Source organism: Triticum aestivum, chromosome 1D (assembly GCF_018294505.1).
Source record: "Triticum aestivum cultivar Chinese Spring chromosome 1D, IWGSC CS RefSeq v2.1, whole genome shotgun sequence".
Classification (NCBI taxonomy): domain Eukaryota; kingdom Viridiplantae; phylum Streptophyta; class Magnoliopsida; order Poales; family Poaceae; genus Triticum; species Triticum aestivum.
This window is the reverse complement of record NC_057796.1, coordinates 234,050,678-234,103,913: the sequence shown is the minus strand read 5'-3', so window position 1 is coordinate 234,103,913 and position 53,236 is coordinate 234,050,678. Positions and strand designations below refer to the sequence as shown.

The window sequence follows — 53,236 nt, the reverse complement described above, 5'->3', positions numbered from 1 at the left end:
AGAGTTCATTTGTAGTGCTTTTCAATTTCAGGGTCATTTACCTCAAAAAATCAGTAAATGCATGAAAAATAGCAAATGATGTCAGAAAGGGTTGAAAGTTGATGGCGTGGCTTTGAATGGTGCATACATAACGCACAAAAAGTCTGGAGTTGTAATAAGTTAAAAAATGAATTGCCTTTGTAACAGATGAGTTTTCATCCAAAACCCTGATACTTTGAAAGAGATTGTCCATTTTGTACACGAAGTGCATCCAGTTTTTGCCGTAACCCTCTCTACTTTTTTGCACATGCTATGTGGGTGAAATGATTATACCATGCCAACTTTCAACCTTTTCAGAGTTCATTTGTAGCGCTTTTCAATTTCAGGGTCATTTAGCTAAAATATTAGTAAATGAGCTGAAAAATAGCAAATGAAGTCAGAAAGGTACACGTTTGTCCAAAGCACAAAAGTACATGTTTCAAATGCCAAAACACATAAGCACCCTAACTATTACAAAGATTCCCTACAGTTTGTCCAAAGTGGGACTTTCCAGATATATAAGTCCGGAAACTCACTAAAGAAGAAAGTGATGACAGTGAAGCCGGTCACATCCCAGAGTGGGATCTTTGGGTGTGAAACTTTTTCTTCGCGTGTGTCCCTTTGCGCCGTAACCATGGACAATCTTCATCATTTAACTAGATGCTCGGGTCAATATTCACTGTGAATGGAGCAATTTCATCAAACCTTTCATAATATTCTAACATGTCTGTCTTGTCATCCACTCCCACGATGTTTCTTTTCCCTGAAAGAACTATGTGGCACTTTGGCTCATCGTATGACGTATTCACTTCCTTATCTTTTCTTTTTCTCGGCTTGGTATACATGTTCTTCACATAGAAAACCTGTGCCACATCATTGGCTAGGACGAATGGTTCGTCTGCGTACGCAAGATTATTGAGATCCACTGTTGTCATTCCGTACTACGGGTCTTCTGTTACCCCACCTCGTGTCATATTGACCCATTTGCACCAAAATAAAGGTACCTTCAAACCACATCCATAGTCAAGTTTCCATATGTCCTCTATGTAACCATAATATGTGTCCTTTCCCCTCTTGGTTGCTGCATCAAAGCGGACACCACTGTTTTGGTTGGCGCTCTTCTTATCTTGGGCGATCGTGTAAAATGTATTCCCATTTATCTCGTACCCTTCAAAAGTCATTATACTCGAAGATGGTAACTGGGACAGCAAGTACAGGTCATCTTTGATACGTCTCCAACGTATCTATAATTTTTTATTGTTCCATGCTATTATATTATCCATCAAGGATGTTTTATATGCATTTATATGCTATTTTATATGTTTTTTGGGACTAACCTATTAACCTAGAGCCCACTGCCGGTTTCTATTTTTTCCTTGTTTTTGAGTATCGCAGAAAAGGAAAACGAAACGGAGTCCAATTGACCTGAAATCTCACGGAGATTATTTTTGGACCAAAAGAAGCCCACGGAGTATCGGAGATGGGCCAGAAGAGTCCCGAGGCACCCACGAGGGTGGGGGCGTGCCCCCCTACCTCGTGGTCGCCTCAGAGACCCCCCCTGACTTGTTCCCGACGCCAACACGTCTTATATATACCCAAACTTCCAGAACATAACCTAGATCGGGAGTTCCGCCGCCGCAAGCCTCTGTAGCCACCAAAAACCAATCGGGACCCTGTTCCGGCACCCTGCCGGAGGGGGGATCCCTCATCGGTGGTCATCTTCATCATCACGGCGCTCTCCATGACGAGAAGGGAGTAGTTCACCCTCGGGGCTGAGGGCATGTACCGGTAGCTATGTGTTTGATCTCTCTCTCTCTCTCGTGTTTTTGATTTGGCACAATCTTGATGTATCGCGAGCTTTGCTATTATAGTTGGATCTTATGATGTTTCACCCCCTCTACTCTCTTGTAATGGATTGAGTTTTCCCTTTGAAGTTATCTTATTGGATCAAGTCTTTAAGGATTTGAGAACACTTGATGTATGTCTTGCATGTGCTTATCTGTGGTGACAATGGGATATTCACGTGATCTACTTGATGTATGTTTTGGTGATCAACTTGCGGGTTCAGTGACCTTGTGAACTTGTGCATAGGGGTTGGCACACATTTTCGTCTTGACTCTCCGGTAGAAACTTTGGGGCACTCTTTGAAGTACTTTGTGTTGGTGGAATAGATGAATCTGAGATTCTGTGATGCATATCGTATAATCATACCCACGGATACTTGAGGTGACATTGGAGTATCTAGGTGACATTAGGGTTTTGGTTGATTTGTGTCTTAAGGTGTTATTCTAGTACGAACTCTATGATAGATCGAACGGAAAGAATAGTTTCGTGTTATTTTACTACAGACTCTTGAATAGATCGATCAGAAAGGGTAACTTTGAGGTGGTTTCATACCCTAAAATAATCTATTCGTTTGTTCTGCGCTATTAGTGACTTTGGAGTGACTCTTTGTTGCATGTTGAGGGATAGTTATATGATCCAATTATGTTATTATTGTTAAGAGAACATGCACTAGTGAAAGTATGAACCTTAGGCCTTGTTTCAATGCATTGCAATACCGTTTGTGCTCACTTTTATCATTAGTTACCTTGCTGTTTTTATAATTTCAGATTACAAAAACCTATATCTACCATACATATTGCTCTTGTTCACCATCTATTCGCCGTACTAGTGCACCTATACAATTTACCATTGTATTGGGTGTGTTGGGGACACAAGAGACTCTTTGTTATTTGGTTGCAGGGTTGCTTGAGAGAGACCATCTTCATCCTATGCCTCCCACGGATAGATAAACCTTAGGTCATCCACTTGAGGGAAATTTGCTACTGTCCTACAAACCTCTGCACTTGGAGGCCCAACAACGTCTACAAGAAGAAGGTTGCGTAGTAGACATCAAGCTCTTTTCTGGCGCCGTTGCCGGGGAGGTTAGTGCTTGAAGGTATATCTTTAGATCTTGCAATCGAATCTTTTAGTTTCTTGTCTTATCACTAGTTTAGTTTCTAAAAGAAAACTACAAAAAAATGGAATTGAGGGTGCCTCATATGCTTCATCTTTTTAATGTCTTTCGTGAAAATAAGGATTCCGATAATTGTGCTCAAGTGCTAGAAGAAGAATGCATTAGAATGTTTGGCACTAAATATTTGAATGATGAGCATGATTGCAATGTTGTTAGTATGAATTCCTTGAATATCCATGATGCTAATGATATGCAAAGCCACAAGCTTGGGGAAGCTATGTTTGATGAAGATGATATTTTTTGTCCCCCAAGTTTTGATGAGCAAATTTATTATGATGAAAGCATGCCTCCTATTTATGATGATTATATTGATGAAAGTGGATTTGGAGAGGTCATGACTTTATTTAGTGATGAATCCACTATTTCGGAAGAGGTTCCAATTGATTATGAGAACAAAGTTGCTATCTATGATGATTATTGTGATGACATGTATTGAAAGTGCGTTAAGTCGACTAGAGGGGGGTGAATAGGCGATTTTTATGAATTCTTCACTGAGGAATTTTAGGGTGAGGAAATTCCTAAGAGAAGAACTACTTGCAGCGGAATAAGTACTCAGATGCAAACATAACAGAACATAAGCATGGTCATCATGATGAAATGAAAACACGCACAGAGTACAGAAAACGTAAATACATGATAAACAGGATGAAGACAACAGACTGAAGAAATTGAACTGAGAAAATTGAGAAAGTCTTCAGTCAAAGTCTTCGAACAGATATGAACAAGCACACAACAGTAATGAGGAAATAAAAGAGTTGAGGAAATAGAACTAGTAGGCTTGGTGAAGACAATGAGTTGGTAGACCAGTTCAACCTGATGTGACAGTTGTACGTCTCGTTGGAGCGGCTAGGTATTTAAACCTAAGGACACACAGTCCTCACCGTATTCTCCTTGAGCTAAGGTCACACAGACCTCGCCCAATCACTCGTGGAAAGTCTTCAGATGACTTCCAAACCTTCACTAACTCGGTCACTCGGCGATCCACAATTTCCTCTTGGATGCTCTAGACCATGACGCCTAACCGTTTGAAAGATGCACAGTCTTCAAAGGTAACAAGCGTCGAATCCACGCAGGATCAATCTCTTCAGTGATGCTCAGTCACTTTGGGTTTGTAGGTGTTTGGGTTTGGGTTTTCCTCACTTGATGATTTTCGCTCAAAGTCCTCGGAGGATGGGATGCTCTCAAATGACAAGTGTCAGTTTCTCTCGGAGCAGCCAACCAACTAGTGGTTGTAGGGGCGGCTATTTATAGCCTAGGGAGCAGCCCGACATGATAAGACATAAATGCCCTTCAATTATATGACCGTTAGGTGGGTAGATATTTTGGGATAGCTGGCGCGTAGGACAGCAACGGTCAGAAATTTGACTATCTAATTCCTCAGGGCTATCATGTTCCTCACTTGTAGGCAATCGGCACTGGCGAATTCCTAACTCCTCAGTCAGAACAAATTCCTCAGAGACCAGAAGAACTTCATCTCTTTCACTGAAGAAATTGACTGAGCTGCATGAGATTTCCAATGGCTTCACTCGAAGGATTGGTAGGTGTAGGATTTTGAGATGAGCATCACTTGGAAACTTTTCCTTAGTTTTTCCTCGACCCCCTTTAACAGTACGGTGTTTCCTATGACTCAAGAAAGAGAAAATGAAACTACGAAAACAAAAGTCTTCATGCTTCATGTTCCTCGTATGAATACCAAGTCTTCATGGTCACACCAATTTCTTCACTTTCAAAGTCTTCAGAAATCCGAAGTAACGTTGGTCAGTACAGCCAAAGATCGGGAGTTCTGCCGCCGCAAGCCTCTATAGCCACCAAAAACCAATCGAGGCCCTGTTCCGTCACCCTGCCGGAGGGGTGATCCCCACCGGTGGTCATCTTCATCATCCCGGCGCTCTCCATGACGAGGAGGGAGTAGTTCACCCTCGGGGCTGAGGGTATGTACCAGTAGCTATGTGTTTGACCTCTCTCTCTCTCTCATGTTCTTGATTTGGCACGATCTTGATGTATCGCGAGCTTAGCTATTATAGTTGGATCTTATGATGTTTCTCCCCCTCTACTCTCTTGTAATGGATTGAGTTTTCCCTTTGAAGTTATCTTATCGGATTGAGTCTTTAAGGATTTGAGAACACTTGATGTATGTTTGCATGTGCTTATCTGTGGTGACAATGGGATATTCACGTGATCTACTTGATGTATGTTTTGCTGATCAACTTGCGGGTTCAGTGACCTTGTGAACTTATGCATAGGGGTTGGCACATGTTTTTGTCTTGACTCTCCGGTAGAAACTTTGGGGCACTCTTTGAAGTACTTTGTGTTGGTTGAATAGATGAATCTGAGATTGTGTGATGCATATCGTAGAATCATACCCACGGATACTTGAGGTGACATTGGAGTATCTAGGTGACATTCGGGTTTCGGTTGATTTGTGTCTTAAGGTGTTATTCTAGTACGAACTCTATGATAGATCGAACGGAAAGAATAGCTTCGTGTTATTTTACTACGGACTCTTGAATAGATCGATCAGAAAGGATAATTTTGAGGTGGTTTCGTACCCTACAATAATCTCTTCGTTTGTTCTATGCTATTAGTGACTTTGGAGTGACTCTTTGTTGCATGTTGAGGGATAGTTATATGATCCAATTATGTTATTATTGTTGAGAGAACTTGCACTAGTGAAAGTATGAACCTTAGGCCTTGTTTCAACGCATTGCAATGCCGTTTGTGCTCACTTTTATCATTAGTTACCTTGATGTTTTTATAATTTCAGATTACAAAAACCTATATCTACCATCCATATTGCACTTGTATCACCATCTCTTCGCCGAACTAGTGAACCTATAAAATTTAGCATTGTATTGGGTGTGTTGGGGACACAAGAGACTCTTTATTATTTGGTTGCAGGGTTGCTTGAGAGAGACCATCTTCATGCTACGCCTCCCACGGATTGATAAACCTTAGGTCATCCACTTGAGGGAAATTTGCTACTGTCCTACAAACCTCTGCACTTGGAGGACCAACAATGTCTACAAGAAGAAGGTTGTGTAGTAGACATCAATCTTCAACAGCGGCGTCATGCATGGCACGTGTCTGCAACCAACCGGCAAAAGTCCCCGTTTGTTCATGTGTAATCCAGTCGTTAGACTACTCCTGGTGTTTGGAGCGTAGAATATTCTTGTGTTCCTCCATATACAGAGCCACCAAGGCGGAATTTTGTAGAACTATGTAGTGCGCTTGAGTGAGAGAATTCCCGTCCATACATATTATTTGTTCCGGTCCTAGCATGCCATTTCCACCCAGTCTGCCCTTATGCCGCGATTCAGGAACACCAATCAGCTTAAGGTCAGGAATAAAGTCAATACAAAACTCAATGACCTCCTCATTTTCATGGCCCTTGGAGATGCTTCTTTCTGGCCTAGCACGGTTATGAACATATTTTTTAAGGCTCCCATGAACCTCTCAAAGGGGAACATGTTGTGTATAAATACAGGACCTAGAATGTTAATCTCTTGCATAGGTGAACTTGGACGTGCGTCATGATGTTGAAGAAGGATGGTGGGAACACCAACTCGAAACTGACAAGACATTGCACCAAATCATTCTCTAACCTTGGTATGATTTATTGGTCGATTACCTTCTGAGAGATTGCATTGAGGAATGCACATAGCTTCACAATGGCTAATCGAACGTTTTCCGGTAGAAGCCCCCTCAATGCAACTGGAAGCTGTTGCATCATAATCACGTGGCAGTCATGAGACTTTAGGTTCTGGAACTTTTTCTCTGCGATATTTATTATTCCCTTTATATTCGACGAGAAGCCAGACGGTACCTTCATACTGAGTAGGCATTCAAAGAAGATTTCCTTCTCTTCTTTGGTAAGTGCATAGCTGGCATGACCCTGATGTATGCCATCTTTTCTGTGCATATGTTGCTAGGCCTCCCGTGCCTCCGGTGTATCTTTTGTCTTCCCATACACGCCCAAGAAGCCAAGCAGGGTCACGCAAAGATTCTTCGTCACATGCATCACGTCGATTGCAGAGCGGACCTTTAGGTCTTTCCAATAGGGCAGGTCCCAAATATAGATTTCTTCTTCCACATGGGTGCGCGTCCGTCAGCGTCATTCGTAACAGATTGTCCGCCAGGGCCCTTTCCAAAGATTACCTTCAAATCCATGACCATATCATGTACATGATCACCAGTACGGTGGCGAGGCTTCGTCTGGTGATCTGCCTCACCTTTGAAATGCTTGCCTTTCTTTCTTACGGGATGCCTGCTCGGAAGAAATCGACGATGTCCCGGGTACACATTCTTCCTACAATTATCCAAATATATACTGTCGGTATCATCCAAACAGTGCGTGCATGCGCGGTATCCCTTGTTTGTCTGTCCTGAAAGGTTACTGAGAGCAGGACAACCATTGATGGTCACAAACAGCAACGCCTGTAGGTCAAATTCTTCCTATTTGTGCTCATCCCACGCACGTACACCTTTTTCCATTCCACTGCTGTAAGAGTTCTTCAACTAATGGCATTAGGTACACATCAATGTCGTTGCCGGGTTGATTAGGGCCTTGGATGAGCACTGGCATCATAATGAACTTCCACTTCATGCACAACGAAGGAGGAAGGTTATACATACATAGAGTCATAGTCCAGGTGCTATGGTTGTTGCTCTGCTCCCCAAAAGGATTAATGCCATCTGTGCTTAGACCAAACCATACGTTCCTTGTGTCACCTGCAAAGTCCTCCCAGTACTTCCTCTCGATTTTTCTCCACTGCGACCCGTCAGCGGGTACTCTCAACTTCCCGTCTTTCTTACGGTATTCTCTGTGTCATCGCATCGACTTGGCATGCTCTTTGTTTTGGAACAAACGTTTCAACCGTGGTATTATAGGAGCATGCATACCACATCACCTTGGCAGGAATCTTCTTCCTGGGGCGCTCGCCCTCGACATCACCAGGGTCATTGCGGCTGATCTTATAGTGCAATGCCCTGCATACCGGGCACACGTTTAAATCCTCGCACTCACTGCGGTAGAGGATGCAGTCATTAGGGCATGCATGTATCTTCTCCACCTCTAACCCTAGAGGGCAGACAACCTTCTTTGCTTCGTACGTACTCTCGGGCAATTCGCTGTCCTTTGGAAGCATCTTCTTTAACATTATCAGCAACTTTCCAAATACCTTGTCAGATACACCATTCTCTGCCTTTCATTGCAGTAATTCCAGTGTGGTGCCCAGCTTTTTCTTGTCAGCTTCGCAATTCGGGTACAACAATTTCTTGTGATCCTCTAACATGCGCTGCAACTTTTTCTTCTCCTTTTCACTTGCGCAGTTTCTCTTTGCATCGGCAATGGCCCGACCTAGTTCATCAGCGGGCTCATCTAATGCCTCTTCTTCAGCTTCTTCCCGCATTGCCGGCTCGGCTTCTTCCCCCATTGTTGTACCATCGTATTCAGGGAACCCATGGCCAGGATAGGTGTCATCGTCCTCTTCTTCTTCATTGTATTCCATCATAACCCCTCTTTCTCCGTGCTTGGTCCAAACATTATAGTGGGGCATGAAACCGGACTCAAACAGGTGGACGTAAATGGTTCTTGACTTAGAGTAATTCTGATCATTCTTACAGCCAGCACATGGACAAGGCATAAAACCATCCGCCCGCTTGTTTGCCTCAGCCACAAGCAGAAAAGTATGCACGCCATTAACGAACTGGGGAGAGCATCGGTCATCGTACATCCATTGCGGCTCATCTTCATTACACAACACCGAATAGACCAAATTAATACAAGTTCATACATAAAGTTCATACAACACTTATTCTCATAAAACAAACATACAAATAACTCTCTAGCTAAAGCATTTAAATGCAATAGCAAATGCGATCAAGATCGCAACTAAGTTAACCATTGATCCAACAGCATAATGATACCAAGCCTCACTATCGATCGCATATTTTCTAATCTTTCTAATCTTCAAGCGAATTTTCTCCATCTTGATCTTGTGATCATCGACGACATCGGCAACATGCAACTCCAATTCCATCTTCTCCCCCTCAATTCTTTTCAATTTTGTTTCACATACTCGTTTTCTCTTTCAACTATTCACATACTCGTTTTCTCTTTCAACTAAATTTAACCTCTCGACAATAGGGTCGGTTGGAATTTCCTGTTCACATACCTCCTAGATAAAAATATCTATGTCAACTTGATGGGCATAATTTATCATAAACACGAAATGCAACAAATAGTTCTAAAAGAGAATATACCACATCCGAATCATAACCCGGATGAGGGCTGACGGGAACGGATATCAAAACCATGGCGCTATGTATAACAAACAATGTACGTGTAAGATAATTATACAAGTAACTGTATATCTAAATCACACAAACGTTATTTTTTTATATAAAAAAGATAAGAACAAGAGGCTCACCACAAGGTGGTGCCGGCAACGGGATGGTGCGGGCGATCGACGGTGGTTAGGATGGAGACGCGAAGGCACTAAGTAAACCACACCTACATATGCAAACTAAGAGTTATTTTGACCTCAAATTGCATATAAATCAAGTACTACCACATATAATTCCTCCCAAAATAAAACCCACAAATCACTATACTTATAGAGCATTGCAAGAGCTAATCTAGCAATGAGAGATGAAAGGACAAAGTTGCTAACCTTTGTGATCACTTGGATGGATGGGGTGCCTTCAAATCTTGGAAAAAATTAACAAAAATGGAGGTGAGCTCGAGCAAGAGGGGAAGAAAACAGAGAGGAGGGAAAAAACAGAGCGCTTCGGCTCAGGCTGCACGAAGCACTATATATAGTGATATCTTTAGTCCAGGTTGGTTATTCGAACCGGGACTAAAGGTGCATCTCTAGTACCGCTTCGTGGCATGAGCCGGTACTAAAGGTGCTGGTGGGGCTCCAGCCTGACAACAGCCTGCCACTACCTCTTTAGTATCGGTTCGTGGCACGAACCGGTACTAAAGGTTCGCCACGAACCGGTACTAATGAGCGTCGCCCGCCTAGCCGTTGGAACCGGCACTAATGGTCACATTAGTGCTGGTTCAGTTACAAATCGGGACTAATGTGCTTCACATTAGGCCTTTTTGCTACTAGTGACAATCAAAGCAGGAAGTAGGGTATTACCTATTCGTGAGGGCCCGAACCTGGTAAAAAATTGTCTCCTTCGTCCCTGTTACCACCGATCCGAGATCCACAGCTCGGGACCCACTACCCCGAGGTCTGCCGGTTTTTACCACCGACATAGGTGAAAAGGATTTCAAATGAACTGTGGACTTGCCAATACATTCAATGTGTTGACCCTGGTGGCTAGAACGTATCATGGTGCAGGTGGTGACTACAAGGAGTGACTTACGCAGGCTTTCGTGCCTCCACTCGACATGCTTCCCCGTTGTGTTGGTGGAGCTTACCAAGATGTCTACCTTAGATTTGCTTTTGTTTCCGCTTGTTATGAACTCTGACTGCTTATTGTAAGACTATGTATTTGACTAGCTTGTGGCTAGAGTCTGTAAGACTATTTGCTTTCTGGATCATGCGATGTAATAAAGGACGCATTAGTGTATGATACAACATCGGCACCATGTATGCCGACGATTTGATCCAGGGGTTGGCATAGAAACACACAGAGACTGTATGCCTGAAAAGATGGGTCGTGGCATGAGCACAAACTTACTGCCGGAAGCACACATGTAAACTCGCAGGGGAGCACCACCACCACCACCACCCCTACCACATCTGCTAGAAAATAGGGGAAAGGATCTCTGATCCGTACCTACTCGAGTCGTTGTCGGCCACCGCCGATCCCGCACCCGTTGTCGTCGCCACCGCGGTAGGTATGCCCTGGTCGCCCAAAGCCCTGCGCCGCCGCCCCTGCCGCCCTCCCGAATCCAGGCTCTGTCGCTCCTTCCAGCCACATGAGCCACCGCCACTGTGAGATCTAATCCCTCTTCGGTTCGTAACAAAGGCAGTTGCAAAACGCCTACTCTAAAATAAAAGCCCAATTGTAGGAAACGGACGCGGACGCGGATGTGGAGATGCTCTCGATAGTCTCATCAACATACGATCCAACGGTCACGGAACTAGCGGACGCGATCGTTCGGCTGAAGGTAAGCTTTTCCTTAATTAATCGGGTGATTTGGGACGGTTGCTTTTACACCTCTCAAGGCATCGTCAATCATTATCCTCCCCAGCAGATCATGGGTGATGCAGGTGGGATCGTGTGCCACCTGGAGGGAAAAGATTCGTCTTTCTCACGTCCTTGATTTCAGCATATTTCCAACCCAGGGTAATGCTACACGCACAACAATACATTACCACGCATACATGTATACTCCACACTGTGCTAGTAGTACATTTTCTTTTCTTTTGCAGTTTTTCCCATATAATTATGTTGTCACCAGAAGTACTACTCCCTCCTTGTACTAAATCAGCAACACTTATGGAATGGAGGGAGTAGTAAACAAGAAATCTAATGTCAGCACGTCACAATTTTCACTAGACAAACTCAAGGTCCAACTCAAAAGAACTGTATTACATGTCTTCAAGGAAATATTTACTTATGAACAACACATGCTCCATCGTCTAGTTTTTGTATTGTAGGAGAAGAATGTTCATCTTGCAGTATGATACTTCCTTTGATTTTTAAAAAAGGTTTTGCATGTTTTTTATTGCATACCAAGGTCGTTTCAAGCGCACCAATCATGTAAGTGTGCACCCACTCAACTCAACTTGTAATTTGTCCAAATGACCACGAGCCTTGCTTTTGAAGAAAGAGAAAAAAATTAAGCGCCTTGTTTTTGGATCAAATGGAGTACATAAGAATAATGATATTATTTTTAAATCAAATATCATATATGGTTAATAACGCACAAATAGTGATACCGTTTTAAATCAAGAGTCACACAGTATACGTAACTAAACATATACACGAGCGTCTACCATTAATGATGAGGACATTTCTTTTTTTTATACATGAGTGTCTACCATTACTGATGAGGACATTCCTATCATTGTTACACCTATAGTCTTTGCTGCTACACATGTACAAGTACCAGAAAAAAAGGACCGGCCACTAGAGCTCTCGCACGCCAATTATATTGCCTGATACTCCTTCTGTTTCGAGAGACTACATCCAATGCTCATTAGAATATGATGTTTTTCCAAATTAGATGTGTTTGAATTGATTAGGAATGAAGGGCCTATAATGAACAAGAGAGATTAGCATTGGAGCATAATCAAGCATGAAGCCGGAGAAAAAGGGGCGAAATGTGTTTCTTGATACAAAGTATTAGCATGTGTCAGCTATTTGTAGAACAAAAATATGGTGAAATGCATGCATATGCCACCTTACATGCGTGTTACACACAAAGCGGTGATGAAAGAAGTGACACAACACGTACAGTATATAGTCAGTACCGCACACACAAGATCCCACGTATTTATAGAGTTAGGTGGCAAGCATGCATGCCGTCACGAACAAAGAGACGATCGACGATGAATCCAACTATATATGCGGGTCGCTCACGCTTTTGACTTTACATTAGCATCCATCTTCTACATGTCATGCTAACTTGGATTTATAGCCCAAGGATATTGCTCGGTGTTTGTATATATGTATAACGCGAGAGCGACAAACTAGTAATTAGTACATCATGCATTGCATATATCTTTATATATACCGCTAAAGTTTCCACCATATATACATTTATGGAGGCGGTTGGATAGATAGAGTGACACGCTATGTTTGCATTGATGCATGTACAACTTCATTAGAACCAATTGACTCGAAATATTTATTCAACGGTTCGCAGATAAACTGGACACTCACAACCAGCACAAAATTTAACTAGAAAATTGGCACCTGCAAATATTGCCTGAACCGAGTCAATAGTTGTGTTGCATAAAATGACACGTGCCATTTGCCACAATAGAACATACACTGTGTTTGTCGTTGAGATATGATCAAATATTTTAGTGCATTGCACATATTTTATTGCTAGTATACCAAAATCAGTGGCAAATACTTATCAGGTTTTTGGTTCAATAATGTTAGTAGGTACTATCATTTTTTTCGTTTTACTGTGCTAAGTTCAAAGATAGAGTGAAATATATGCATGGATGGTATTTTTGTGCACGACTCCAACCCTTACTGTGAAATCTCATGTAAAATGTAAATACATATGTATATGCTTGCCATGATTTTCTTTGTTCCAGTAGTACAAACAGTCTGTGACCATATCAATTCTCCACTTCAACTCCCTGCCCCCATATATTTGTAAGATGCATTTCCATGTGAAAAGAAATGCCATCCTGCCCATACATTAACTTAAGCAGGGAAAGAATAATGCAGGTGGTTAACTTAATTAATCACCCAGATTTTTTTGCCTAATCATTAAAAAGGGCCACATGGCCATTTATTACCTGGAAAGGGAGGGATTAACCCACAACATGCCAATGTATGGCCATTTTTATACTCCTCCGCCTTCTCCACGCACGCGTGGCTTCTCCAACCGAAACGCATGACACATGGGTCAAGCAAAGTCACGGGCCCACAGCTCAGTGGCGTCTGCGTGCGGTAAACCTCGTCGGTTTTGCCTGGGCGAGTGGTGATGGGGGTCCGCGTTAATCGCCGGGCACGTTCTGCACCTCTTTCGCTCTCCGCGCGGGCCCACAGCACAGCTGTTATAATGTGGTCTTGTCTGCTGCTCCTCTCTCTCCTCGTCCTTCCTTTTTATCTCTCTCTTTCTGCCGTTTCTCCTAACTAATTTTGTTCTCTCAAGCTTATGTCTCTTTTTTTTCCTGGCTTTGAAGGTTACTGCTGAAAGAGAAAAATAAATCTTGCTGCGATTAATTGTTTCCCTGCCCTCTAAATTAGCTTCATCGAGATGTTTTGATGGTGATCAATACTAGTGCAGTGTTGGAAAAGGATGCCAGAAGCTATAGTAGTACTTGGAGGAAATGATACAAGGTTGAGTTACTGGTAAAAAACGGTTAATCCGGTGGATAACATATGACCTATTAAGATATATTGTATGGGGAAGGGAAATGAGTAAGATCGCCACAGAATCCAACATATTCCGCCATGGGGATTGAGGTAGGGGAGTTTTGTAGAGGGGTATTTGTGCTCCCCTCCCTTTCATTACAAGCCTCCCCCCAACCCATCTCTTTCTCTCTCCTCTACATGCTGCTCACATGTTTCTCTCTCTACCATTGCCCGGCAGGCAGGCACTCCTCTCCCTCTCCTCCGTCCTTTGGGTTTTTAACTAGCAGGAGCATTAGGCAGAGGGAGGTAAAGCCACCCTGACAGCGCAGCATCTCCTTTGTTTTATCTCCCACATCATCCCCCTCATCATCGTCTGCACACAACAAACAACCCTCTCTCCTCTCGCTGTATTCAACATTTCACTTCTCTCTCAACCCCCCTCCCTCTCTCTCTCCTTCACAGCTATCATATTCTCGTCCCCTCTCTCTCCTGCAATCCACCCTACTCTTATTTATTGCAGGCTTACTGAAGGTATCTTTAATTCTTTTTTCCTCTCTCTTCTTCCTCCTCCCCTCTCCCTTGCAGAGGGTATTTTTCTTGTGCCAGGCTTCCTTCCTGTACTAGAGCTCCTCTATTCCTCCTCTTCTTCTTCATCCCTGACCTGCCTACCACCTCATCTCCGTTTCTTTCCCTTTTCCCCCCTCTCCTTCTCTCTCTGCTCTTTCTGGCTGTCCTGGCCTCCCATCTTTTTCACTTCCCTCTCATGTACTGATCATTCCATCACCTCCATTCCCTATGCCCCTCTGGTAACGCTTTGCCGGCGACGTGCACCCAGTGTGTACTAGCATGCAGCAGCAGCAACCGCAGCATCAGGGTGGAGGCCCGGGACAGCAGTTCGGCCTGCATCCCCCAGAGATGCCGCCATTCTCGCCGTCCAGGAGCACCGGCCAGCAGCGGATCTCGATGGCCGAGGCGCCCTCGCCCATCAGCAGCCGCCCGCCGGCGCCTGGGCCGCCGCCGCCTCAGCAGCAGCAGCTCAACAACGAGCTAGCAGGTGCCGGCGCTGTGGGCTGCGACGAAGAGGCGCTCGCGGCCGGCGAGGAAGGCTTGGGCGGCGGCGCTGGAGGAAACCGGTGGCCGCGGCAGGAGACCCTGGCGCTGCTCAAGATCCGGTCGGACATGGACGCCGCCTTCCGGGACGCCACCCTCAAGGGCCCACTCTGGGAAGAGGTCTCCAGGTAAATTACAACCCACTCGAATTGACCTCCGCCAGACAATTGCGCACGCCGTCCCTGGAGGCCGGAAATTGTCGTCGCCGTAATGCCGCATGAAATCTCGGCGGCGGCGTGGTGTGATTCCCGTCAGCCGTGGCTGTTTAATTACCGGCTAAAAAACACTTCTTTTTACACTTTTGCCTTAACTATGCTTCACGAGCACAGTGACTTTTTTTCCATTTTAAAATCATATCGCTCTCCTTCCCCACTTTTCCCTGAGTTTTTTGTCCAACCATCTCTTCGACATGAGAGGTACCAGTACTACTCCCGTAAGCTTCAGATCCGGGGGCATCAATCCCAGAGAGGCTATATCTTATACTCTGGCCCTCTGAATTTCTGCAAACAAAAGTTGGATTTTGATTCCCGATTTAATCTATTTTGCATTCTTCTTGGGATTTGCCATTCTTGCTAGTAGTGCTGCATGTATGCATATGCCTTTCTTTATCTTTTGCATTTGGGTGCCCAAATCGAGTAAAATTCTACCAGTACATGCATGCAGCTTTTGTGTGAGGGTTACGGTTTTACTTGCATGATGTGTGAGTTCGTATGTGTGCAATTGTGGTTGTAGCGTAGAGCTCCATTGACGAGGTTCTTTTCTTTTGTGCTGTTGATGCTCATGATGATTGGTGTTGGTGGTGGTTGGCAGGAAGCTGGCCGAGGAGGGGTACAGGCGGAACGCCAAGAAGTGCAAGGAGAAGTTCGAGAACGTTCACAAGTACTACAAGCGCACCAAGGACAGCCGCGCCGGCCGCAACGACGGCAAGACGTACCGCTTCTTCCGGCAGCTCGAGGCGATGAACAGCACGTCCGGTGCGACGGCGGCTCCGATGGCGTCGGCCCCGCCGCCGGCGACAGCCGTTGGGGTGCCTGGGGCGGTGGGACCCACGGCCGTACGGCCCCTTGCCGAGCCGCCGCCTGTTGGTGCCGCGGCCGCCGCTACGGCTGGCCTGCCGACGCCGGTGGTAGTTGGCAACCTGAGCTTCTCAACGTCCAACACGGAGGAGTACTCGGACGAGGACGACTCCGACGACGAGGGCACCGACGACATGGGCGGCGGCGCGGACGAGCGAGGGAAGAGGAAGAGGACGTCGGAAGGTGGCGCCGCGGCTGGTTCTGGCGGCGAGGCCGGGAGCGGGAAGATGATGAGGTTCTTCGAGGGGCTGATGAAGCAGGTGATGGAGCGTCAGGAGGCGATGCAGCAGCGGTTCCTGGAGGCCATCGAGAAGCGGGAGCAGGACCGCATGATCCGCGAGGAGGCGTGGCGGAGGCAGGAGATGGCGCGCCTGGCGCGCGAGCAGGAGATCCTCGGGCAGGAGCGCGCCATGGCTGCTACCCGCGACGCCGCTGTGCTCTCCTTCATACAGAAGATCACCGGGCAGACCGTCCCCATGCCGTCCATCGCCGCGCAGGCCATTACATTCATGCCGCCGCCGCCGCCTTCGCAGCCTCACGCCACGCCAATCGCATACTCCGCCGCGCCAGTTCATCCACGACCGTCGTCTTCACAGCCACCTGCCACGCACTCGCCGCCTCAACCTCAACCCTCGCCACGGCAGCAGAAGCCGCCAACAATGCCGCCCGTGAAGCCGCAGCCGCACAAGTCGCCGGCTCTAGCGACGCCACAGCTACAGCAGCAAGCGCCGGCCGTAAATTCAAGCTGCATGGACATCGTCGTGGCGCCCTCCTCCGAAGCGCCGCAAGACTCGTCGGGGTACGACGGATCCGGTGGCGGCAGCGGACCGGCATCGTCGCGGTGGCCCAAGACGGAGGTGCACGCGCTGATCCAACTGCGGAGCAACCTGGACATGAGGTACCAAGAGGCCGGGCCCAAGGGACCGCTCTGGGAAGAGATCTCCGCCGGCATGCGGCGGATGGGCTACAACCGGAGCTCCAAGCGGTGCAAGGAGAAGTGGGAGAACATCAACAAGTACTTCAAGAAGGTGAAGGAGAGCAACAAGAAGCGGCCCGAGGACTCCAAGACGTGCCCCTACTTCCACCAGCTCGAGGCGCTCTACCGCAACAAGGCGGCGCTCGGCTCCCCCTCCGGCGCCGGCGGCGCACTGGCTTTGCCGCCGCCCGCAGTGCACGCCAATGCAGCTCCCCAGGAGCGCATCGAGGCGTTCACCGTCGCGGCGCCGATCTCGCAGACGGCTCCGCAGCAGCCACCTGTGGCCAAGAACGACGCCAGCAACACCGGGAACGGCAACAGTAATGGCGGCGGCGCGTCGGTAGGAGCCTCCGGGGGAGCGCAAAGGCTGGCGGCGAGCAACGGCGGCAGCAGGTTCGTCTTCAGCGAAGCAGGCGGAGACGCGGCGGCGAAAAAGGTAATTAAGCTAGAAAATATGTGCATTCTGGGTGTGGTCATAGCCATTTGGCACGTACATGTGGTACCCTGCTGTTCGTTTCTTCCGTGATCCAATGCTGATTGCATAACACTGCGCATTTAAAGCCAGAAAGCATTATGAAGGAGACGACGATGGAGCAGAGGCAGCCGCAGCCGCAGCCGCAGGCGGCGCAGCAGGCGACGATCAACAGCTACAACCGTACGGGCGGCGGCGGCGCCGAGAGCGACAACATGGACGAGGACGACGAGGACGAGGACGACTACGAGGATGAGGACGAGGAGGACGACCTCGACGGCAACAAAACGCAGTACAAGATCCAGTTCCAGGGGCAGCAACAACATCAGAATCAGCATCAACAGCACCACCACAACGTTGTCAGGCCGAACGCCACCTCGTCCGGCGGAGGCAACCCGCCTGGCGCTGCCGCTCCCAGCGCGCCGGCGGCGGCAACGACGACAGCCGGATCGTTCCTGGGCATGGTCCAGTAGATCCACCCATCACCCCGGTGACTAGCTCTCTCTCCCCATACCCCCCAATCAATTCCATCGGTGGCTTTCTACCTTCTCTTTCTCTCTTTCTTGTACCATTTGTATCTACCTACCTGTCGCATCTTCCATCCCCGCCCATATATCTCGGCACCTCCAAACCTAAAGCTCAAGAGCTCTCTCCTCCTCCACCAAGCTCCAGCACCCCTCATATGCACATGCACGTAGCAACGACGACATGTCCATGTCAGAATCATTCGCCTGCATGCATGCATATGCATGCGCATCGTCGTCGTCGTTCGTCGTCGACGTTGCTACTCCGATATACACCTTCCCTCTCCATGTCCCGTTCAAGATACAAGCTACTGGCCGCTGCATCCGTTTCTTGATTCGTTGCTGTGTTAATTACAGTGTTACAGTAAAAAAATGGTGGTCTGGTTATTTATTGATTTGTCGTGGTGGTTAATAAGAACCCTTCTTGCCGGAGGGCTTCACTGAGAGGTTAATTACTACTACATCGGGGTGGTAAAAAAAACCCAGGTAATAAGATCGATCCAGCTCGCGCGCGGTTAAAATGAAGAGAAGACCGTGTGCTTGTTACTTTCGTCAATTTGGTGCATACGGCTACTGGCCTACAGTATGGTACTGTACGTGCTGCAATGGAACGGTGGAAAATGAAAAAGGATCGACGGTACTGGCCTGCAGGCCATGAGGAAGAAGGTACTGGAGCATATGCGGATTTATTTTCTTTTGATTCTCTATATTTTTTTCTTCAAAATTACCGAAATTGTCCATTATGTATTACCGAGTTTTTCTTCTTCTTACCAACTGTTTTTACTGAAATATTACAGTGTATACTTGTGACATACTATATCCTATATTCTTGCTGTTCTTGCACCAGCATTCTTCTGAGTATATATGAACTCCATCACTGCATGCCTATTGTGTTTCCTGTATTTTAAAGGCTAGAGGCAGATGCAGGATAAAGTAACATGTTCACCTCTGATTATACTCTAGATCTGATGCCTAAATTATTGTAAGCTTATTCTGGTTTTAGATCCCATAAGGATCTCTCTTCCAAATATTATTACTACAATGACATGGTTAGTACGAACCCTTAGGGTATAGTAGTCCTCACATGCATGCCAACCTACATTACCATACTATATGAAATGTAATAGCAAGAGGAGGCACACAAATAGTTTTTACAACTACAAATATGTACCGTAAGCAAGCTTGAAACGATTGTGATATTACAATCACCTAAGATAACAACATACATGAGCGGTCTTGCATTGTTATTCAACACCTAAGTATAACTCCGTTGTTATTCTATAGTCTATGGAATACATGAGCGGCCTTGAGCTCCTATCACATTTATGGATGCCGGTATTAGAATATGAAATTAATAATTCTACTTAAATCATCAATGGTGTGAAAAAGAAGGATTCAATGATTTTCTCGACGTAATTCAATACATTGCAACGCGCCAGTTTAGGGGTTAGAGGGAAGAAGAGAACAAACATCATAGTCCAATGCCAAGTATTAACATACAAATTATGCTACAAGACACAAAGAAGTTGATCACTAGCAAGATATATAAAAGAACAATATGTGGCAAAAAGGCGTTGAGTCTGCTGAGGCCACCAACACAACTGAGACCATGACCATTGCCACCCCTAGGAGAAGCTACCCATGCCATCAGTGGTAGCATTCTAACTCGATATTGGTAGGTGTTGAAATATGTATGGTATGTGTGTGTGTGTGTGTGTGTGTGTGTGCGTGCGTGCGTGCGTGCGCGCGCGCGCGCGTGCGTGCGTGCGTGCGTGCGTGCGTGCGTGTGTGTGTCTAGCCTATCAGCTTATGTCTAGTCACTTGTATATAACAGTCCCGAGCTACAAGTGTTTGAATCAAACACCTAACTCTCAACTAATTACAAGTCTGGTTGTTGCTTGACACGTACACACACATATTCGGCCCATATAACAACTTTGCTAATATATCCTCGCCATCTTGAAGCCGCCATCCATGGACCTTCGTGTGTACCTTGAACTTGAACTATTAATCATGAGCTCCACTGCTATTTTCTTGAAAACCGTTGCAACTAGAGTCAAGTGATGCAGTAGGCTAGACACAAATCATCAAGCGATTCTACGATATCGATTTAGTACTACATGCGGAGGAGCGTCCATTTCATCCCTTGGGGAGTAGGTGAGACTGCCAATGCTCATTAACAAATATCGGTGTCGTGTTGTGATTGCCTGTCCTAAGATAATCGACCACGCCTCGGATTTCTAACAGTGGGTTTGTCACAAGTATGTGTATGGTCTTCTAGGAGCCGGGAATGGAATTCTTTGCTACATTGACAAGTCCATCCCTTTTTTGTGTCATTGTCCACCACTGTAAACTCAATTCTCCCTCATGTGGGACTTAGCATCGCTGCCAAAGTTGTTAACATCCGAGGTTTTGACGCCGAACTCTTTGGCAATATCACAAATCATCGGAATACAATTGTTAGGGTTGTAAAATGGTAAATTCTACTTGCTAGAATCGTAGAACAAAGCTATACAAAATCATAGCACTAGTCAAATTAATTTAAATCTTGTAGAATCACACAATAGAATCAAGATTCACACAACCTTGATTGTTGGTTTGGCTTGCCCACTCCAAGAAGCATGCTTGGGCGTGGTGGAGATGCCCTATTTTTGGCTGCCTCGGAGTTAGCGCCAGGGTGTCGATAGAATACTGATCCATTTGGCAAGCATACAAAATTGGTTTGGGGTCAGGGCTGGCAGCGGCGGCAGCAGCTGGGGATCCGTATAGAAACGGTTGAAGCGCGTGGGGTGGCGTGCCCTGCCATAAAAAGTTAGAAAGATAGGGGCGCTGTGGGATTGATGCCTCCTGTTTAATTGTTGGGAGAAGGTGGAGGTTGCAGCTGCAGCTGCAGCGAGCGGGCGCTCGCTCACCACGGGCGCACCGCACAGGCCCACCGCACATGCACCCTTTTTCTACTGCTACTGCCTTTTAAAATTATTTACTACTACTTCGTTATATTTTTTTAAACAACGTGAGAATTCTTATACTGTTTTGACTACTGGAAAGAAACGAATTGGACTCGGTTTGGAAAAACATCTCTCTTTCCTTGGCTTGGGCAATTGGCATGAGAAGGGAGGGCCGGCTCTACTTTGTTCTGGCTGCACTGCAGGCTGAATGATGCACATGGCAAGGTCGGAAAAAAAAGGGTGCGAAATTAGGGCTCTGGCATGCACAGAGGAGCCCACGCTGCAATCTTGTACCCTTTTGTTTTGCGCCCTTTTCTTCTTTTCACCACTGGCATTTACTGGCATCTTTTACCTTGGAGTCCTTGTGTCAGAGCATGCCGCTGCCCACCACCCGATCAGGAATCGTACAAAATCGTATATCCAAGCGTCGTACGTGCAGCAATTTCGTTTACCTTGTCTAAGCTATGCTGCGTCAAAAAAAAAGAGAGAGAGGAAACTCATGCATCAGTGAGCAGCTAGAGAGGACCAATTAAATTGCATGCCAACAAATGTTGTTTGTTCATGAGGTTTACCTTTTCTACAAACAGTTTGAGTAGTAGTAACACACATGCATCACTGCACATAGTTTTACAGCGGTAAGAAAAGGCTAGCCGATCCAACGTTAAAGGCACTGCACGGAGGCATTCAAAGTCCAGTGAAAACACAATTTCTTACTACCTGCTTTGCTACAGTAATTATCTGCAGCACGCAGGTACGCACACACTGAGAAGTTTTTTTTTTGGAAGGGTGCACACACAGACTAAGCAGTTGTGTATGACAAAGGCAAGCTCCCTCGCATGCAGCTGTAGATGCAGAGCGGCCGGCTGCAGAAGATTCTTTTGGTGTGTGAGAGTAGAGTAGGTTTTTACAAAATGTTGTCCAGGTAAACGATGCGTAATGTACAGGGTAAAAGGGTAAAAAAAGAGAAAGATGGAGGAAAGGCACAGTGCATGAATTCTCATGCTCGGCAGCATGTGCGGTGACTCCGCGCTTCACGAGACGCTGTTACCTGAGGGTGGGACAGTACTGAAAAACCTCAAGAAACATCGCTAGGTCAACACCCGGTGCTACACAGGATATTTTGTTTCACCTTTTTTTCTTCCTAAAATGAATGTAAACAAGTTTTGGGACTTCATTTCAACCCATAAATTTTTTAAAAAGAAAAGGACGATAATTAGATGGCATGGCGTGTTTATATACACTCCTAGTACAGTAGAAGACACATCAACAATTAGAAGAAATTGTTTATTTTATAACCAGTGTTTACCTCCAATAGTATATATATAATTCAAAAGCTACAAGCATTTGCCAGATAAGTTATGCACCAGGAGAAGTGTAACAAGTGCAGTCGTGAGGTTAATGGATTATTAGAGCATCTCCAGCCGTTGGCCCTCCAGGGACGCCTAAAATCGCTGCCTGGGGTGACCCGGCGAAAAAAATGGGCCTGGGCGAGTTGGCCCCCAGCCGCCGCCCCAGGGCCGGCCCCAGGCACGGGAAAAAAATTATGTAGCAAATTTACGCAAAGTTCGGCTAAAACACGTCAAATTTCTGCAAACTTGGGCTTATATTCGCGGATTTAAGTCGAGTAGTCGCCATTACATATAAAAACTAATCAAAAAAACTTGCTGAAGGCCAAGAAGTCGCCGTCATCGCCGCCATCGTCGGCCTTCTCCTCCTTGACTCGGGCGCCCCTGCTGGACCCTCCCCGGCTGGTGGCGGCGGCGGCGCGTCGTCGTCGTCGCTGTCGTCGATGATGACGACTCCTCCTTCGTCGCGGCCTCGGCGGCGCTGCTCGAAGCGCCGCAGGGCGGCGCGCTAGCGCTCCGTCGCCATCTTGATGGAGTCCTGGCGTGCCCATTCAAGGGCCACGTCGTCGTCGAGCTCGACCTCGCCGTGCTCTGTCTTCACCGGCGCCAGCCCCGGCTCCGTCTTCACCGGCGCGAGCCGCGGCTCCGTCTTTGGCTTGACGAAGCGCGGAGGAGGAGCCGACGAGGAGGCGCGCCGGCCGCCCTCGTTGATGACGATGCCGGGCTCGGCGTAGTGCCGGAGGAGTGGGAGGAGGAGCGGCAGGAGGAAGAGGAGGAGGACACGCCGAACCTACTTGGCGCCCATTGCCCGTCGCATCGGCGGTGCGCCGGGGCGGCCGCCCTCGCCGGGGGGTATGCCAACGGCGGGTTGTTGCCGCCCTCGAGGTGCGTCAGCACGCCTTCAAGTGTGCGCCCGGGGGCGCCCCTCGCCGTTCTTCACGCCGCCGACCACCGGCGCCCCGTTGGTGGACGCCAGCCGCTGCTGCTGGCGGCGCTCAAAGTACGCCGCCCAAGCCGCGTGGTTGTCGGCGGCGTACTTGGGGAGGGAGAGCTCGGCGTCGGTGAGGGAGGCGCGCACGATCTCGACCTCGTCGGCGAAGTAGGATGGTTTGGCCACGGCGTCGGGCAACGGGGGAATGGGCACTCCCCCATTGCTGAGCCTCTAGCCCGTCGGCCCGGCGCGCATGTCCGGCGGCGCCGGGATGTTCGCCTGGAACAGGAGCCAGGACTCCTGTTTGCGGAGCGAACGGCGGCCGAAGCCGTTGGCCGCCGCCTCGTCTCCGAGGAAACGCTCGGCCATCGGGGAGATGGAGTGGCTGGGGAGAAGAGATCGGCGGCGGTGCTCGAGAGATGGAGTGGCTGGGGGAGAAGAGATCGGCGGTGGTGCTCGGGAGAGGGAGGGCTGGGGGAGAAGAGCTCGGCGGCGGCGCTCGGGAGAGGTGGAGAGGTGGCACTCATCACAGGCGAGCGAGGCCATATATAGCCGCGCCGTGTCCGTGTGTACGCGTCCGAGGGAGGGGAGGCGTCGGCGCGCCGCCTCGTGAACGCGCCGCCCGTGAGGAATCAATGGCAAAGCTGACCGGCGGCAGCCTTGCCATTGATTCCCCGCGGGAAACCGAGGCGTCGGGAGAAGATGAGGCGGGCGGTGTCGCTGACGCAGCTGGCCCGCGGCGCTTTCGCGCCAAAACGATTCGCCTGGCGCCCCCGAACGCCCCCAGGGCGCCGGGTTCGGATTGGGTCCGCCGGCGTCAATTTCGGCCCGAGCCGGCGAAAAAAGGCCCCTGGAGGCGTGACTGGGCCGATTTTTTGGCGCTGGCGGCCGAAAAATCGCCTGGGGGGTCTTGCTGGGGACGCGGCTGGAGATGCTCTTAGATGTTATCTGGTGCAGCAAGCATCATACATGCCTCCTCATTCCTCATGTATATGCATGCAACACTTCATGTCACTCTGCAGTGCATTATCTGTCTGCTTGCCCATTTCTGTTAGTGTGATGGTTAGGTACATGATGGAGAGCATCGGGCCACTACGTCAGCAGGCGGGAAAAGTAACGACCCTCATGTCCAGCATGTACGGACGATTGTCGTTCGCGCTCAGGCGCATGTCTCAAGATACTGGTAACTCGTGGATCCACTAGAACCACGGCCGGAGTTGTACCATTCCACGAACCAGAGTTTTTTCTATCTCTCTTTTTTTTAACCGATCATATACCATACACGCGTTTAGAGCAACTTTAATGGTGCGACCCATTTCGTCCGTGGCCGTCTGTTTAGGTCGGCGCGGACAAAAAAGTCGGCCCAACGCGTCAACCCAAATGGACGCGCGTCCACTTTCGTCCGCCTGCCAACCCATTCCCGGTCCATTTTTGAGCCGGATTTGCGTCGGCGCGGACACAAGACGGACGCGCGCGCGCTCGCCCTCTTTCCTCACCGGGCCCGCTGGTCGGTGGCACATTGGATTGGCCTCCCCACATCAAACAGCACACCCTCGCCCGCCTGCTTCGTCGCCGACGCCGCCGGTCATTTTTTCCGATAAAAATGGATACATAGATAGTTCTAGCGTACACAGATAAAAGAAAAGACCAACTACTCGTCTCTTTCCGACTCCGACTCGGTAATGTCCTCCTCCGACGTCTGAATGTAGGCGTCCGCATGCTGCTCGTCTTCGAAGTCCCAACCCGACGTTTCTCGTAGCTTCAGTTTCAATTGAGCGGTCTGCTTCCGCGAACGCTTGTCCTCCCTATAGGCGGCTCGCTCCGTCCTCCTCGCGTCCCTCTCCAACCTCCTTTGCTTGTAGAACTGGTGCTCGTCGACGATGTCCTGCGGGAAGCGTTCGCGCCACACCACCATGGCTTCCACGTCCATCTCGGCGATGGCGAGGCGACGCTGCCGCCTCTGGTGGACACGACGACCCTCGTCGGTGAAAAGCCGCGGGAGAGGCGCCAGATCCTGCGCCCGATGGCTCGACACGTCGGAAAAATTCATATCCCGACGAGGCCTCAGGAGGCGCCACGCGCGCCACGTCGTGCGCGCGGGCCGCCTCCTTTGCGGTATCGAAGGTGCTGAGGATGAGGCGTTTCTCGCGAAACCAGATCTTGGAGGAGAAGGCGCCGGAGCGGCGCTCGCGGGCTCCGCGAAAATCCGAAGCGCCCAGGCGGCGGATCGACATGGTGGCGCAGAGGCGGCGAGGCTAGTGAGAGGGGACGAGACGAGTGGGCGACGAACAGAGTGTGGAGGGAGCGCCTTCTTATAACGAGCGCCGGCCGCGGAGCCCACGCGAACCTTTCCTGCGCGCTGGAGCGCGAAAACCAGCGCGCGCTAGGCCGCTTTCCCCGCGCGCTGGAGCGCCAAAACTAGGGCGATGGCATGGCCCCTGGCATGATCTAAAGCGCGCACGGTCATGAAATGGGTCGGCCCGTTGGGCGCTCTGCTGACCCAAAACTAAAAGAGGGCGGACGGCGGGCGGGCGACCGACCCAAACGGACAAAAAGCGGACAAAAACGCCGTCCGTTTGGGTCGGCCTGTTGGAGTTGCTCTTACCATCTTTGTTTCAAATTCACGTCAGGTTTTCTAGTTCAGTATTATTTGTCTTATTTCAAAGAAGTATCATATAATATTTTGTCCACACAAAAAAAGTTTGTTTTCCCCTCTTGTTTTAAACCGTTGAATTTTTGCCCATGAACCAAATAGTCCATGTATAAATCTTATGTTTTGACCATGTATATATTTTATATACTCCCTCCGTTCCAAAATAGATGACCCAACTTTATATTAACTTTGTACTTGTTGGGGAACGTAGCAGAAATTTAAAATTTTCTACGTATCACCAAGATCAATCTATGGAGTCATCTAGCAACGAGAGAGAGGGGAGTGCATCTACATACCCTTGTAGATCGCGCGCGGAAGCGTTCAAGAGAACGGGGTTGATGGAGTCGTACTCGTCGTGATCCAAATCACCGATGATCCTAGCGCCGAACGGACGGCACCTCCGCGTTCAACACACGTACGGAGCGGGGACGTCTCCTCCTTCTTGATCCAGCAAGGGGGGAGGAGAAGTTGATGGAGATCCAGCAGCACGACGGCGTGGTGGTGGAAATAGCGGGATCCCGGCAGGGCTTCGCCAAGCGTAAGCGGGGAGGAAGAGGTGTCACGGGAGGGAGGGAGGCGCCAGGGCTTGGGGTGCTGCTCCCATGCGCCTCCCCACTATATATAGGGGTGGAGGGGGCTGGTTTCTTTCCCTCCAAGTCCATTGGGGCATTGGCAAAGGTGGGGGAAAGAAATCCCATCATTTCCCTTCCCCACCGATTGTTATCCCCCTTTTTTTAGGGATCTTGATCTTATCCCTTCGGGATATGATCTTATTCCTTCTAAGGTGGGATCTTGGTGCGCCTTGACCAGGGGTGTGGGGCCTTGCCCCCACTACCCACGTTCATGTGGGTCCCCCCATGCAGGTGGGCCCCACTTCGGAACCTTATAGAACCTTCCCGGTACAATACCGAAAAATCCCGAACATTTTCCGGTGGCCAAAATAGGACTTCCCATATATAAATCTTTACCTCCGGACCATTCCGGAACTCCTCGTGACGTCCGCGATCTCATCCGGGACTCCGAACAACTTTCGGTTAACCGCATACTAATATCTCTACAACTCTAGCGTCACCGAACCTTAAGTGTGTAGACCCTACGGGTTCGGGAGACATGCAGACATGACCGAGACGACTCTCCGGTCAATAACCAACAGCGGGATCTGGATACCCATGTTGGCTCCCACATGTTCCACGATGATCTCATCAGATGAACCACGATGTCGAGGATTCAATCAATCCCGTATACAATTCCCTTTGTCAATCGGTACGTTACTTGCCCGAGATTCGATCGTCGGTATCCCAATACCTTGTTCAATCTCGTTACCGGCAAGTCACTTTACTCGTACCGTAATGCATGATCCCGTGGCTAACTCCTTAGTCACATTGAGCTCATTATGATGATGCATTACCGAGTGGGCCCAGAGATACCTCTTCGTCATACGGAGTGACAAATCCCAGTCTCGATTCGTGCCAACCCAACAGACACTTTCGGAGATACCTGTAGTGCACCTTTATAGCCACCCAGTTACGTTGTGACGTTTGGTACACCCAAAGCATTCCTATGGTATCCGGGAGTTGCACAATCTCATGGTCTAAGGAAATGATACTTGACATTAGAAAAGCTCTAGCAAACGAACTACACGATCTTGTGCTATGCTTAGGATTGGGTCTTGTCCATCACATCATTCTCCTAATGATGTGATCCCGTTATCAATGACATCCAATGTCCATGGTCAGGAAACCATAACCATCTATTGATCAACGAGCTAGTCAACTAGAGGCTTACTAGGGACATGTTGTGGTCTATGTATTCACACATGTATTACGGTTTCCAATTAATACAATTATAGCATGAACAACAGACAATTATCATGAACAAGGAAATACAATAATAACCATTTTATTATTGCCTCTAGGGCATATTTCCAACAGTCTCCCACTTGCACTAGAGTCAATAATCTAGTTCACATCACCATGTGATTAACACTCAAAGTTCACTAGAGTCAATAATCTAGTCCACATCACCATGTGATTAACACTCAATGAGTTCTAGGGTTTGATCATGTTATGCTTACGAGAGAGGTTTTAGTCAACGGGTCTGCAACATTCAGATCCGTGTGTGCTTTACAAATCTCTATGTCATCTTGTAGATGCAGCTACCACGCGCTACTTGGAGCTATTCCAAATAACTGCTCTACTATACGAATCCGGTTCACTACTCAGAGTCATCCGGATTAGTGTCAAAGTTTGCATCGACGTAACCCTTTACGACGAACCCCCTTTCCACCTCCATAATCGAGAAAATTCCTTAGTCCACTAGATACTAAGGATAAGTTCGACCGCTGTCATGTGATCCCTTCCTGGATCACTATTGTACCCCTTGACTAACTCATGGCAAGGCACACTTCAGGTGCGGTACACAACATAGCATATTGTAGAGCCTACGTCTAAAGCATAGGGGACGACCTTCGTCCTTTCTCTTTCTTCTGCGTGGTCAGGTCTTGAGTCTTAGTCAATACTCACACCTTGTAACACAGCCAAGAACTCCTTCTTTGCTGATCTATTTTGAACTCCTTCAAAATCTTGTCACGGTATGTATTCATTTGAAAGTACTATTAAGCGTTTTTGATCTATCCTTATAGATCTTGATGCTCAATGTTCAAGTAGCTTAATCTAGGTTTTCCATTAAAAACACTTTTCAAATAACCCTGGATGCTTTCCAGAAATTCTACATCATTTCTGATCAACAATATGTTAACAACATATACTCATCAAAAATTCTATAGTGCTCCCACTCACTTCTTTGGAAATACAAGTTTCTCATGAACTTTGTATAAACCCAAAATCTTTGACCATCTCATCAAAGCGTTCATTCCAACTCCGAGATGCTTACTCCAATCCTTAGAAGGATTGCTGGAGCTTTGCATACTTGTTAGCATCTTTCAGGATTGACAAAACCTTCTGGTTGTATCACATACAACCTTTCCTCAAGAAAATCATCGAGGAAACAATGTTTTGACATCCTATCTGCAAGATTTCATAAATAATGCAGTAACTGCTAATATAATTCTAACAGACTCTTAGCATCGCTACGAGTGAGAAAGTCTCATCGCAGTCAACTCCTTGAACTTGCCGGAAAACATCTTAACGACAAGTCGAGCTTTCTTAATGGTGACACTTACCATCATTGTCTGTCTTCCCTTTAAAATCCATCTGTACCCAACAGCCTTACGACCATCAAGTAGTTCTTTCAAAGTCTATACTTTGTTTTCATACATGGATCCTCTCGGATTTTATGGCCTCGAGCCATTCGTCAGAATCCGGGCCCACCATCACTTCTCCATAGCTCGTAGGTTCATTGTTGTCTAGCAACATGACTTCCAAGATAGGATTACATACCACTCTGAAGTAATACGCATCCTTGTCGTCCTATGAGGTTTGGTAGTGACTTGATCTAAAGTTTCATGATCACCATCATAAGCTTCCACTTCAATTGGTGTAGGTGCCACAGGAACAACTTCCTGTGCCCTGCTACACATTAGTTGAAGTGACGGTTCAATCACCTCATCAAGTCTCCACCATCCTCCCACTCAATTCTTTCGAGAGAAACTTTTCCTCGAGAAAGGACCCGTTCCTAGAAACAATCACTTTTGCTTCCAGATCTGAAATAGGAAGTATACCCAACTGTTTTGGGTATTCTATGAAGATGCATTTATCCGCTTTGGGTTCGAGCTTATCAGCCTGAAACTTTTTCACATAAGCGTCGCAGCCCCAAACTTTTAAGAAACGATAGCTTAGGTTTCTCTAAACCATAGTTCATACGGTGTCGTCTCAACGGAATTGCGTGGTGCCCTATTTAAAGTGAATGCGGTTGTCTCTAATGCCTAACCCATAAACGATAGTTGTAATTCGATAAGAGACATCATGGTATGTACCATATCCAATAGGGTGCAGTTATGATGTTCGGACACACCATCACAATATGGTGTTCCAGGCGGTATTAGTCGTGAAACAATTTCCACAATTTCTTAATTGTGTGCCAAACTCGTAACTCAAATATTCATCTCTATGATCATATCACAGACATTTTATCCTCTTGTCACGACGATCTTCAACTTCACTCTGAAATTACTTGAACCTTTCAATAATTCAGAATTGTGTTTCATCAAGTAAATATTCTCAGCATCTACTCAAATCATCTGTGAAGTAAGAACATAACGATATCCACTACGTGCCTCAGCACTCATTGGACTGCACACATCAAATGTATTACTTCCAACAAGTTGCTCTCTTGTTCCATCTTACTGAAAACGAGGCCTTTCAGTCATCTTGCCCACGTGGTATGATTTGCATGTCTCAAGTGATTCAAAATCAAGTGAGTCCAAATGATCCATCTGTATGGACTTTCTTCATGCATATATACTAATAGACATGGTTCGCATGTCTCAATCTTTTCAAAAACGAGTGAGTCCAAAGATCCATCAACATGGAGCTTCTTCATGCGTTTTATACCAATATGACTCAAGTGGCAGTGCCACAAGTATGTGGTACTATCATTACTATCTTATATCTTTTGGCATGAACATGTGTATCACTACGATCGAGATTCAATAAACCATTCATTTTAGGTGCAAGACCATTGAAGGTATTATTCAAATAGACAGAGTAACCATTATTCTCCTTTAATGAATAACCGTATTGCGATAAACATAATCCAATCATGTCTATGCTCAACGCAAACACCAAATAATAATTATTCAGGTTTAACCCCAATCTCGATGGTAGAGGGAGCATGCGATGCTTGATCACATCAACCTTGGAAACACTTCCAACACATATCGTCATCTCACCTTTAGCTAGTCTCCGTTTATTCCGCAGCTTTTATTTCAAGTTACTAACACTTAGCAACCGAACCGGTATCTAATACCCTGGTGCTACTAGGAGTACTAGTAAAGTACACATTAATATAATGTATATCCAATATACTTCTGTCGACCTTGCCAGCCTTCTCATCTACGAAGTATCTAGGGTAGTTCTGCTTCAGTGACCGTTCCCCTCATTTCAGAAGCACTTAGTCTCGGGTTTGGGTTCAACCTTGGGTTTCTTCACTAGAGCAGCAACTGATTTGCCGTTTCATGAAGTATCCCTTCTTGCCCTTGCCCTTCTAGAAACTAGTGGTTTTACTAACCATCAACAATTGATGCTCCTTCTTGATTTCTACTTTCGCGGTGTCAAACATCGCGAGTTGCTCAAGGATCATCATGTCTATCCCTGATATGTTATAGTTCATCATGAAGCTCTAATAGCTTGGTGGCAGTGACTATGGAGAACCATCACTATCTCATCTAGAAGATTAACTCCCACTCGATTCAAGTGATTGTAGTACTCAGACAATCTGAGCACATGCTCAACGATTGAGCTTTTCTCCCTTAGTTTGCAGGCTTAAGAAACTTGTCAGAGGTCTCATACCTCTTGACGTGGGCATTAGTCTGAAATCCCAATTTCAGTCTTTGGAACATCTCATATGTTCTGCGACGTTTCAAAATCGTCTTTGGTGCCACAATTTTAAACCGTTAGCATCACACACTGAACTATCACGTAGTCATCAAAACGTGTATGTCAGATGTTTCGTAACATCTACAGACGACGCTCGAGGTTTAGCACACCGAGCGGTGCATTAAGGACATAAGCCTTCTGTGCAGCAATGAGGACAATCCTTAGTTTACGGACCCAGTCCGCATAATTGCTACTATCAACTTTCAACTAAATTTTCTCTAGGAACATATCTTAGTAGAACTAAAGCGTAAGCTACGACATTATTTGCAAAGACCTTTTGACTATGTTCATGATAATTAAGTTCATCTGATTATTTAATGAACTCCCACTTAGATAGACATCCCTCTAGTCATCTAAGTGATACATGATCCGAATCGACTAGGCCGTGTCCGATCATCACGTGAGACGGACTAGTCATCATCGGTGAACATCTCCATGTTGATCGTATCTACTATACGACTCATGTTCGACCTTTCGGTCTCTTGTGTTCCGAGGCCATGTCTGTACATGCTAGGCTCGTCAAGTCAACCTAAGTGTTTTGCTTGTGTTCCGAGGCCATGTCTGTACATGCTAGGCTCGTCAACACCCGTTGTATGCGAATGTTAGAATCTATCACACCCAATCATCACGTGGTGCTTCGAAACAACGAACCTTCGCAACGGTGCACAGTTAGGGGGAACACATCTCTTGAAATTTTAGTGAGGGATCATCTTATTTATGCTACCGTCGTTCTAAGCAAATAAGATGTAAACATGACAAACATCACATGCAAATCATAAAGTGACATGATATGGCCAATATCATCTTGCGCCTTTTGATCTCCATCTTCGAGGCGCGGCATGATCACCTTCGTCACCGGCATGACACCATGATCTCCATCATCGTGTCTTCATGAAGTTGTCTCGCCAACTATTACTTCTACTACTATGGCTAACGGTTAGCAATAAAGTAAAGTAATTACATGGCGTTTTTCATTGACACGCAGGTCATACAATAAATTAAGACAACTCCTATGGCTCCTGCCGGTTGTCATACTCATCGACATGCAAGTCGTGATTCCTATTACAAGAACATGATCAATCTCATACATCACATATATCATTCATAACATCCTTTTGGCCATATCACATCACATAGCATACCCTGCAAAAACAAGTTAGACGTCCTCTAATTGTTGTTGCATGTTTTACGTGGCTGCTATGGGTTTCTAGCAAGAACGTTTCTTACCTACGCAAAAGCCACAACGGTGATATGCCAATTGCTATTTACCCTTCATAAGGACCCTTTTCATCGAATCCGATCCGACTAAAGAGGGAGAGACAGACACCCACTAGCCACCTTATGCATCAAGTGCATGTCAGTCGGTGGAACCTGTCTCACGTAAGAGTACGTGTAAGGTCGGTCCGGGCGGCTTCATCCCACAATGCCGCCGAATCAAGATAAGACTAGTAACGGTAAGCAAATTGAACAAATCGTCGCCCACAACTAATTTGTGTTCTTCTCGTGCATAGAATCTACGCATAAACCTGGCTCATGATGCCACTGTTGGGGAACGTAGCAGAAATTTAAAATTTTCTACGTATCACCAAGATCAATCTATGGAGTCATCTAGCAACGAGAGAGAGGGGAGTGCATCTACATACCCTTGTAGATCGCGCGCGGAAGCGTTCAAGAGAACGGGGTTGATGGAGTCGTACTCGTCGTGATCCAAATCACCGATGATCCTAGCGCCGAACGGACGGCACCTCCGCGTTCAACACACGTACGGAGCGGGGACGTCTCCTCCTTCTTGATCCAGCAAGGGGAGAGGAGAAGTTGATGGAGATCCAGCAGCACGACGGCGTGGTGGTGGAAGTAGCGGGATCCCGGCAGGGCTTCGCCAAGCGTAAGCGGGGAGGAAGAGGTGTCACGGGAGGGAGGGAGGCGCCAGGGCTTGGGGTGCTGCTCCCATGCGCCTCCCCACTATATATAGGGGTGGAGGGGGCTGGTTTCTTTCCCTCCAAGTCCATTGGGGCGTTGGCAAAGGTGGGGGAAAGAAATCCCATCATTTCCCTTCCCCACCGATTGTTATCCCCCTTTTTTTAGGGATCTTGATCTTATCCCTTCGGGATATGATCTTATTCCTTCTAAGGTGGGATCTTGGTGCGCCTTGACCAGGGGTGTGGGGCCTTGCCCCCACTACCCACGTTCATGTGGGTCCCCCCATGCAGGTGGGCCCCACTTCGGAACCTTATAGAACCTTCCCGGTACAATACCGAAAAATCCCGAACATTTTCCGGTGGCCAAAATAGGACTTCCCATATATAAATCTTTACCTCCGGACCATTCCGGAACTCCTCGTGACGTCCGCGATCTCATCCGGGACTCCGAACAACTTTCGGTTAACCGCATACTAATATCTCTACAACTCTAGCGTCACCGAACCTTAAGTGTGTAGACCCTACGGGTTCGGGAGACATGCAGACATGACCGAGACGACTCTCCGGTCAATAACCAACAGCGGGATCTGGATACCCATGTTGGCTCCCACATGTTCCACGATGATCTCATCAGATGAACCACGATGTCGAGGATTCAATCAATCCCGTATACAATTCCCTTTGTCAATCGGTACGTTACTTGCCCGAGATTCGATTGTCGGTATCCCAATACCTTGTTCAATCTCGTTACCGGCAAGTCACTTTACTCGTACCGTAACGCATAATCCCGTGGCTAACTCCTTAGTCACATTGAGCTCATTATGATGATGCATTACCGAGTGGGCCCAGAGATACCTCTCCGTCATACGGAGTGACAAATCCCAGTCTCGATTCGTGCCAACCCAACAGACACTTTCGGAGATACCTGTAGTGCACCTTTATAGCCACCCAGTTACGTTGTGACGTTTGGTACACCCAAAGCATTCCTACGGTATCCGGGAGTTGCACAATCTCATGGTCTAAGGAAATGATACTTGACATTAGAAAAGCTCTAGCAAACGAACTACACGATCTTGTGCTATGCTTAGGATCGGGTCTTGTCCATCACATCATTCTCCTAATGATGTGATCCCGTTATCAATGACATCCAATGTCCATGGTCAGGAAACCATAACCATCTATTGATCAACGAGCTAGTCAACTAGAGGCTTACTAGGGACATGTTGTGGTCTATGTATTCACACATGTATTACGGTTTCCAGTTAATACAATTATAGCATGAACAACAGACAATTATCATGAACAAGGAAATACAATAATAACCATTTTATTAATGCCTCTAGGGCATATTTCCAACAGTCTCCCACTTGCACTAGAGTCAATAATCTAGTTCACATCACCATGTGATTAACACTCAAAGTTCACATCGTCATGTGACTAATACCCAAGAGTTTACTAGAGTCAATAATCTAGTTCACATCACCATGTGATTAACACTCATTGAGTTCTAGGGTTTGATCATGTTATGTTTACGAGAGAGGTTTTAGTCAACGGGTCTGCAACATTCAGATCCGTGTGTGCTTTACAAATCTCTATGTCATCTTGTAGATGCAGCTACCACGCGCTACTTGGAGCTATTCCAAATAACTGCTCTACTATACGAATCCGGTTCACTACTCAGAGTCATCCGGATTAGTGTCAAAGTTTGCATCGACGTAACCCTTTACGACGAACCCCCTTTCCACCTCCATAATCGAGAAAATTCCTTAGTCCACTAGATACTAAGGATAAGTTCGACCGCTGTCATGTGATCCCTTCCTGGATCACTATTGTACCCCTTGACTAACTCATGGCAAGGCACACTTCAGGTGCGGTACACAACATAGCATATTGTAGAGCCTACGTCTAAAGCATAGGGGACGACCTTCGTCCTTTCTCTTTCTTCTGCGTGGTCAGGTCTTGAGTCTTAGTCAATACTCACACCTTGTAACACAGCCAAGAACTCCTTCTTTGCTGATCTATTTTGAACTCCTTCAAAATCTTGTCACGGTATGTATTCATTTGAAAGTACTATTAAGCGTTTTTGATCTATCCTTATAGATCTTGATGCTCAATGTTCAAGTAGCTTAATCCAGGTTTTCCATTTAAAACACTTTTCAAATAACCCTGGATGCTTTCCAGAAATTCTACATTATTTCTGATCAACAATATGTTAACAACATATACTCACCTAGGAAGCGTAGGAGAGTTGTACGGCTGATCCTGAGATTTGGGGCGTAGGGTTCCATTGGTAGCTTGACGCCTCTGTCCCAATGTTAGATTCAATATTCATGTGGCACTGATCGGGGTTTGGCATCTCGCAGCCCTGGGTGTATTCATCCATGATCTCCTCTTCACCGTGTCCGGTCCAACGTGTATATCCATCCATGAATCCCCGAGAGACTAAGTGCCACTAGACATCTGCAACTTCACGTGACTCTGTATTGGCACAATCAGTACATGGACACAAGATGTAATCCGCATCACCAATTCTTCTCTTTGTACTTTCAGCCAAATTCATGAACTCTGTCACGCCACTGATAAAATCTGTGGTCTCTGATTCTTCATCCATCGAGATCGTTCCATCTGCACCACGCGAAACAAGAACATTAATACACAGATTAACTGCCGCCCAAAGATGCATGCATAAAACAGAAGGTTTTATTTTCATAATTACTGAGGGCGCTCCATATTGTTATCCAGACGTGCAATGACAAAAATTAATGGCCAGTCAATTTACACGCAGAGTACTAGTACAACACTACCCTTAGAATAGAATACCTTAATTAAGCCACTCACAAAAAGAATACTTTAATTAATTAGCCGCGCGGTGACCTCCACCCAGCGATAGAGAAACGCGATGCGGCGGCACCCCGAGACAGCAGGGTTGAGGAGCAAAGCTTAGTGCGGTTGCCGCCTGAAGTTCGACCTCCACTATCCCGCCATCGACCACGATGGATGTGCTCGAATCACGCCGCTGCCGACCTCGATGGTTGAGCTCCTCCTATCTCCTGCCGCAGATCGAGGATTGACCTCCTATGACGCCGCCACCGCCCACCGAGCGATGATTGACCTCTTCTCTGGTAGCCGCTGCCTAGGCTGCCGCCGCCATCTCTATATCCAGAGCGGCTGTTTTATTTTTTGACGGATATCCGCAGAGCGGCTGTTTACACGGTATCACTGTAACTCAATTATATGTACAGGGTAGTACATTACATACGGTTATGTAACGACAACCGTGTCTCGCCTACATTGTGTTCTCACACGGTTTGGTGCGGAAATTGTGTGTGAAGTTCTAATACCTAACACAAACGACATGTATAAACAGTGTGTCGTATACAACATATAGTGCCATAAGTAGTTCCCGACCGTTAGCTTATCCCCACAGTTTCCTCATTTCCCCCAAATCCCTAGATAGCCTCCAAATTACCTTGCGCGGCGCTGACATTGGGGGAATGCGGACGAGTGGTGCTGATGGTTTCGGTGCGGCTGCTCCTGTTCGTATCGCTGCCACGACAGCGGTCGCCGCCGAGCACTTCCCTAAGGTCATCAGAAGGCAGGTGTACCATGGATCCGAATCATCCTGTCAGGTTCCAATCTACCCCGATCTTTTTAGCATGTCCAAAGTAGCTACTTGCGGAATTCATCCTGAATGACCCCCCACTAGGAAAGCGATCTGCCGCCAGATCCGGAGCATGACTCCAGACTCCCTCAACACGAGTTCGACTCCGAGTTTTGCGCCACCAAGAAGTACCAAAAGATGAGTTGTGTGCACGGGCACACCCCCACTCGACTGTATGCACGGAGGGATTTGACATTGGCAGGCGGTTTCTCAGTTGCCCCTTAGAGGTTAGTGCTAAGTTCATCATTTTACTTGAGTTAATGCCACCGCTCATCCTGAATACTATTTAACATTGGCAGGGATATGAGGCTTGTGCCTTTGTTAACTGGCTGGGTGAAGAATGGCATGGCAGGGCTCAGAGTGTTATCACCAAGCTCGCAGAAGATAACGTAAAGATGAAGAAGAAACTGGCTGATCTGGAATGTACAATTAGTATGATGAAGCAAGAAAGAAATCAATCACAGGCAACAGATGAAAGCAAGAGACAAGAAGGTACTAGCATGTGTAGTTGTGGTTGTCGCATTAGCCATGTTCTATGCGCTGTTTGCAATGATGATTAGGGGTTTTGTTTGACTGTATTGCTAAAGCACATCTAGAATGCTCTAAGTAATGCACATCTAGGTCCTATACCATTGATGTTACGCGAAGATTCGTGTAGATATTTTCCTTTATCTTTTTTTCTTTTCCTTTGTAGTTTGATTATTGCTGGCTTCATCAATAAGAAGAGCTAAATGTATTGCTTGCCAACTGTTCTACTCCGTTCGTACCGGTACTGGTGCATAATCCCAAAACTCGTTCCTTGTTTTTGTCCTGAAAAAATAAATCAGCCAATAGAAGTCCTTCGCACCGCCGGGAACTTGGAGCGACTGGGGTACAAATAATTGCGGTTGATTATATCAGCGGTTAGATAATACGGCAACCCCCGCTTCAATTGGCATTTCCTCTTCTCTACATACCCCGCTTAAGTGTCCACCATGTTCATCGTCCCTGGCAGGCCGTGCTACACACTTGCACACACAGCAATCTCGCTTTCTCGCGGTTTTATACGACCGCAGCCATGTCGAACGACAGCGAGGACGACAGTTCAGCCAGCAGTCTGGCGCCCCGATGATACGTCAACATCGAAATCATCACGCTCGTCTTCCATGAGTCTGGCGTCGAGCCCAAACCTCGATTATATCTGGATCATGGAAGGGACGCCGCCTTTGGAGTCATCAGACAACAACCAGACGGACGAGGAGCCATCGGAGGACGAAGAAGAGGACGACGATGATGATGAGGAGGAATGGTCGAACGAGGAGGAGGACGACGACAGCAACGACGGCGGCGGCGATGAAAAGCCAACGGTCAGCGGCAAGAAGCGTCCTCGCCAAGACGATATCGTGGGGCCATCCAACAACAACAACAACAACAAGAAGGACTAAATTAAGCAGACTGTATATATCTCTATTTCGGTTTGCTCATATTAATTTGTTATCTCTGTTTATCCTGTCAATCTCATCGCAGACGGTTAGTAATACGTATTCGACGAAGATCTTCTACATTATCGCCCACAGGTTGGTTTGTTGGACAATTCATAAAAAAAACCGTATGGGCTGTCTATAATGATCGCACACAATTCTGATTACCGACCTGTGTGCCGGGTATCACACACATCTTGTTACGCCGAATGGGTTGTGTTCACCTCGACCATTGCAAACAGTTCATCTGAGCGAACTGTATGCCGTATATCTCGCACACCTTGATCTGGCTGCCCGTTTCTGTCGTTCTATCTCATCGCAAACAGTTCGTATGGATCAACCGTATGCCCCGCATCGCACATGCAACTAACATGTGAATCATGTTTGATGTATCATTCATCGCAAATGTTTTGCATCTTTTTTGACGATTTTTTTACATCACCGTTTGCGATTAATGCATCGCACACAGTTTCGTCAAAGGGTCTCTGGTCGTAGTGTCGTGTTAGCAGCATCCTGCAGTAGTGTTAGTGCTATAAGACCTCTTGATCTATCTCTATAGATCTTTATGCCCAATATATATGCAGCTTTGCCTAAGTCTTTCATTGAAAACACACTCTTCAGATAGTCTTTTATTGTGCCAAGATACTTTGTATCATTCCCAATCAATAATATGTCAAACACATACAATATCAGAAATGCTACAGAACTCCCACTAAACTTCTTGTATACACAAGCTTCTTCGTCATTTTTAATGAAGCCAAACTCTTTTACCACTTCATCAAAATGTTGATTCCATCTCCTCGAGGCTTGCTTCAAACCATAGATTGACCTTTGAAGCTTGCAAACCTTTCCAGCATCCTTTGGGTCGACAAAACCTTCTAGTTGTATCATGTATACATCCTTTTTCAGATTTCCATTTAGGAAAGCAATTTTGACATCCATCTGCCATATCTCATAATCGAAATATGCAGCTATAGCCATCATAATCCGCACCGACTTTTAGCATTGCTGATGGAGAGAAAGTTTCATCATAATCAACTCCCTCGACTTGCGAAAACCCTTTCGCAACTAGCCTTGCTTTATATATAGATGGTAGGATTTCCATTTGCATCTATTTTTCTCTTGAAGATCCATTTACATTGTGTAGGTTTTACACCCTCTGGAGGATCAACCAAGTTCAAAACTTGATTTTTGTACATGGACTCCATTCCAGATTGCATGGTGATACATCCATTTTGCATCATGTTTTCCAACTATTATTTATTATATATTGGGTCATTATTTCACTTTATGATGCCATTATTATGCTTTCTCTCTCTTATTTTGCAAGTTTCACATGACGAGGGAGATTGCCAGCAGCTGGAATTCTGGACCGAAAAAGGCTACGACAGAGATAGCTATTCAGCACAACTCCAAATGACTTGAAAATTTAGGGAGAATAGTTTTGGAATATATAAAAAATATATCGATAGAAGAAATACCAGGAGGGGGCCACCAGGGAGCGACGAGCTCAGGGCGCCCTGTGAGCTCGTGGGCCCCATGGCAGGCCTTCGGTGCCCATCTTCTGCTATATGAGGCTATTTGCCCTAGAAAAAATGAGGAGAAGACTTTCAGGACGAAGCGTCACCGTCTCGAGGTGGAACCTGGGCAAGAGCACTTTTGCTCTCCAGTGGAGCGATTTCGCCAGGGAAACTTCCCTCCGGGAGGGGGAAATCGAAGCCACCGACATCACCAACGATCCTCTCATCTTGGGAGGACCAATCTTCATCAACATCTTCACCGACACCATCTCCTGTTAAACCCTAGTTCATCTCTTGTATTCAATCTTTGTCTCAAAACCTCAGATTGGTACTTGTGGGTTGCTAGTAGTGTTGATTACATCTTGTAGTTTATGCTAGTTGGTTTATTTGCTGGAAGATTATATGTTCAGATCCTTAATGATATTCAATACCCCTCTGATCTTGAACATGAATATGATTTGTGAGTAGTTACTTTTGTTCTTGAGGACATGGGAGAAGTCTTGTTATAAGTAATCATGTGAGTTTGGTATTTGTTCGATACTTTGATGATATGTATGTTGTTGCTTCCTTTAGTGGTGTCATGTGAACGTCGACTACATGCCACTGCACCATCCTTCACTACAAAAAAATACACTTCCGTGATGATACGTGTTTGTCACAGTAGGTCACGTTTTCTGTCATGCATGTACATCCATGCCGATTTTATGATAGAATCAAGATAGTCATACATGTGCTGTCGTAGAAGTGTTCCATGACATTACCAAAATTATCATCACGGAATGTCCACTCCATGACGATAAATCGCGCGTCATAGAAGTGCTTTCGTCAAGGGTAACCGACACGTGGCATCCACCGTAACGGGTCACGGTTAAGCTATCGGGTCCGGTTTTGGATCCGATAACCCGTTAACAGCCCGGACCAATGGGTATTTTCCACGTGTAAAATTCTCAATGGCCAGAGGAACCACGTGTCGGCTCACCGTTGGGATAGATGTCATCCACTCATTGGACCAGAGGCGCCTATGATACGTCGACACATGGCACAGCCCAACAGAAGCCCATTCCGATGAAAAGGCCGGCCCGTTTGACTTGGTCAAAAGGTAGCGGCCCGGCCCACGGAAAGCCTGTTAACGGCCTGTTCGCATATAGCCCATTTACAACCCACTAACTCATGGCCCATTACGGCCTCTCCGAATTAGGGCCAGTAGCATCATCTGGGCCGTCCAATATGATTCCATCCCAGCGTAACTTCCGGCCCATGTTTGGCCAATGACGCCTTTCGGCCCATATGAGGCCCTTTGTAACTCTTGGCCCATTAATGGCCCATGGTGAAACTGGCCCATAATGAACAGTGTAGCGCTTTATACCCATTAACGACCCATTATTCCATTGGGCTGTTTCCAGCATTTGGTTACTTACGGCCCGTTACTGGCCTTTTCTGCTTGTGGGCCAAATTCAGCCCGAGGTTACAATTGGCCCGTTTGTGGCCCGTTAATCCGTTGGGCCATTTTCATAGCGTCATCAAATACGGCCGATTAATGATGGCCCGTTATGGTCGGCCCATGAACGGATGATTCCAACTCTATCCCGTTTACGGCCCATAATGCGGTCTGTTATTGTCCCATGTTTGGCCAATCGATCATACGGCCCGTAGAAGGCCCATTGATGCTATGGCCCGTAGAAGGCCCATTGTTTCTACGGCCCGTAGAAGGCCCATTGTTTCTACGGCCCGTAGGAGGCCCATGGTCACTACAGTAAATATGTAGCCCATGGTTATTGTGGCCTAGTTTTAAGAAATAGGTTATTGCAGCCACTAGCAAACTGCAGAAAAAGAACTGCACCGACTACAAGCAAACAAATAAACAAGACAACAAAGAAAACAATAAGCAAGCAACTTACGATAGGCTATCACGGCTATTACACATATTACATCGAGTAGGCATCAAAGTTCGCCACCAGTGCAAAGGAGTATGAACAATAGCTATGGAACCTGACCTGAGAACAATTCTTCTTCTGCTTTAAGCGTTGACTTGGGGTTCAGAGTGGTGGTCCTCGTGCTTTGGGCATTGCAGTTGCCTTACTAACTGCTCATGTTTGGGTGCTCTGTGGTGGAGGTGGCGCTGTGTCAACTGGAACTGGGTTACTATCTGCTGGGGTTGGGGTTAGAAGGGGTGTAGCTGGTTCTCTGTCCAACTAGGTAGGGGTACAATCTGTGTGAATCTGGGTTATGTGTGGTGTGGGGCTGGTTTTTGGGAAAGTACAACCGTGGTTCTATCTGCATCGACAGGTTGCACAATCTTTTCTGAAGACCATGTTTTTACTCCCATAGATACTGTCATCACCCCCTCCAATTCAAATGGCTAATAAACAAGAAAAGTAATTGAATGTACAGACATTGTAAGATAGACATGTGCAATGGATAGTAGGGAAGAAAACAGAGCATGAAATAATTCACATTTATGTTGTCTAACCAAACAGAATAGCATGACATAATTTCACATATATGATGGCTAATTAAACATGATAGCATGACACAATTTCTCATGTATGATGGCTAACTAAATAGGATAGAATGACATACTTCAAAATATGATGACTATGTAAACAGGATGACATGTTATAACTATACGATGTATCTATTAAAGTGGTTGGCATGCCATAATTCACAAACATGCCATCGATGGAAACATGATGGCATGATATAATTCACGGATAGAATGACATAATTCAAAATATGATGACTATATAAACAGGATGAGATGATATAAGTATATTATGTCTTTAGAAAATGGGTTGGCATGCCATAATTCAGATACATGCTATCTATGTAAACATAATGGCATGATATAATTCAAATATATGATTTATATACTAAGCAAGTGAGCAGAGGGCAACCACATATATGATGTGTAAACTAAGGATATGGCATTCAATATTGTGTATATGATGTAAAAACTAAGCACTGCAAGACACCATATGCATGATATGAGTAATATAACCCTGCCAAGTTTGAGCATACACCTCAGGGGGATAATAGGACTGGTCATCTGCGTCTGAATCCTTTTTGAGGAGCTATCTATAACCAGCAAGATATCTGCTTCAGCAGGTAGCATTGTCTGCTCTGATGACCTTGTTTTCACTCCAGATTTCTCCATCACCAATTCAAATGGCTGATGCATAGGAAGAGCAGTTGAATATACAAACATTGTCGACAAATGCAATCAGTAATACAAATAAAGGACGACATGATATAATTCACATATATGACGCTTGGCTAAACAGCATGGCATTGCATAGTTCACATACATAATGTCTTGCAACAAGATAGCATTGCATAATTCACATATATAATGTCTTGCAATAAGATGGCATTGCAAAATTCGCATACATGGTAATTAGACACTAAACAGGTGGCATTCACACAAAGCACGTCTAAACTAAGCAAATGACATGCAAATGCAAGACACCATATGCACGATATGAGCAATATAACCCTGCCAAGTTAGAGCATGCACCTCGGGGGGGGGGGGTGGACTGGTTATCTGTCTCTGAATCCTCCTCTGAGGAGCTACCTGTAACCAGCAAGACATGTGCTTCGTCAGATAGCATTGTCTGCTCTGAAGACCTTGTTTCCACTCCAGATTTTTCCATGACCGTCTCGAATGGCTGATGCACAGGAAAAGTAATTGAATGTACTAAAATTGTTGACAAATTTAATACGTAATAAAAAATGATGGCATGATATAATTCACATATAAGATGACCGGCTAACCAGGGTGGCATTGCAAAATTCACATATATGATGCCTGGCTAAACAAGATGCCATTGCATGATTCACATATATGATATACAAACTAAACAGATGGCATTCACACAATGCATGTCTAAACTAAACAGATGAAATATTTTATGTATAAAGTAAGCAATGCAAGGCACCATATGCATGATATGACCAACATCAGCATGCCAAGTTAGAGAAAAAGACCTCAGGGGGTAAATAGGAGTGGTCTGCTCCATCTGAATCCCGCTCTGAACTGTTATCTTCCTCTTGATTACAGTCTGGAATGGGGGGAGGGGGGGTTGCTTTTGCGCCGACCATGGAGCGACGTCTGCATGAAATTTTATTGCCACGCAAGGCTCACCTCTTTTGCTCTACATGTTCAGTACCAATGTGCATAATAACTGACATGCATAGGAATAAAACATAGTGAGATTATTTAAGGAGTGCATGCACGAATCCAGAGTGATGGTAGCAAACTGTGGATAGACCCAAAACCAATGATAACAAGCAGATAATAGCTTTCGTTAAAAAATACAGATAATGGCTCCTTTAATGTTTGTTTCCACCCAACATGAAACTCATAGTAGACACCCGAGATTAACCAGATAGTAGACATATAGTATTGATTGCTGCCCCAATATGTACCCCACAACAATTTAAAAACTCAAGTTTGAGCATTAGTTTGGACCTGACTTGAAGTCTAATCAGTGAACAGGACGATAAAGTAGCATGCCATCATATTAAGCGATGCATAATGTAAACAGACACGAAAGAGTGCGACCTCTCTTGCGGACCCGTGTAGTCCTCAGGGTCATCTACTCATTGATGATGGTAATGCAGTTGTCGTGGATGCCGGCGGCGGGGAAGAAGATCTGAGGCGGCGAAAGACAGTTTGGAGGGTGGATCCCTGCTGTGGTGAACCCTTCCATCGTTGGAGCAGCTGAGCTGGGGTGGAACACAGCGCATCAGGAGCGGGACAAACCACACAAGGTTTTCTTGGACGCATATCTGTAACAGAAGTAATTGTGTAAGGGCTTGTTTGAATTCGAGGATTCTAACAATGCAGGGATAGGAAATACGCAGGAATATGATAGGAATGCATATGCAAAACAGTGAATTTAAAAACACAGGATTTCTGCCAATCTGGGTGTTTGGCTCACAAGAATTGGAAGATCACATGATACAAAGAAGAATGGTGAGATTAAGTCAAACCACAATAAAATGTACGGTTATAATGCTATTATGCTACTATCTCTTAGTCTTGTGCTTCATGAATAGGAATTTGAAAAGGAGGACAAGTGGATATTAAAATTCCTATAGTTTTTCTTTCTAGGAGACACTAAAGGAACAAATCCTATAGTTTTCCTTTGCTCCATTCCTTGAACCAAATGCATGAATAGTAGTACCACAGGAAACTTTCCAATTCCTATGTTTTTCCTTCACTTTTCCTTTCAAGCACTCGCGATTCTAGTAGGCAGGCTTGAGCAGGGAAAAGCTTACACTCAAAAAATGTTTTTGTGCTACTTCTACTACTTTGGACCCAGGCCACTACCCTACTAGCTCAACTCCCTGGCCCATCTACAAATGCACAGCTCAAACGCGCAGAGATAAATAATGATGGCAGTCAAGAGAGTCCATCACGGATAGCTAACTTGCCTGGTACCTCACTGCTTGTCATATAGTAGGAGAAACTAATCATATATCACGTTACTACGAGTGCTCAGTGGACAATATATATAACATGTAGAGTAAAAAAGCGATGCAAAAGTGTATATCCTCTTTGGTGAAGCCATGTCGATCTCAGTGTGATTGGGTTGGTTGGTGAGGATGCTCCGGCTGATTTGGCAGTCGGAGGAGGGGAAGAAGATGTTAGGCGTCTGGAGATGGAGCTGGGGGTACTGCTCCACAGTGATGGAGGGTTTCGTCGTTGGAGCAGCTCCGGTGAGTTGTACGACGGTGAGGCTGAAGCAGGACAAGGGAGACAACGTTAACCTGAGTGAAATTCTAAAGCATCTCCAATAGATGACGTAAAATACATAACCACAAAGTGCTAGATGTAAAATACATCAACCGCGCATCTCTAAACTTAACTGTCAAAACTGAATTTAATTGTCGAAACTGAATTTAACTGTTGAAACTGAATTTTGTTGTCGAAACTGAATTTTACTGTCGAAACTGAATGCACTAGTAGGAAAAAAGCAGTAGCGGCAGCAGCAGCGCCCAAAGCAGCAGCGCGTGCGAGAGCCGGGGTAGCTGGTCGTGTAGCAGCATCTCGGGTAGCAGCTGTAGGGGCTCGACCGAGAGCAGGATCTGCTGCTAATGCTGCAGCAGCGCACACAAGAGTAGAGCAGCATCGCAAGCAAGAGCAAGAGCGAGGGTAGCAGCGCAAGCAAGAGCAAGAGCGAGAGCAGCAACGCGAGAAAGAGCAAGAGCAAGAGCAGACCAGGCAGGGGACCAAGAGCAAGAGTAGAGCAGCAGTGCGAGCGAGAGCCAAAGCAGCAGGAGCTCCTACTGATGTGGACGTTGCCGTCGAGGGAGCGACGCCGTGGAGAAAGTGGCCGTCGACGCTGCCGTGGATGGAGCCGCGCCATGTCGGCTTGGGACCGATGATACATCTCCATCGTATCTACTTTTCCAAACACTTTTCCCCTTGTTTTGGACTCTAACTTGCATGATTTGAATGGAACTAACCCGGACTGACGCTGTTTTCAGCAGAATTGCCATGGTGTTATTTTTGTGCAGAAATAAAAGTTCTCAGAATGACTTGAAACTTCACGAAGAATATTTTCGGAATTAATAAAAAATACTGGCCAAAGAATCATCACCAGGGGGCCCACACCCTGTCCACGAGGGTGGAGGGCGCGCCCACCCCCCTGGGGCGCGCCCCCTGCCTCATGGGCCCCCTGAGGCTCCACCGACCTCAACTCCAACTCTATATATTCATGTTCGGGGAGAAAAAAATGTGAGAGAAGGAATCATCACGTTTTACGATACGGAGCCGCCGCCAAGCCCTAATCTCTCTCGGGAGGGCTGATCTGGAGTCCGTTCAGGGCTCCGGAGAGGGGAATCCGACGCCATCGTCATCATCAACCTTCCTCCATCACCAATTTCATGATGCTCACCGCCGTGCATGAGTAATTCCATCATAGGCTTGCTGGACGGTGATGGGTTGGATGAGATTTATCATGTGATCGAGTTAGTTTTGTTAGGGTTTGATCCCTAGTATCCATTATGTTCTGAGATTGATGTTGCTATGACTTTGCTATGCTTAATGCTTGTCACTAGGGCCTGAGTGCCATGATTTCAGATCTGAACCTATTATGTTTTCATGAATATATATGAGTTCTTGATCCTATCTTGCAAGTCAATAGTCACCTACTATGTGTTATGATCCGGTAACCCCGAAGTGACAATAATCGGGACCACACCCGGTGATGACCGTAGTTTGAGGAGTTCATGTATTCACTAAGTGTTAATGCTTTAGTCTGGTACTCTATTAAAAGGAGGCCTTAATATCTGTTAGTTTCCAATAGGACCCCGCTGCCACGGGAGGGTAGGACAAAAGATGTCATGCAAGTTCTTTTCCATAATCATGTATGACTATATTCGGAATACATGCCTACATTACATTGATGAACTGGAGCTAGTTCTGTGTCACCCTATGTTATAACTGTTGCATGAGGAATCGCATCCGACATAATTATCCATCATTGATCCAATGCCTATGAGCTTTTCACATATTGATCTTTGCTTAGTTACTTTATCGTTGCCACTGTTACAATTACTACAAAACTTCTACTGTCACCTTTGCCACCGTTACCGTTACCTCCATACTACTTTGCTACTAAATACTTTGCTGCAGATATTAAGTTTTCCAGGTGTGGTTGAATTGACTACTGAACTGCTAATACTTGAGAATATTCTTTGGCTCCCCTTGTGTCAAATCAATAAATTTGGGTTGAATACTCTACCCTCGAAAACTGTTGCGATCCCATATACTTGTGGGTTATCAAGACTATTTTCTGGCGCCGTTGCCGGGGAGCATAGCTCTATTCTTTGAGTCACTTGGGATTTATATCTTTTGATCACCATGAGGAACTTGAAATATGAAAAAACCAAGATTTATCCCTCAACTACGAGGGGAGGTAAGGAATTGCCATCTAGCTCTGCACTTGATTCACCTTCTGTTATGAGTAAATATGCGACACCTACACCTGCTATTGATTCTGATATGTCGCATGTTATTGATGATGCCACTTCTGCTATGCATGATGCTTATGATGAAACTACTTCTATGCTTGGGAATACTGTGCCATTAGGTGAATTTCTTGATGAACAACTTGCTAGGGTTAGAGAGAATGAAATTATTGAAACTGATAATATTGATGAAAGTGATGATGAAGGTTCTCCCCCTAGATATGAATTGCCTGATGTGCCTGAGGGTTATGTTATGGATGAAGAAACTGCTAGAGACTTTTTTGCTTGCAAAGATAGATATGATCTTAAGAAACTGTTAGTTAAGCTGAAAGAAAAGTCTTTGAATGCTAGAATGAAATATGACCCTGCTTTTGCTACTTCACTTATATGTATTGCTGATAACGATTATGATTTCTCTGTCGATCCTGAGTTAATTACTTTGGTTGAATCTGATCCTTTTTATAGCTATGAATTTGAAACTGTTGTGGCACATCTTACTAAATTAAATGATATAGCCACCCTATTCATCAATGAGGAAAAATTTGTTACTACTATATCCTTAAGCTATTTCCGTTCTCATTAAAGGGTGATGCTAAAACATGGTTTAATTCTCTTGATCCAGGTTGTGTGCGTAGTCCCTAGGATATGATTTATTACTTCTCTGCTAAATATTTCCCCGCTCATAAGAAACACGCTGCCTTAAGGGGAATAAATAGTTTTGTGCAAATTGAAGAAGAGAGTCTCCCACAAGCTTGGGGGAGGCTTCTCCGATTACTTAATGCTTTGCCTGATCATCCTCTCAAGAAAAATGAAATACTTGATATCTTTTATAATGGACTAACCGATGCTTCCAGAGACCACCTGGATAGTTGTGCTGGTTGTGTTTTCAAGGAAAGAACTGTTGATCAAGCTGAATTGCTATTGAATAATATGCTGAGTAATGAAAATGATTGGACACTTCCTGAACCAACTCCTAAGCCAACTCCGAACAAAAGGGGTATTCTATTTCTTAGTCCTGAAGATATGCAAGAGGCAAAGAAATCTATGAAAGAAAAGGGTATTGAACCTGAAGATGTTAAGAATTTACCACCTATTGAAGAAATACATGGTCTTGATAACCCGACACAGTTAGTAAAGGTAAATTCTCTCTATAGATTTGATGACGGTGATATTCCTTGTTATAAGTCTGCTAGCCAATGCTTAGATGAGTTTGATAATTTTATTGTTAAACAAGAAAACTTCAATGCTTATGTTGGTAGACAATTGAAACGTAATGCTTATATGATTGAACACGTTAGTGATTACATGTATAGAGTTAAAGGTGAACTTAAACTTATTAGTAAACATGCTTCTATGGTTACCACTCAAGTAGAACAAGTGCTTAAAGCTCAAAATGATTTGCTCAATGAATTAAATAATAAGAAAAATGATAATGCTGTTAGAGTTGTGACTAGAGGGGGTAAAATGACTAAGGAACCTTTGTATCCTGAGGGCCACCCTAAGAGAGTTGAGCAAGATTCTCAGAGAACTAATGTTGATGCACCTAGTCCTTCTAAGAAGAAGAAAAAGAAAAATGATAGGACTTTGCATGCTTCTAGTGAACCTGTTGTTGACACACCTGAGAATCCCAATGATATTTCAATTTCTGATGTTGAAACACAATCTGGTAATGAACATGAACCTTGTGATAATGTTAATGATGATGTTCATGTTGATGCTCCACCTAGCAATAACAATGATGTAGAGATTGAACCTGCTGTTGATCTTGATAACCCACAATCAAAGAATCAACGTTATGATAAGAGAGACTTCGTTGCTAGGAAGCGCAGTAAAGAAAGAGAACCGTGGGTTCAAAGACCCATGCCTTTTCCTCCTAAACCACCCAAGAAAAAGGATGACGAGGATTTTGAGCGCTTTGCTGAAATGATTAGACCTATCTTTTTGCGTATGCGTTTGACTGATATGCTTAAAATGAATCCTTATGCTAAGTACATGAAAGATATTGTTACAAATAAAAGAAAGATACCGGAAGCTGAAATTTCCACCATGCTTGCTAATTATACTTTTAAGGGTGGAATACCAAAGAAACTTGGAGATCCAGGAGTACCAACTATACCATGCTCCATTAAAAGAAACTATGTTAAAACTGCTTTATGTGATCTTGGAGCCGGTGTTAGTGTTATGCCTCTCTCTTTATATCGTAGACTTGATTTGACTAAGTTGACACCTACTGAAATATCTTTGCAAATGGCCGATAAATCAACTGCTATACCAGTCGGTATTTGTGAGGATGTGCCTGTTTGTGGTTGCAAACGCTACTATTTTAACAGACTTTGTTATTCTTGATATTCCCGAGGACGATAGTATGTCTATTATTATTGGTAGACCCTTTTTGAATACTACAGGGGCTGTTATTGATTGCAACAAAGTCAATGTCACTTTTCATGTTAATGGTAATGAGCACACGGTACACTTTCCGAGGAAACAACCTCAAGTCCACAGTATCAATTCTATTGGAAAAATTCCAATGAATACTATTGGAGGTTCTGAATTTCCTCTTCCTACTGTCAAGAAGAAATATGATATTCTTGTTGTTGGGGATGTGCATATCCCCGTTGAGGTAACTTAGTGTTATTCGAAAATTCTCTGGTTTCATGTTATTCGGAAAGAGTTTGTTAACAAGACTTGATCAACCTTGTTAGTGGATTCCTTTTGATGAGCATGAGATGGATGAAGTTAGAAAGCACAACTTTCTGTACCCTCCTTTTACTTTTTGTTATTTAGATTAAATAAAGCAAAAATAGTATTTTTTGTCTGTTTTCTGAATTATCCTTGCAATAAAAAATACCCCGAAAATAAAAGTTCTCCAAATGTCCCGAAAATGAAATATGATTTTTTGTAGAATATTTAAGAATATCTGGCACTAAGAACACACGAGAGGGGGCCACCACCTGGCCATGAGGGTCCAGGGCGCGCCCACCCCCCGGGGCGCCCCCCTTCCTCGTGGACCCCACGTGGCCCCCCTCCACTTATTCCAGCAACCATACACTTCTTCTTCCTCTAGAAAAAAATCCTCCCCCAGCTCAAACCTGTGTTCTAGCTCATCTTGTTGCGATTTTCGATCTCCTTACTAAAAGCTCCACGTACAAAACTGTTTGGGGAGATTGTTCTTCGGTATGTGACTCCTCCAACTGTCCAGTTAGTTTTTGTTCTAGTGCTTTATTTATTGCAAATTTTTGCTACTTAGGTGACCCTGTTCTTGAGCTTGCATGTCAAATTTATATGGTCAAAAGTAGTTTTAATGCATGATATAGCCTTTAGGAACTTGTGGGAGTAGTTCCTATCAATCTTGTTGAGTTTGGTTCACTTTTATTTTGAGTCACTAAAAATTTCAGAAATTTTCAGAAAATGTTGAAGAGATTGTTGAGTGGCTCTTCGAGCCGAAGCTCGAAGGATAAGCAAAGTGAAGAGAATAATTAATCTTCCTCGCACTATGGAGGTTCGGCCGTGTGAATGGCCTTGTGATTTTCATTTCCATGCAAGGAGATCACCACCTTCGGTAGATTTCTGTTTATATGATGAGTTTAAGGAGATGTCACTCTATGATTTTTGTGCGGTTTGCAAGTTGCCTTTTGAGGGCAGCGTCGAGGAACCACATCCTAGGGATGTGGCAGAATTTATTGATGAAATTGCTGTAGGGGAAAATAGAAAAGTGTCAGATGCAAGAACTACTAGTATACATTTTTCTGTTCTACGTTACTATGTGATGTCTACTACGCAACCTTCTTCTTGTAGACGTTGTTGGGCCGCCAAGTGCAGAGATTTGTAGGACAGTAGCAAATTTCCCACAAGTGGATGACCTAAGGTTTATCAATCCATGGGAGGCGTAGGATGAAGATGGTCTCTCACAAACAACCCTGCAACCAAATAACAAAGAGTCTCTTGTGTCCCCAACACACCCAATACAATGGTAAATTGTATAGGTGCACTAGTTCGGCGAAGAGATGGTGATACAAGTGCAATATGGATGGTAGATATAGGTTTTTGTAATCTGAAAATATAAAAACAGCAAGGTAACTAATGATAAAAGTGAGCGTAAACGGTATTGCAATGCTGGGAAACAAGGCCTAGGGTTCATACTTTCACTAGTGCAAGTTCTCTCAACAATAATAACATAATTAGATCATATAACTATCCCTCAACATGCAACAAAGAGTCACTCCAAAGTCACTAATAGAGGAGAACAAACGAAGAGATTATGGTAGGGTACGAAACCACCTCAAATTTATTCTTTCCAATCAATCTATTGGGCTATTCCTATAAGTGTCACAAACAACCCTAGAGTTTGTAGTAAAATAACACCTTAAGACACACATCAACCAAAACCCTAGTGTAACCTAGATACTCCAATGTCACCTCAAGTATCCGTGGGTATGATTATACGATATGCATCACACAATCTCAGATTCATCTATTCAACCAACACATAGAACCTCAAAGAGTGCCCCAAAGTTTCTACCAGAGAATCAAGACGAAAACGTGTGCCAACCCCTATGCATAGGTTCATGGGCGGAACCCGCAAGTTGATCACCAAAACATACATCAAGTGGATCACGTGATATCCCATTGTCACCACAGATAAGCACGGCAAGACATACATCAAGTGTTCTCAAATCCTTAAAGACTCAATCCGATAAGATAGCTTCAAAGGGAAAACTCAATCCATTACAAGAGAGTAGAGGGGGAGAAACATCATAAGATCCAACTACAATAGCAAAGCTCGCGATACATCAAGATCGTGCCGAATCAAGAACACGAGAGAGAGAGAGAGAGATCAAACACATAGCTACTGGTACATACCCTCAGCTCCGAGGGTGAACTACTCCCTCCTCGTCATGGAGAGCGCCGGGATGATGAAGATGGCCACCGGTGAGGGATCCCCCCTCCGGCAGGGTGCCGGAGCAGGGTCCCGATTGGTTTTTGGTGGCTACAGAGGTTTGCGGCGGCGGAACTCCCGATCTATTCTGTTCCCCGAAGGTTTTAGGGTATATGGATATATATATGCAAAAG

The 53,236-nt window shown here is 45.6% G+C and overlaps 1 protein-coding gene across 2 annotated transcripts; it reads left to right on the top strand.

Moving 5' to 3' along the window:
• Window positions 1-14,240: 14,240 nt before the first annotated feature.
• LOC123181174 (trihelix transcription factor GTL1) lies at window positions 14,241-19,078 on the top strand. Of its 2 annotated transcripts, none has more exons than XM_044593423.1 (3): window positions 14,241-15,276; window positions 15,959-17,636; window positions 17,766-18,010. In XM_044593423.1, exons 1-3 carry the CDS (start codon window positions 14,885-14,887, stop codon window positions 17,775-17,777), a joined length of 2,082 nt encoding a protein of 693 aa, XP_044449358.1. In that variant the 5' UTR covers window positions 14,241-14,884; the 3' UTR covers window positions 17,778-18,010. The 2 variants fall into 2 exon arrangements, with proteins under 2 accessions (XP_044449358.1, XP_044449357.1); XM_044593422.1 differs by having other exon boundaries at window positions 14,264-15,276; window positions 17,762-19,078.
• Window positions 19,079-53,236: the final 34,158 nt, after the last annotated feature.

Coding starts and splice junctions, on each gene's coding strand:
- LOC123181174 (XM_044593422.1), top strand. CDS start 14,885: ATGCAGCAGCAGCAACCGCAGCATCAGGGTGGAGGCCCGGGACAGCAG. Junction 15,277..15,958: donor CTCTGGGAAGAGGTCTCCAG/GTAAATTACAAC, acceptor GGTGGTTGGCAG/GAAGCTGGCCGAGGAGGGGT. Junction 17,637..17,761: donor GAGACGCGGCGGCGAAAAAG/GTAATTAAGCTA, acceptor GCGCATTTAAAG/CCAGAAAGCATTATGAAGGA.